The sequence below is a fragment of the Sander vitreus genome, chromosome 3 (genome assembly GCF_031162955.1).
Source record: "Sander vitreus isolate 19-12246 chromosome 3, sanVit1, whole genome shotgun sequence".
Taxonomy (NCBI): domain Eukaryota; kingdom Metazoa; phylum Chordata; class Actinopteri; order Perciformes; family Percidae; genus Sander; species Sander vitreus.
Window position 1 is genome coordinate 36376884 of NC_135857.1, and position 62317 is coordinate 36439200.

Here is a 62317-nt window from a genome sequence, read left to right on the forward strand (position 1 = left end):
GGCACGTTCAATCTCAAAACTGTGTGCAACATTTTGCGGCAGTTTCCGGGTTGAATGACACGTTTCCTCAGAACAGTGTGAAACGGTGCACAACAAGCTTTGACGTACGTTTCCTCTCGTTTCGTGGGTGTGTCAGATATTTTAACCAATCAGCAGCGACGTGTATGTAAACTCGTGGTAATAACTTTATCACACGTTCATTTTGTGTAATGAGAGTTTCATGATGTGACAAAATAACGTGATATGTTGTAACAAAAGTGTATTTTTGGTTTGTGGTAATAATAGTTAATTAACGAATTTGTTTTGTCATTAATAAACTTCCATCCATATATATATATATATATATATATATATTTCAAGTCTTTACAGTTCAGACAGGAAATATTTGGTTTTACAAACTTCAATCAAAATAAAACTGGACACTGCAGTTTACCCATCATGCTCTCTGCTTTATGAAGGACCAAAGTTCAACTAAATATTTATTATTTTTGAATGATTCAGTTTATATTTTAGTCTCAACTGAACTTTACGGATACCACAGAGAGAAGCAGCGGCGGGGGGTCGATGTCAGGTGTGGGAGGGGGCGGAGCTAGACGTGGCGGCGAATCAGGTTGTTCCTCTCAGGCTCCAGGAACTCGTCCAGCAGGGCGGCGGTGATCCTCCCTAACTCCTCCTCCAGACAGGACGCCTCGCTGCGACACAGAGACAGAACGATGACGTCATGTCTTCTAAACAAGTTTATTCCCTTGATAAAAAGTAACCACCATCTTTTTCTAAACTTAACTAGGTAGTAGTTTTGGGGCCTTGATCCAAAAAGCAACAAAACAAACAAAAGTATAAAAAAGTGACAAACGTTGAAAAAAAAGCGGTAAATTAACGTTGAATAAAAGGAATAAAATGTCTAAAAAGAAAGTGACAAAAACATCAAAAGGCCACTTAAAAAAATAAGTTAATAAAAAGAATGAATGCATCATTTTTTTTTGCTTATAATAAGGTGAAATAATCTGCCAATGGAACAAGTAAAACTTCACTTAGTAAAATTACTTGAAATAACATTTGATCTTCAAACAAGATGATTCATCTTTTACAAATAAGCTTAAAAACCTTACGAGATGTTTAAAAATAGTTTTCTTCTCTTTCACTTTACAAGATATTTAAAATGCATCGTCTAAAAACAAGTCCCTATGTCTCTCATTACTTGTAAGGTGATTGTATCTTATGTTAGGCTAAGTATTATTACATATTTTGACTTCATTGGACAAATATACTTTAAGATTTTGATTACTGGACAAGCATCTTTTTTACCAGCCAAAATATTAAACTGCGTTTTATTTGTAACATACAACAACTTTCTGGTCGATCCTTTTATCTTCTTGCTTTCTTTTTCTGGCTGGCTCGCCAACATTCTTCACGCACTGGCTAATTAATTAGCCTGAGGTGATTGTGTCATATACTTGGAATTGTGAATATACTTGGTAAGATAATGCTTTTTTGCAGTAAATGCATACATAAAAGTTTTAGTGCTGAAATGTTTTAGCTGTTTAGTAAATAGTTCTGTGTTTAATTGATTGATATGGTCTGGGATTGAATACTGTTGATGTTAAAGTGAAAAGATCTGTACAGTATCAGGGTTTCTACAAGTCAGATTTAGGACTTTTTAAGACCTTTTCTGAAGGAAACGTATGACCTATATCACAACCTAAAAGTACAATGAAATGCACAGTCACATAGGTACTTGCAAAGTAAATATATATTTATTCAGATAAAATAAAACATTTCAATGAGCATAAGAGCTATCAGTACATGGAAGTACAAAAATGAAGACCTTTATAATTATTTAAGACCTAGAACACAATACTTCAGTGAATTCAATACTTTTTAAGGCCTAAAATTATGATTTTTAATAGCCCACGGAAACCCTGAGTATTCAGTACACAGTGTACTTCAGCTAACCTGTTCCCCGGCGCGGCGCAGTACTCTGTGTAGTATTTGATTTTGGGTTCTGTGCCACTGGTTCTCAGCGTTGCCACAACGCCGTTCTGGAGAGTGAAGGTGATCATTTGACTGCTCCTCATCACAGGAAGTACCTCCGCGGGAAACACATGGGGAAGTACAGTTACTACAAGTACTGCAAAACACTTTATACTTCCTTTACAGCTGCTTACATGTTAGTGTGCATCAGAAGAAATTAAATGAGTACTTTCAATACACATTGACCTGAACACCAAGACATTTCGGAGCGTTTACAGTGAGGCAAAAAAGTATTTAGTCAGCCACCAATTGTGCAAGTTCTCCCACTTAAAAAGATGAGAGAGGCCTGTAATCTTCATCATAGGTTCACTTCAACTATGAGAGACAACATGAGGAAAACAATCCAGAAAATCACATTGTAGGATTTTTAATGACTTTATTTGCAAATTATGGTGAAAAATAAGTATTTGGTCAATAACAAAAGTTCATCTCAATACTTTGTTATATACCTTTGTTGGCAATGACAGAGGTCAAACATTTCCTATAAGTCTTCACAAGGTTTTCACACACTGTTGCTGGTATTTTGGCCCATTCCTCCATGCAGATCTCCTCTAGAGCAGTGATGTTTTGGGGCTGTCGCTGGGCAACACGGACTTTCAACTCCCTCCAAAGATTTTCTATGGGGTTGAGATCTGGAGACTGGCTAGGACACTCCAGGACCTTGAAATGCTTCTTACGAAGGTACTCCTTCGTTGCCCTGGATCATCCAAATGCTCTCTAGCAAACTCCAGACGGGCCTGGACATGTACTGGCTTAAGCAGGGGGACACGTCTGGCACTGCAGGATTTGAGTCCCTGGCGGCGTAGTGTGTTCCTGATGGTAGCCTTTGTTACTTTGGTCCCAGCTCTCTGCAGGTCATTCACTAGGACCCCCCCGTGTGGTTCTGGGATTTTTGCTCACCGTTCTTGTGATCATTTTGACCCCACGGGGTGAGATCGTGCGTGGAGCCCCAGATCGAGGGAGATTATTAGTGGTCTTGTATGTCTTCCATTTTCTTATAATTTCTCCCACAGTTGATTTCTTCATAACAAGCTGCTTACCTATTGCAGATTCAGTCTTCCCAGCCTGCTGCAGGTCTACAATTTTGTTTCTGGTGTCCTTTGACAGCTCTTTGGTCTTGGCCATAGTGGAGTTTGGAGTGTGACTGTTTGAGGTTGTGGACAGGTGTCTTTTATACCGATAACCAGTTCAAACAGGTGCCATTAATACAGGTAACGAGTGGAGGACAGAGGAGCCTCTTAAAGAAGAAGTTACAGGTCTGGGAGAGCCAGAAATCTTGCTTGTTTGTAGGTGACCAAATACTTATTTTCCCGAGGAATTTGCAAATGAATTCATTAAAAATCCTACAATGTGATTTTCTGGATTGTTTTTCTCATTTTGTCTCTCATAGTTGAAGTGAACCTATGATGAAGATTACAGGCCTCTCTCATCTTTTTAAGTGGGAGAACTTGCACAATTGGTGGCTGACTAAATACTTTTTTGCCCCACTGTATTTGCTCCTGTCACATAGAGCTAAACAGTGTGGTTCCAGAAGTAGAGACCTCATTCATTTCCTCCATTAAGATTTAGATTGTCTACCCTGGAAATCCAGAGTTCTTGCGAGAGCACAATTGTAATTAGCTCAGCGGGTCACTCTGGCATTCAGTAATGATGCTCATTAACTATGCCCTTGGAGGCGAGCTGTACCAATCACATCGGTGTATCTGATGTGGGCGGGCCAGAGGCGAGCTAAACAGATGACGACAGTGCTGCGACGTCAAAGTCCGGAATCAGTCAGTAAACATTGGTCGTAGTGTTATCCAATTGCGTGCAGTGATATTTTCAAATGCATGCTTGGTGCTGCCCCTCAAGTTGGGCCATTTTCATTACTCATAGCCAGACCCTAATAGCAACACTAGAGAACTTTTCCCGCTTTGGACCCCTACAGGTTGGAGGCGGAATTGTCCATTACCACTGTTGTGATGGCTCATTATGTCTCATTCGAACTACAGATCCACTACCTGATCTGGCAAACTTGCATAATGTAATGTAATGGACAATTCCGCTTCCAACCTGTAGGGGGACCAAAGCGGGAAAAATTCTCTAGTGTTGCTTTAATCTTTCAGATTTGGGTCTGGATTTCCAGGCTATATATTGTCAGCCATAAAGTCTAAACCACATGTGTCAAACTCAAGGCCCGAGGGCCAAATCCTGCCCCTCGCAAATTGTCATCCGGCCTGCATATGAAATTAGGTTCACGATAATTCTTGGCGCGCCTAGTTTTTGTTGTTTGAAATGTGACAATCTTTCAGCTTCTTTCTGGGTTAAGTAGTTTTATTTTGGTGATCTTTTAAACAAAACATGCTTTTTGCTTTTTTTTTTTTATAGGTTTATAAAAACAGAACAATTGATGAATCAAACGTTTCTCACCGATCTGCGGTCGGGCCGGCTGCTGTCATATCCCGTGGTAACGTCTCTGATGTGGACGATCCGGACGCCACCGCACGTCTTCGGGTACGAAGCGTCGCCGTCAAAGTTTCGGATCCGGCTGAAAATCTTCTGGATGGTGGGCGGGTCGTTACAGATGACGTACGACGTTTTAGACACGTGATGACCATACCTGCAGACAGGAAGTCACGACACAAGCAACTGTCAAAATAAGAGAGAGGAAGAAAGTCTTACACACATGTGAATTCATTTCACCATCAAGAAAACTTCAGAACACAGAACTGTAAATCTGCGGACGTGAAAATCTAAATAGGGATAGAGGCAAAATGGGAATTGACAACACATCCCCAGTGTGTAAAGACCTTAAACCATTAAAGATGATTTCTCTTCAGACACCTGCAGAGCTTCGTTATAAACAATTTTTCTGCTTCACTTTTGGATCACTGTAGAGATGTCGTTTAACGAACAGAGGTTGAACATTAGCTGCTTATTTTCTGTCTCCTGTAGGAACTTGAGCGGCGGAGATGTTTCGAACATGAGAAGATGAAGCTAACGTACGTCTGGTAGATGTTGTGCAGCTGTTGCTTCAGACTCAGCTGCTTGTTGTGGAGGTAAGCAGCCATCTCAGCCACAACCACTGCCGAACTCACGCCGTCTTTCTCAGGAACCATGCCGCCACACAGGAAACCTGGAGACAAAACGACGACGACAACACTTTCTGTCTAACATGAAATCAAACAACTCTTAACAACTGTACTTTATACGTCTTACTGGGATCAACCATTACCTTCCAAAGATTTGAATACTTATATTTTGTAGGTTGTTCTTTATTTCTCGTGTGCATTCATCATTGTTTGACTGTTTACATACAAATCTTGTTATCAGTCATCTGTGCAGCACTTTGCACTCACCTTTATGAAAGGTGCTGAACCAGGTTTGATTGATAACTACGAGGAAAAAAAGTGTCACATAGTGTGTTCACATAGCCTCAGGCACTTTGGCGATTCGCAGTGTGAGTGTCATTAAACAGCCCATTTTTGTGACGTCCTGTTGTGTTCTTTAAACCCCCAAAGTAGCACAAATAGACTTTATATTTTGTACTTTGTCTATGCATAGGAATGTTGATAAGTAAACAAAGATGTTGTAAGAATGAACTTTGTCTGTATTCTGTGCTCATGTATTTATTGTGATATTTATTAGAGTACATGAAGAGGACTATGTATATTTATATTTGCAAAGAAAATAATATTAGCTATATTGCTCTAGCTATATTTTGTGACTGTTCTGTCTGAAAATGTCTTATTTTTATAGTTTTTTTTATCTGTTTTGTCTAAAAATGTCTTATCTGTGGTAATGTTTTATGTTTTGTGATGACCCCAGGAAGAGTAGCTGATGTTCTGCATCAGCTAATGGGGATCCTAATATTTCATAGTTCCTGTTTTCCGTCAGATGGTTTATACTGTAGATCTTGATGTTTCTGAGCGCACTTGAAGGCAGCTTCATTTCCCGGAGAAAGAGAGAAAGAAAAGAGACGGAGGGACTGAGGAAACGGTCAGCTGTTCCCCAAACTCCCAGGCAGTTCAGTGCTTGCGTTTGGTGTTTTAAAACTTGCGGCAGAGATAGAGGCAGTGATGTTTCCCGTTTCCTGTACGGGACTCTCACACTGCCTCAAAACACTCCCACAAGTCTGATCCACGCTTGCTTTGCTGGCCACCGCAGCGTGACACAGGGTGGAGTTTCTTTGAGTCGGTTTGTTTTTGTGGCTCACACCGCTGCAGCCTTAACACACTACACCCATTCAAAATGAATGGGAGGACTTCCGTTTTGGCATATGTGAATGCAGCCTTAGCAACATTTAACAAAGATTGTTAATGTTAGTTGTTTGTGTGAATCGGGTGCTCCAGATTTCTGTCTCACTTCCACAATCGTCCACAGGTTTAGGACTAGGGATGCACCGAATCCAGATTTTTGGGGTTCGGCCGAATACTGAATCCACTGGTTAAGATTCTGCTGAATCAGAAACCGAATACCGAATCCTCGTCCCGTCCTCAGTCCATGAACACAGTCAACACATTAATGAAGTAAACAGTGACTGTCCTTCCTTTGCCGTACCTGAAGTTGCTGCATTCTGGCTGCTGTCTGTAGATTCCTTCATGCTCAGCTGGTATTCTTCCAGATGTTTCATACCAGATGTTGTAACAGCGGTGATGTTGTGTATTGTTTAGGGTCCTCGCCACCACCAGACTAATCAGCATTGCAGATTGAACATGTAGCTGGACTTGAATGGCCTTCTTTTGACTGAAAGTACTGCCAAACAACACTTTTTCTGCTCACCAGTTCCATTTCCACTTCCTCTCAGCCTGCTGCATTGAAGCTCCACCTACGTAAACACCTTCCTGTAATCAACGCCGTCATTACGGCGACCAGCGTAGCGCAAGCGTAGGGTTCGGTGGAAAACCGAACCCCGTCAAAAAAGCCCAATATTCAGCCGAATCCGAACCCGAATCCTGGATTTGGTGCATCCCTAATTAGGACACATGTCACTGAGCTGAGAGTCCAAACCTTTTCTTTTACATAAAAAGCAGTACAAAAATAAACTTGGTTACCAATCGACTCCTCGAAGGCAAAGATGACGCTGTTTCCCGTTTTGGAGAGTTCGTGTATTCTGTTCCCGATCCACTTGAACCCAGGAAGAGTTTCCTGTGGAACGCAGACAGACAGGAGACCATCGCTAGCAACACTTTAACACAATTGGAGGAATATCTGCTTTAATTGTAGGGATGTCACGATACAAAAAATCTAGTATTCGGTACCGATACCAACAAAAGTACACAATATTCGATGCTAAAGTCGATACCATGGTCTGTGTAATAAAAAAATGGAAGAAAATTAATAATAATACTTAAACATTAATTCCTTTATTTAAATATTTCTTTTTTTGGGGGGGGTGTGTGGGGGGGGGGCAGCGTCATGTCACTCTTCTTTCAGTGTTTTCTTTTAGTTTGAACTTTCTGTTATGGTGTTAAGTGGAGGGGGCAAGGAGAGCGTGATTTACAAAAACATCAGTCTTTCACACAGTCAGCGTACGGTACCGGAACTCCCAGACAGCAAGCATGTTTACGTCTGTTTCTCTCTGCCGTTGTGGTTTTTCACAAAGAACCGGGCTGGTTAAAGTTAACTGATGTCATAGAGGTCCGTTAAAACAAGCGCTATCAGAGCACACGTTAGGTTGTGATAGACAACGGCAGAGAGAAATAGACTCACTTACGGTTTGGGAGTTCCTGGTGAAGTGGTGAAAGCCGCCGCCATAGATGTACGGTAAAGCCAGAAGCTGAATGCGGTCAAGCCGTACAGGGAGGGGCTATTCGCTGTTTTGCCGTGCTGGTCGGTGTTCTTCTTCAGCATTTAGCGGCAGTCTAGAACATTTTTGACGTTAGGCGTATATACTGCACCTGTCAGGTCCGGAAGGATTGCACTGTGGAAAAATGAGTACCGGGACGTTTTCATTATTTTGGTACCGAAGTACCGGTTCTCGTGACATCCATAATCAACACTTTAACACAATTGGGGGGAATATTTGCTTGGATTTAAACCCCCTGACCTCGTAGTGGAAGCCCTCGATGCGAGCGAAAGCCTGCAGGATCTTGGAGGAAACTGTGGTGGCCAACATGTAAACCTTCTGAGTGTCGGCAGGATCGGGATGAGCCTCCTTCCAATTAAAGAACATCCACCAACCCAACAGGGCCGCCAGCTCGTTACCCGTGAACACCTTCCAACCGCACCTGGAGGACACGCAGATGCACACGTAAACTTTGGGCTTTAACTCCCAACAGCCTCTGAGCAATCGTCACAGTTTCTAGAGCGCCAATGAGTTCTCACAGTGATTCGATTCCGATTCACAAGGTCCCGATGTGATTACATTTTTTGTAACTTGATATCAATTAGGTTAGGAAAACATACTCCTAATACCTGTAGTGTGCCATCTGTACTATATGGTGTATGTATTTCGTGTAAGCATACACCTATGGATGTACAGATTCATGACTCTGGGTACTACAGCTACTACATTTGATCCTTGGTCTCCTTTTTGTTTTATGTTATGTGCCTTATTGTACTGTTTTTGTCTGTCAAATGTACAAAAACTCAATAAATACATGTTTAAAAAAAAATAAATGAATAAAAATACTATAATACTAAAATACTAAGAGAGAGAGTTGAAGTCCCACCCCTTCCTGTGGACCCCATGGGACCTTATTTCGATAAAAATATGCCCGGTAGTGAACAGGGAGAGACCATGAATTACACATGTTTGTCGATATATATCACTCAAACAAAAATCGATTTTAAAAAATGTCTGTAGAGGAGCGCTCCCAGGACTCAAAATGTTTGCTTGAGGTGCTCTTTGGATGGGACAATTATACAGTGCTGCTCATGAGTATATGAACCCATGCTACAGTTGACTAAAAAGAGGAATAAAAAAAATCATCTTTTGGAAATTGATCTTAATGCCTTAATTAAAAAAATTTAGGAAAAATCCAACCTTTAAGGACACCAATTATCTTTGTGAATGAATAATGTATCAGAAATAAATAAATGTTCTTCCTTAAAATACAGGGGGCATAAGTCAGTACACCCCTATGTTAAATTCCCATAGAGGCAGGCAGACTTTTATTTTGAAAGGCCAGTTATTTCATGGATCCAGGATACTATGATCCTGATAAAGATCCCTTGGTCCCCCCCATCATCACATACCCTTCACCATACCCCCACATCATCACATAGCCTTCACCATACCCCCCCATCATCACATAGCCTTCACCATACCCCCCATCATCACATACCCTTCACCATACCCCCCACATCATCACATACCCTTCACCATACCCCCCACATCATCACATACCCTTCACCATACCCCCACATCATCACATACCCTTCACCATACCCCCACATCATCACATACCCTTCACCATACCCCCACATCATCACATACCCTTCACCATACCCCCCCACATCATCACATACCCTTCACCATACCCCCACATCATCACATACCCTTCACCATACCCCCACATCATCACATACCCTTCACCATACCCCCCCACATCATCACATACCCTTCACCATACCCCCCCATCATCACATACCCTATGGTATGGTGAGGGAGGAGGTTCAGGGTTGTAGTATTATACAAAGACCACTGGATGTCCTCATTTGCACTGAGTAGATTGCATTGTATGTAACCTTTGTGTGTAGTCATGTCAGTTCTGTTCTATTAAGTGCAAAGGAGGACATCCAGTGGTCTTCGTATAATACTACAACCCTGAACCTCCTCCTGCCAAATGGAGGCTTCTGATTGGTGGTTTGAAAGCTTATGAGAGTATAAGTCTTTTCCTGTTTGAAAACTATTGACTCCCTGAAAAATCTAAATTTTAATTGGAGAATACATTATTTTAACCCAGCCCCAACAGTTACCCGTCAGACTTCTCTGCGACAGCCAATCGATCGGCGTCGGGATCTGTCGCCAGGACGATGCAAGCATTTTCCCGCTCGGCCAGAAGAAGAGAGAGCTCCTGAAGAAGACAATAACGGATCATTAGAGCAGGAATAATACAATACTGCATTGAAGAAGTGGGATCTACGTCCTACCAGGACCGACTCTCCCTCCTCGGGGTTGGGGCAGCGGACGGACGAGAAGTTGGGGTCGGGGTCTTTCTGCTCGGGGACGGGGATCGGCGGAGCAAAGCCAAACGCGTGGAAGGCCTGCTGGACGAAGGCGTGTCCGACGCCGTGGAACGATGAGTGGACAAACTTCAACGGACAGCTTCTGTTCAGATCCCTGAGGGACACAAGACACACATGAGACAGACGGCCTTACCTGTGGGGCCCGTTGAGCTCTTCATCACAATGCTAGTAGAGGAGTGACCACTGACTGTAAATCAGTCCTTTAAAAAAAATACGGAGTTTTTTTGTGATTGTTTTGGGTAAAAATCCTTAATTATGTGACACGTTTTCTTAAAAAATGCGATGGAATATGCGGGATATTTATGCACGTTCATGTGATGAAATTGTAGGAACTTGCAAAAACTGGTTTCATCGTGGCTTCGTCGAGGGGTTTGCAGCTTTTCGATGACGTTCACGTCGCGTAATTACGTCACTTCGTAACGTTCCCATGGCAGCAGGGGAAACTGGCTGCTCTTGTGTGAAGTAAACAACATTTTTCATCTTTCTGCTAAGATATTTGGGACTTTTTTTGCAACGAAAATGCGGGGATTATGACATCATGCAAGCCCCGCATACTTTGCGCGGAAATCGAAATATGTAGACTTTGGTTGATTATGCATTGAATTATTCTGATTCTTTATTTATAAAAACACATTAATCAACATTTCTGTAAATGTGCCAGTGTTAGCCAGCCGGCTAATTTTCAACTGTCAACAATCGCATAATCACGTTTTTCTGGCGGGACTGGTAAATATGAACGGACAGAGCATGTGTGACGTCACTGCTATGAGTCGGCGAGTTTGCCGTTACGGGCGCGGCCATCCTGGTTGCGGATGTGGCGATTTTAGGCGAGAGGGAGGAGCCGTAGACTGTTGGGCGCTATCTGACTGTGACGTTAGCTGAGAGTTGGCAACGCTGCTAACGCTCTACGTTACGTTACACTCTCACTGGCAACCTGGATGCTACTGCTGCTGAAAGATTTAGCTTCGCTAGGTTTTAAATATGTCGTTGTCCCATAGTTATATTACATATAAGACGCGGACTGTCAATCACATCATAACCACGCCCTAAAACACCCACTGCTTATCGTCAATTTTAAAATCAACGAGACCATAATTCAGAAAATGAACATCATTCTGTGTTAAGAAGACTTAAAACTAGAGATTGAGACCATAAACTCATTATGAAAGTGTTTACTGAGGTAATAAATCAAGTGAGAAGTGGGTCACTTTCTCAGAGACTTCTACAGAAACCAAACTCCTTTTGCAACCGCACGTGTCGCCCCCTGCTGGAAGTCAGACAGGATGCAGGTTTAAGGCACTTCCACATTTGCAGCACTTCCCCGAACCGGATGCTTTATTTACAGTCTATGGGTGAGACAAGATTAAAATGTGAAGACTTCTCGTCGAGGTAAAAATTTTAATTAAAAATTAAATTAAATTAAAAATAGTCTCGGTCACAAGTGCAGAGCAGCCGCCAGTAGATGAAGTCTGACCTGGTTGGTCTTATAATACATCTGGCTTTGAAGATGAGTCTGGCTTGGACCTCTAAACTAGCAGAGAAGATCCCCTGTCTGTTTGCCAAAGTTGACTCTGAGTTCACTTTTGCAGAGCGGTAGCGGAGTTTCAGCTGTACAGAGCTGCCGGTAAAACCCAGCTAACGTTAGAGGGTACGGCCGTGCTCTCTTGCTCTCTCTCTCTCTCTCTCTCTCTCTCGCCAGACAAACACACACACACGGACTGCAGCGTGCAGTTCAGTATGTGTGGAATATAGTGAGCCTACGTAGTTGGCGAGTGTTAATTTCGGACCCTGGGTCCGAGGACCAGCTGCCAAGGTTGCGGGAGAGACTGGCTTCGTCCTCTTACCTGTGGAAGCAGAGCGAGGTAAGCTCGTCCATGTAGAAGCTGTTGATCTGGGTCAGGGGGTCGGTCCTCAGGGAGCAGCGCTCCACCAGCTCCTCCTCCCAGCAGGAGGCGCTCCAGGGCTCCAGCTGCTCCTCGATACTCTGCAGGATCTCCTTGTCATGAGGCGAGGAGATCTGAGCGCCGTTACACCAGTACACCTGCAGAGGGCGATAAAGACAGGAGGGATTGGTTTCCTGTCCAGATTTATTTTTTTTGCGAATTTTTTCCGGTCCAGATTTTGTTTTAGGACATTTTTCCTGTCCAGATTTTCTTGCGACATTTTTCCTGTCCAGATGTTTTTTGCAAGATTTTTCCAGTCAACATTTTTTTTTACGACATTTTTCCTGTCAAAATCTTTTTTACGACATTTTTTCTGTCAACATTTCTGTCCACATGTCCGACATTTTTCCTGTCAACATTTTTTTTGCGACATTTTTCCAGTCAACATTTTTTTTTACATTTTTCCTGTCTAAATCTTTTTTGCGACATTTTTCCAGTCAACATTTTTTTTTACATTTTTCCTGTCTAAATCTTTTTTGCAACATTTTTCCTGTCCAGATTTTTTTTTATGACATTTTTCCGGTCAAAATTTTTTTTTACGACATTTTTCCTGTCAAAATTTTTTTTGAGACATTTTTCTGGTCCAGATTTTTTTTGACATTTTTCTGTCCACATGTCCGACATTTTTCCTGTCAAAATCTTTTTTGCGAAATTTTTCCGGTCAACATTTGTTTTGCAACAGTTTTCCGGTCCAGATTTTGTTGCGATATTTTTCTGTCCAGATGTTTTTTGCGACATTTTTCCGGTCCACATTTTTTTTTACGACATTTTTCCTGTCAAAATCTTTTTTACGACATTTTCCTGTCAACATTTCTGTCCGACATTTTTCCTGTCAACATTTCTTTGCGACATTTTTCCTGTCAAAATCTTTTTTGCGACATTTTTCCTGTCAACATTTTTTGCAACATTTTTCCTGTCAAAATCTTTTTTGCAACATTTTTCCAGTCCAGATGTTTTTGCGACATTTTTCCGGTCAACATTTGTTTTGCAACATTTTTCCAGTCCAGATTTTTTTTTACGACATTTTTCCTGTCAAAATCTTTATTGCGACATTTTTCCTTTCAACATTTCTTTGCTACATTTTTCCTGGTCAAAATCTTTTTCGCGACATTTTTCCGGTCCAGATTTTTTTTGACATTTTTTCTGTCCACATTTCTGTCCACATGTCCGACATTTTTCCTGTCAAAATCTTTTTTTAAGACATTTTTCCTGTCAAAATCTTTTTTGTTGGAAAATGTAGCAACCTTCTTTGCTACATTTTTCCTTTCAGCATTTGTTTTGCAACATTTTTCCAGTCCAGATGTTGTTGCGACATTTTTCGGTCCAGATTTTTTTTTACGACATTGTTCCTGTCAAAATCTTTTTTTAAGACATTTTTCCTGTCTTGCGAGATTTTTCCGGTCAACATTTGTTTTGCAACAGTTTTCCGGTCCAGATTTTGTTGCGATATATTTCTGTCCAGATTTGTTTTTATGACATTTTTCCTGTTAAAATCTTTTTTGCTACATTTTTCCTTTCATACATTTTCTTGCGACATTTTTCCTGTCCAGATGTTTTTTGCGACATTTTTCCCGTCCAGATTTTTTTCGACATTTTTCTGTCCACATTTCAGTCCACATGTCCGACATTTTTCCTGTCAACATTTATTTTTAACGACATTTTTCCTGTCCAGATGTTTTACGACATTTTTCTGTCCAGATTTTTTTTACGACATTGTTCCTGTCAAAATCTTTTTTGCGAGATTTTTCCGGTCAACATTTGTTTTGCAACATTTTTCCTGTCCAGATTTTTTTGCGATATTTTTCTGTCCACATTTCTGTCCATATGTCCGACATTTTTACTTTCAACATTTTTTTTGCGACATTTTTCCTTTCAACATTTTTTTTACGACATTTTTCCTGTCAACATTTTTTTTGCGACATTTTTCCGGTCAACATTTTTTTCCGAAATTTTTCTGGTCAAAATCTTTATTGCGACATTTTTCCTGTCCAGATTTTTTTTTACGACATTTTTCCTGTCAAAATCTTTTTTGTGACATTTTTCCTGTCAAAATTTTTTAAAGACATTTTTCTGTCCACATGTCCGATATTTTTCCTGTCAACATTTTTCTTTGCGACATTTTTCCTGTCAAAATCTTTTTTGCGACATTTTTCTGTCCAAATTTCTGCGACATTTTTCCTGTCAAAATCTTTTTTGCGACATTTTTCTGTCCAGATTTTTTTTTACGACATTTTTCCTGTCAAAATCTTTTTTGTGACATTTTTCCTGTCCAGATTTTTTTTAGACATTTTCTGTCCAGATTTCTTTGCAACATTTTTCCGGTCAACATTTGTTTTGCAACATTTTTCCGGTCCAGATTTTTTCCCGAAATTTTTCTGGTCAAAATCTTTATTGCAACATTTTTCCGGTCAAAATCTGTTTTGCAACATTTTTCCTGTCCAGATTTTTTTACGACATTTTTCCTGTCAAAATTGTTTTTTACGACATTTTTCCTGTCAAAGTCTTTTTTGCGAAATTTTTCCGGTCCAGATTTTTTTTGACATTTTTCTGTCCACATGTCCGACATTTTTCCTGTCAACATTTCTTTACGACATTTTTCCTGTTAAAATCTTTTTTGTGACATTTTTCCTGTCCAGATTTTTTTTAGACATTTTTCTGTCCACATGTTTTCGACATTTTTTCCTGTCAACATTTCTTTGCGACATTTTTCCTGTCAAAATCTTTTTTGCGACATTTTTCTGTCCAAATTTCTGTCCACATGTCCGACATTTTTCCTGTCAAAATCTTTTTTGCGACATTTTTCTGTCAAAATCTTTTTGCAAAATTTTTCAGTGAACATTTTTTTGCAACATTTTTCCGGTCCAGATTTTTTTGCGACATTTTTTCCTGTCAGATTTTTTTGCGACATTTTTCCTGTCCAGATGTTTTTTGCGACATTTTTCTGTCAACATTTCTGTCCACATGTCCGACATTTTTCCTGTCAACATTTTTTTTTACGACATTTTTCCTGTCAAAATCTTTTTTGCGAAATTTTTCCGGTGAACATTTTTTTGCAACATTTTTCCTGTCCAGATTTTTTTGCAACATTTTTCCGGTCCAGATTTTTTTTGCGACATTTTTCCTGTCCAGATGTTTTTTGCGACATTTTTCTGTCAACATTTTCTGTCCACATGTCCGACATTTTTCCTGTCCACATTTCTGTCCCCATGTCCGACATTTTTCCGGTCAACATTTTTTTTACGACATTTTTCTGTCCAGATTTGTTTTTATGACATTTTTCCTGTCAACATTTTTTTTGCAACATTTTTCCTTGTCAACATTCTTTGCGACATTTTTCCTGTCAAAATTTTTTTTACGACATTTTTCCCGTCAGATTTGTTTTTTCACGACATTTTTCCGGTCCAGATTTTTTTTTACGACATTTTTCCGATCCAGATTTTTTTGCGACATTTTTCCTGTCCAGATGTTTTTTGCGACATTTTTCTGTCAACATTTCTGTCCACATGTCCGACATTTTTCCTGTCATAATCTTTTTGCGACATTTTTCCTGTCAAAATCTTTTTTGCGAAAATTTTTCCGGTGAACATTTTTTTGCAACATTTTTCCGGTCAAGATTTGTTTTTTACGACATTTTTCCGGTCCAGATTTTTTTGCGACATTTTTTCCTGTCCAGATGTTTTTTTACGACATTTTTTCTGTCAACATTTCTGTCCACATGTCCGACATTTTTCTGTCCACATTTCTGTCCACATGTCCGACATTTTTCCGGTCAACATTTTTTTTTACGACATTTTTCTGTCCAGATTTGTTTTTACGACATTTTTCCTGTCAAAATCTTTTTTGCGAGATTTTTCCTTTCAACATTTTCTTGCGACATTTTTCCTGTCCAGATGTTTTTTGCGACATTTTTTCCCGTCAAAGATTTGTTTTTACGACATTTTTCCGGTCCAGATTTTTTTTGCGACATTTTTCCTGTCCAGATTTTTTTGCGACATTTTTTCCTGTCCAGATGTTTTTTGCGACATTTTTTCTGTCAACATTTCTGTCCACATGTCCGACATTTTTCCTGTCAAAATTTTTTTTACGACATTTTTCCTGTCAAAATCTTTTTTTGCGAAATTTTTCAGTGAACATTTGTTTTGCAACATTTTTCCGGTCCAGATTTGTTTTTACGACATTTTTCCGATCCAGATTTTTTTACGACATTTTTCCTGTCCAGATGTTTTTTGCGACATTTTTCTGTCAACATTTCTGTCCACATGTCCGACATTTTTCCTGTCCACATTTTTGTCACATGTCCGACATTTTTCCGGTCAACATTTTTTTTACGACATTTTTTCCTGTCCAGATTTGTTTTTACGACATTTTTTCCTGTCAAAATCTTTTTTTGCTGACATTTTTTCCTGTCAACATTTTTTTTGCGACATTTTTCCGGTCAACATTTTTTTTTACGACATTTTTCCTGTCATAATCTTTTTGCGACATTTTTCCTGTCAAAATCTTTTTTGCGACATTTTTCCTGTCCAGATTTTTTTTCGACATTTTTCTGTCCAGATGTTTTTTGCGACATTTTTCTGTCAACATTTCTGTCCACATGTCCGACATTTTTCCTGTCATAATCTTTTTGCGACATTTTTCCTGTCAAAGATTTTTCTGACATTTTTCAGTCAACATTTTTTCTTGTCCACATTTTTCAGACATATTTTTCTGTTTACGACATTTTTCTGTCCACATTTTTCGACTATATTTTCCTGTCACAGTCTGTCTTTGCGACATTTTTCCTGTCAACATCTGTTTTTTGCTACATTTTTTCCTGTCAAATATCTGTTTCTATATTTTTGCTGCACATTTGTTTAGACATTTTTCCCTGTCATACATTTTTCTGTACATTTACCTATCGTACGACATTTTTTCCTGTCAAAATCTTTTTTGACATGTACTATTTTTTCCGTCAACATTTTTTGTACAACATACATTTTCCTGTCCAGATTTTTTTTCGACATTTTTCTGTCCACATGTCGGACATTTTTCCTGTCAACATTTTTTTTGCGACATTTTTCAAACCAGATTTTTTTTACGACATTTTTCCATCCACATGTCCGACATTTTCCCTGTCACCATTTTTTTTGGTGACAGAAAACATTTTTTTTGCGACATTTTTCCGTCCAGATTTTTTCTTGCGACATTTTTCCGTCCAGATTTTTTTTTGCGACATTTTTCCTGTCAAAATCTGTTTTGCGACATTTTTTTCTGTCCAGATTTTTTTGCGACAAGCCTCTTGACTGTCTGTTTTTAAATCTCTTTTCCTTGGCCTTTGAATTTTCATTGTTTTTGTATGGCTGTCTTCTCATGTTTTTTCTCTTCGTATTTTATTTCTGTGCGAGTTATGCAATGTATGGCTTTTATTTATTATAATGAATATTTGGTCAACTTGTTTCAAGTGCTCTAATAATACAGTTTGACTGATTGCTGTTTCCTGTCCAGAGTTTTTCTGACCTTGTATCCGTTGTCTTCTTTAGGATTGTGTGAGGCGGTGATCATCACTCCGGCTGCAGCACCGAGCTTCTTCACAGCGTACGGCTGGAAGCAAACATTAAACGCTCATTAAATAAATACAAAAATAAAACTGGGGCACACAGCAGCCGATGAATAATAGATACAGAAGAGCACAGCAATCAATACAAGACTTTAACCATCCTCATTTTTAATCCTCATCCAGAGAGCAACAACAAGAAGAAACCAGAGACCAAGATACGTCCACTGTGAGCCTGCATTCATACACAACATGCTTTCAGCTTCAAAAGGGTCAAAAACAGCAGAATGGCATCACAAAAAGCTTCCGAAAAATATGAGAAAAGGGTCAGAAAAAGCTTCAGAAAAATAATAAACTAGAGCTGCAACTATTTGAAGACCAAGCCCTCAAATGTCTTGTTTGGTCCCCAACTCAAAGATATTGAGTTTCCTGTCCCAACAAAACTACAACCCACCGGACAGCTGACAGTAAGGGACGCGTTAGCGTTTCCTCACCACGTACGGCGTCGGGACAAACGTGGAGAAGAGATGAACAGGAACGTCTCTGCTGAGCATCACCGCGGCCGCCAACCTCGCCAACCTCAAAACACACAAACAACAATCATTTTGAAAGCTTTAAATCTGTGAAATAAATACAATATGTAAAACTGTACTGACCACTTCCACACCTCAACACTTCCTCTAACTGCTAACATGCTAACATGCTAACATGTTACATTACATGTCATTTAGCTGAAGCTTTTATCCAAAGAGACTTCCAATTAAGTACTTTCAACCTTGAAGGTACAAACTCCAGACAACAAGTAGTAAGAGCAAGTACATAAAGCCAAAGAGCCATATATTCTAACATATGCTAATATATGCTAACATGCTACATCTACTAACATGTGCTAATATATGCTAACATGCTACATCTACTAACATGTGCTAATATATGCTAACATGCTACATCTACTAACATGTGCTAATATATGCTAACATGCTACATCTACTAACATGTGCTAATATATGCTAACATGCTACATCTACTAACATGTGCTAATATATGCTAACATGCTACATCTACTAACATGTGCTAATATATGCTAACATGCTACATCTACTAACATGTGCTAATATATGCTAACATGCTACATCTACTAACATGTGCTAATATATGCTAAATTAATTACATTAGACTCCCTGTAGATTCACAGTGTGTGTGTCTGTGTGCGTGTATGTGTGTGTGTGTCTCTGTGTGTGTGTCTCTGTGTGTGTGCGTGTGTGCGTGTGTGTCTGTGTGCGTGTGTCTCTGTGTGCGTGTATGTGTGTGTGTGTATGTGTCTGTGTGTGTGTGTCTGTGTATGTGTCTGTGTGTGTGTGTCTCTGTGTGTGTCTGTGTGTGTGTGTGTGTGTGTGTCTCTGTGTGTGTCTGTGTGTGTGTGTGTGTGTGTGTGTGTGTGTGTGTGTGTGTGTGTGTGTCTGTGTGTGTGTGTCTCTGTGTGTGTGTGTGTGTGTGTGTCTCTGTGTGTGTGTGTGTGTGTGTGTGTCTCTGTGTGTGTGTGTGTGTGTGTGTGTGTCTCTGTGTGTGTGTGTGTGTGTGTGTGTGTGTCTCTGTGTGTGTGTGTGTGTGTGTGTGTGTGTGTGTGTGTGTGTCTCTGTGTGTCTCTGTGTGTGTGTGTGTGTGTCTCTGTGTGTCTCTGTGTGTCTCTGTGTGTGTCTCTGTGTGTCTCTGTGTGTGTGTGTGTGTGTGTGTGTGTGTGTGTGTGTGTGTGTGTGTGTGTGTGTGTGTGTGTGTGTGTGTGTGTGTCTCTGTGTGTGTGTGTGTGTGTGTGTCTCTGTGTGTCTCTGTGTGTGTCTCTGTGTGTCTCTGTGTGTGTCTCTGTGTGTCTCTGTGTGTGTGTGTGTGTGTGTGTGTGTGTTACCTCTGACTGCTGCAGCCACTCTCCTCCTGTCCTCTGGTGTCGAAACCAACAACCACTCCTCTGCTGCTGAAGTCTGGGAAATACCTGCTCAGGTAGGAATATAACCCCTGAAGACACAGAGAAGCCGTCTCAAGCCACAGCTTCAACATATTATATTGAGTCTTTGGACAACGTTAAAGTCTGCCACGATACCATTTGGATTTCCAGCGTTTTTCACCAGTTTTGATCTTCTTGTCGCTATTTCTTAAGGTTTTTTTTATTGTTTTTGTCACTTTTTCACATTTTTGTTGCTTGCATCTTGAGCGTAACGATGCAGAACAGAAGCCTGATCCCCAATTTCCACCAACTGCAGAACGACTCAACCCAGCTCCGGCACACGGCAGATAGCGCGGGACAGGAAGTCGAGCACAGAAACAAAATAAACATCCGGTTAATTTTCAAAATAAAATGCACCGTGCTCACGGCGGATCATAGTCCCCTGCACTGCACCTTGAGAACGTCATAATGGATGAAAACAAACAGTTGTTGGCTTTGCGGTTCTGTTTATGAAGAACTACATCCAGTTATATTGCGCGATCACACGTGAATTCGCGAGATCTCGTGGGTCCTCGTGACTACAGCTGTCAGTCATGGCCGCAGCCGTTCTGCAGTTGGTGGAAATCAGTTAAGTTCTCTGTTCTGTTTTTTGATTACGGGCCCTATTTTAACAATCTGAGGTCACGGCGTGAAGCGCCTGCTGCAGGTGTGTTTAGGGCGTGTCCTAATCCACTTTTGCTAGTTTGACGTCGGAAAAAAGGGTCCGTGTGCCGGGGTCATGGTTCTAAAGGGTTGACCTTAGTGTCTTCATTAATCAGAGGTGTGTTTTGGGCGTAACATGCAATCAACCAATCAGAGATCATCTCCCATTCCCTTCAAAAGCCAGGCGCGTTTGGACCTTGGAGCATTGCTGTTATGATGGAGGATTTGCACCGTAATATTTGTATTTGTAATCTTCTGCATGTGTGTGTGCTGTGCGTCCCTGTGTGTGTCTGTGTGTGTGTGTGTGTGTGTGTGTGTGTGTGTGTGTGTGTGCTGCTGTGCGTCCCTGTGTGTGTAACAAGCATAGTGTGCACGTGCTGTGCACGAGTCTAGGAGCATTTTACTAATGCTCTGTTAAAATAACAATGAAATGCTGCGTTATTGACTTTAGACCAGGTTTTTGTTGGTCAGTGGTGCCATCACTTCCCCCTGCCTCAAGATAGCAATACGCCCAGAATGCACCTGAACACACCTCCCTGTAAGACCAGCACGCCCAGAATGCACCTGAACACACCTCCCTGCAAGACTAGCACGCCCAGAATGCACCTGAACACACCTCCCTGCAAGACCAGCACGCCCAGAATGCACCTGAACACACCTCCCTGTAAGACCAGCACGCCCAGAATGCACCTGAACACACCTCCCTGTAAGACCAGCACGCCCAGAATGCACCTGAACACACCTCCCTGTAAGAGCAGCACGCCCAGAATGCACCTGAACACACCTCCCTGTAAGACCAGCACGCCCAGAATGCACCTGAACACACTTCCCTGTAAGACCAGCACGCCCAGAATGCACCTGAACACACCTCCCTGTAAGACCAGCACGCCCAGAATGCACCTGAACACACTTCCCTGTAAGACCAGCATGCCCATGGGCCACAGATGGGTGCAGGTGCATTTGCTGTTTAAACGACGTGGGCGCTGGCTGGAAACTGAAACTTGCGTCGGGCTCAGATAGGGGGGGTCTGACCTGTGTTGATTGGATGACGGTGAGGTCTGACCTGTGTTGATTGGATGACGGTGAGGTCGTTGATCCGGTTGAATCCGGCTCCCATGGGTGCTCTGAGTCCCGCCGTGCCGAAGCTCATCCTGCTGCAGAGTCTCGTCCTCAAATCCTCCCGCCGTCCCGCCGCCACCAGAGCCTCCACCTGCGCCCGAGTCCGCCGGTTCTACACCACAGAAGAAGAACTCCTTCATCACCATGGAAACACCAATTATTCACCGGCATTAAAAGGTTTAGGTGCAGCACTCGAGCTGTTTGAATGAAAGTAAAAGACTTTTCTCAGATGTCTGTATGTCTCTCTCTCTCTCTCTCTCTGTCTCTCTCTCTCTCTGTCTCTCTCTCTCTCTCTCTCTCTGTCTGTCTGTCTGTCTGTCTGTCTGTCTCTCTCTCTCTCTCTCTCTCTCTGTGTCTCCGTCTCTCTGTCTCTCTCTCTGTCTGTCTGTCTCTCTGTCTCTCTGTCTCTCTCTCTCTCTCTCTGTGTGTCTCCGTCTCTCTCTCTCTCACTGTATGTCTCTCTGTCTCTCTGTCTCTCTCTGTCTGTATGTCTCTCTCTCTCTCTCTCTCTCTCTCTCTCTGTATGTCTCTCTCTCTGTATCTCTCTGTATGTCTCTCTCTCTCTCTCTCTCTATCTCTCTCTCTCTCTATCTCTCTCTCTCTCTGTCTCTCTCTCTCTCTGTCTCTCTCTCTCTCTCGCTCTCTGTATGTCTCTCTGTCTCTCTCTCTCTCTCTCTCTCTCTCTCTGTATGTCTCTCTCTCTCTCTGTGTCTCTGTATGTCTCTCTCTCTGTATGTCTCTCTCTCTGTATGTCTCTCTCTCTGTATGTCTCTCTCTCTCTCTCTCTCTCTCTCTCTCTCTCTCTCTGTATGTCTCTCTCTCTCTGTATGTCTCTCTCTCTCTGTATGTCTCTCTCTCTCTGTATGTCTCTCTCTCTCTCTGTGTATGTCTCTCTCTCTCTCTCTGTATGTCTCTCTCTCTCTCTCTGTATCTCTCTCTCTCTGTCTCTCTCTCTGTATGTCTCTCTCTCTGTATGTCTCTCTCTCTGTATGTCTCTCTCTCTCTCTGGATCTCTTCCAGGCTGTTGACATTTACAGAGGTCAGAAACATTCATGACCTTTATAAACTACACAGCAGTGTGCGTGCCTCTGTTTTTTTTAATATAGAGTTTGTATTACTTCCTTACTAGTCTCGCATTGCCAGACCTTCCGCCACAGCGCTGTGTAGGAAGGTCTGCACCACAGATGCATTCTGGGATATGGCTTTATCCTGGAAAGGTACTTCTGTTGATCCAGACTACTACCTTATGAAAGGACATTCTGTGTAATTAAAAACTACATTTTAATTTAGAAATTACATGAATGAAGTGGTTTTATTACGAGAAACAAACAGACATAATTGCTCTTTTACAGTCCACATACAAACAAATGTGTATTTCCGTTTATACACAGTAAATACATCTTTACTGTATTTATATTATATGTCTTTATATTATAAAAGGTTACCTTTTAATGTGCATATATTGTTCCTTCAGTTAGTGAACCACATTAGTCTAAAGTGTCCAGAGACAATTAAATCATCTGAAAAATGAATGGAGTCTGGTTGAGTGATGGATGAGGATGACATCCGTATATACACAGTATTGAAACAGGAGTCCACTAACTGTTCCGGCCTGTTTTGGCCATTTGATACCTGTAAAACAGCTGAGTCATGCTATCTGTAAAACAACTGAGTCATGCTGCAGTTTAATCGCCTGATAGCCCACAAAAATAATCTCTATCACGACCCAGACAGCCGCCGGTGATCCGCCAGCCTGTAGGTCCGCACTGCGGCCAACACACACAAACACACATACTGCTGTGTCGGCTTTCAGAAGTTCCATTTAAAAATCTGGCAATTTTAGATTTTCTTGTATAACAACAACATCAGTTAGCATAAGAAGCATGATTTGTCAAATCTTCTGAAGTGGTTGGTTCTAGTGAACAAATCGGCGTTTCTAGTTTCAACCCAGAAGCTTTTATTTAAAATCAATTTGATCTTTTATAGCCGCTGCGCCAGCTATTCCTATACGCCATCACTGCAGCGGAACTCAGCAGATAGCTTCGTACAACAGCTCACAAAGTTTCTGTTACATGAAATAAAGTGCGAATTTACTAAGAAATGTGCGTGCCGATATTAGCAGACGATCGTAGTTATCTATAAAATACAGTATGTTGAACCAGTCTTATTGCATTAGTTTGCCAACATGCAATGTCATTTTAAAATGCCGGTTTTTTTAGGGAAGTTTGGTGACGTTCCCTCCACACAGTTAGTAAGTTAGGCACGTACAGCAGTACAGACTTCAGTTCCCAGCTAATTAACCTCACACCGACAGACGCTCACCTTGTCCCAGGTCAACCATTGGTCCACCGCCTTGTCCAGCTGCGGGTCGCCGGTACTCTGGCACCTTAAGTTGGCGTTCAAATCCCCGTTCACTCCGTTGTCGTCTCCCATGCTCACTGACAGAGGAAGGCTAGCTAACATGCTAGCTAATTTTAGCAACACGCTAAAGTTACACCACGGGAGATGGAGACAGATTGCAGCCAGCTAAATGCTAACAGAGACTATTATGTTCCTCGGTAAAGCTCGACATAACGGAAATATTAACTTCATAAACACCGCTGTCAAGTCCTAGGGCGAATTTGCGTTTCCTAGGATGGCGAAGGAATGTTCCGCCCTCCGCTGCCTCTGATTGGCTACCACACGTATTCTGACGCTATATCCCGCCCTCCGCTGCCTCTGATTGGCTACCACACGTATTCTGTCGCTATATCCCGCCCTCCGCTGCCTCTGATTGGCTACCCCACTATAACCCAGCCAATTACACTCCGCATGCCTTAACGTTGCCTTTAAAAAATAATTAATTCATTTAATTTTCATGTAAACCATCATAACAAAGATGAAAATACAATAAAACTTTATAAACTTTCTTAATTGATAAATGAAATTGATGAAAAAATTATAAAACAGAAACAAAAGAAAGTACAATTATGTAAAGTATGTGAATTACTTTGGAATTTATTTAATATTATTGTTTTATATGGTTTTCTTATTGTTTTTTTTTATGTTGTTATTGCCTAGATTTTATTTCTATGCTGCTTAGAATTATTTGTAAAAGGTTACGTGATATAAAAATGACTGTTTTTGTATTTAAAAGCGTTGAAAAAACCCTAACCAATCCAATCAACAAAGACAACGAGTACTAGCCAATCAGAAGCAGAGGAGGGCGGGACATTCTTTCGCCATCCTATGAAACGCCCACGGAGGCGACAAACAGAACTTCCGGTCTGTTAAGAAAATAAAAGTCCCTTTTTTATCCCTTTAATTTTCTTTTTAGCAATAATTTAAAAAAAATAAAACTACCTTGTAGATTTTCACATGTTGACATTGATTTTGACTGTTAATGTATTTTTTTAATCATATTATATCAGAACACACACACACACACACAGACACACACACACACACAGACAGACACACACACAGACAGACACACACACACACAGACACACACAAAGATTTTTTTTGTCCACCAATGTAATGTATAAACACAAACTCTGACATATATATGACACCATTAGTGTATTTACGGAGTACAGTTACTCATCATTTGTATTCTGAATACGTAACGCCGGTACATGTACTCCGTTACTCCCCAACACTGGTCTATAGTCCTAGTCATAGTGTCCTACATACGTTGTCCTACGGCAGGGGTGGGCAATGGATTTCCCCAAGGGGCCACGTGAGAAACAGGGTCTGTTGTGGAGGGATAATTGGACCAATAGGATAAACTCAATCTGCTCAATATTCATTTTATGTCAGGCGGCACGTTCTCAAATGTCTCTTTTTTTTTTTCCTCTGGGCATATTAGCGCAGCAGAGTCCACCAAAACACTCTTTAATGAACTCCCCTTCAGAAAATGGCTTCCTGTTTTTGTGGGCTATATCACAAAACTGGTCTTGACTGCTGCATCCCTGGATGCCTTGTTGCCGTGGCCGCTCTGCATCAGTCAGCCTGTTGGATTTCTCTGCGTGGTGTTTAGTATTGTAGGCCTAGTGGCGACTCAAATGATAATCCTTTAACACAGCGATCTGTTCTCCGCAAACTAAGCACGCGGCTTTACCTTTGACTTCAGTAAATACATACTCAGAAGTCCATGTTTGGTTAAAAACTCGGCGCTCTGTATCGACCTTTCTCTCTTTCCCATGAGCTGACATTTTAACACTACTATCTCTGTATAGATGATATGATGTATAACAGCTGTATACTACTATCTCTGTATAGATGATATGATGTATAACAGCTGTATACTACTATCTCTGTATAGATGATATGATGTATAACAGCTGTATACTACTATCTCTGTATAGATGATATGATGTATAACAGCTGTATACTACTATCTCTGTATAGATGATATGATGTATAACAGCTGTATACTACTATCTCTGTATAGATGTGATATTATTTCTATCTTTATTGTGGGTCTGGCTCAGGTTAAACTCTGAACGCTACAGAACTTTCTGTTATTCTCCAGTTTGACAGTCAGTTATAACGGAAAAATAACATAAATAATCTCCTTTAACGTAGATGTTCTTTAGGGCTTTATTACGTGGTATCTGATTGGTGTATTACCTCCAGTACTTCCTGATACCGATACCAGCGTTTTAGGCAGTATCGGAGCATCTCTACTTTCATTCACCATAAAGAGCTCATCTTAACCCAGTACGTTAACCAGAGAGACCTGCAGTCACTCAGAGTCCTGGCGTCACGTTGCTCTCAAGCTCGTCCATGCCTCCTGTTTCTGCTTTGTCGTGCGCCGCTGAAAAAAATAGAGTGGTGCACGAGCTCTGGTCACGCACTATAAATCTGGGCGTGCCGGCAAGATCTACGTCATTTTGACATCACGATGGCGCGCGCCAGCTTGGCTGCGGCGACTGTAAAACGGCCATAACTGACTAACTGTCACTAACCCCACCCCCTCCCCCAACCATCTTGTCTGTGATTGGCTGGAGTGGTTTGTTGTATTTTGGTGCACAGCCTGTGCCTCTAGTGTTTGTTTGATGTTTACGACCCCTGTGATGACTCCCGAGACCGGGCTTTTTCACGGTGTGTTCAGGGGCCAGGCAGCTAGCGGATCAAGGAGAGATGACTACCATTTGAGACAAAAATGAAATGGCGCTGAGACCATGCAGGAACTCATAGTGGACCTTTAATGTATTCACCCTTTTAATGATGATGAAATTAGAGTTTTAAAGTAAATATAATTAAAGACAAATTAATGGATTATAATGTTAATTGTAATGGTCCATGTCCAATGTCGAAAAAAGCTACATAAACTTAGAAATGTTTTTTTTGTGTGAAAGTGACAAAAAAAAACATCGAAAAGCAAAATCACAACAGAAAAGTTTTTTTTAAAGCGAAAAAAAGTTGTAAAAAAACAAAATTTAAAAAACAGCCCTGAAAACGCAAGAAGAAAGTAAAAAAAGCGATAAAAACGTTGAAAAACACGTTACAAGGTAACAAACTAACAACAAATTTTATTTTTAAAATCACAAAAAACGTAGAAATAGTTGTGAAAAACAACAAAAACTTCCGAAAAGCTAATGTTTCTTTAAAAAAAAACAAGTCAAAAAACGACAAATTGAAAAAAATACATCGGAAAACACAAGAAGAAAGTAAAAAAAAACAATAAAAACGTTGAAATAAATGATAAAGTAACAACAACAAAAAATCGAAAAAAAATGACAAAAAATTCCCGAAAAAAAGCTAATGTTTCTTCAAAAGTAATGCGACAAATATGTCGAAAAAAAAACCACAACATTGAAAAAAGCAAGAAAAAAATGTTGTGAAAAACGACAACTTCCGAAATAGAGACAAATATGTCAAAAAAACATGTAGCTGTTTGGAGCAGAGTGTAATCCATTCAGAAAAATTATTGGTGATACCCACATTCTCCTCACTAACATCAGCTGATGATCCTGATCAGACTCAACTGTCTGGTTCTCTGACAGAAGGAGACACAGGACTCAGAGACACTGAGGAACCAAGAGACCAGAACCAGAACCCAGGATAGAGAGGCTGAGTGAATGTGGTGTTGAAGGTGTGGAGGAGGATCAGTGAGTCAGAGGAGACTGAGTAGAAGGACAGAGAGCCAGCAGGAACGTCCACATACACTGCTACTCTGTTAGAGTCAGAGGAGGAGGAGATGGATGCTACTCTGTTAGAGTCAGAGGAGGAGGAGATGGATGCTACTCTGTTAGAGACAGAGGAGGAGAAGATGGATGCTACTCTGTTAGAGTCAGAGGAGGAGGAGATGGATGCTACTCTGTTAGAGACAGAGGAGGAGGAGATGGATGCTACTCTGTTAGAGACAGAGGAGGAGGAGATGGATGCTACTCTGTTAGAGTCAGAGGAGGAGGAGATGGATGCTACTCTGTTAGAGACAGAGGAGGAGGAGATGGATGTTACTCTGTTAGAGTCAGAGGAGGAGGAGATGGATGCTACTCTGTTAGAGACAGAGGAGGAGGAGATGGATGCTACTCTGTTAGAGACAGAGGAGGAGGAGATGGATGTTACTCTGTTATTGTGACAGACAGAGTAACCATCAGAGCAGAACAGACTCCAGGACTGATCATTATGTCCAAACAAACAGTCATAACTGCCTCCTTTCCTCCTGATTCCTCTGTAACTCACTGATATATAAACCCTTCCTCTCCTCTCGACCTCCCAGTAACAGCGACCAGTCAGACCATCTCTACACAGCAGCTGATGCCAGCAGTCAAACCTCTCTGGATGATCAGGATATGGCTGATCCTCCTTCATTAATGTCACCTTCCTGTTGTTGTCAGACAGTTTGAGTTTTCTGTTCACTGTGTTTGTGTCGAGTGTGAGTTCACAGGAATCTGACGGAGAGAAGGAGACACAACACAGCTGCAGTTATTAACCAATCAGCACTTTGATGATGACATCAGAGGGTTGAATGAGTGATGTCACAGTTTGATGAATGTCATCATTTATGAAAGGGGGCGTGGCTTAAGCATAGGGGGCGGGCCAAACCATCACCAATGAAGAAAGAACTCTCTGTTGAGTTCAATGACACATTACACAAGACTCTACCTTAAATGGTTCAAATGTTATGACAGGGGGTGTGGCCTGAGTGAGTGGGCGTGGTATAAAGTATAGGGGGCGGCTCAGTATCACATGTAGACCACACATTATAAGTTTCATGTAAATCAGATGATGTTTGTCATATAAGGCTGATTTCCTGTTGCCAGCAGGGGGCGCTATGACCAAAAGTCCTGTAGATGTCCTCAGGCTTGGACTGTTGTTGATTGTAGGACATTTCAAGCAGATATGACAATGTACACTGTAGTTACAGCCACTTTCTTGTTCATCGCTAAACACTCAAAATGGCCGCCACGCCCACACCGTTTGACGAAAAGCTTTTCTTTTAATAACTTTTCATCTTTAAGGTCGTTAGATGGTACAGACCAAGTTTGAAGTCCATCGGATAAAATCTCTAGGAGGAGTTTGTTAAAGTATAGCACCTTGACTTTTAGGCCTACTTCCTGTTGCCACTAGGGGGCGCTATGACGTAGAGTCAATTTTGGCCCGTAAATGTCCTCAGAGTTACAGTCTTATGAGTCATGAAAGGTTTCGAGCCAATTGGACAATGTACACTCAAGTTACACCCACTTTCTGTTTCGATGGCTAAACGCACAAAATGGCCGCCCCGCCACGGCCACGCCCTATGACGAAAAAAAATTTCTTTTAATAACTTTTCATCTTTAACGTCTTAAGATGGCAGAGACAAAATTTGAAGTTGATCGGATGAAATCTCTAGGAGGAGTTGGTTAAAGTACGATGTGGAAATGGCCAAAATCGCACTAATTTCGAACGTTCAATTCAAAATGGCTGACTTCCTGTTGGGTTTAGGGTGTGGCTCTAATGAGCTTTCTTGTACGTCTTGACATGCTACATATGTGTACCAAGTGAGTCTACGATAAACACACCGTAGGGGCTCAATTATTTAGGTTTTGTAAGGGGCGCTAGCGAGCCATTTTTGTGCACCTATTCCCGAAACCCTTAAAATACGTACATTTTCACCAGACTTGATGCGACCGCCAATTTTGGTGAGTTTTTGAATATATTAAGCCCATCACAAAGCCAATTCATTTGCAGAAAATAATAATTCCTTCAGTTCCAATAGGGCCTTCGCCGCTGTTGGCGCTCGGGCCCTAATTATTATACACTGATGAAGGAACAGTCTGAAAGCTGGAGAAATATATCTCAAAAGTCCTGTCCTGAGGTCAGTAGGTTCAAAGTTCAGTTTCAATGTACAGTTGTGTTCAAAATAATAGCAGTGTGTTTAAAAAAGTGAATAACGCTCAAAATCCTTAGAATAGCTTTTAAGTCCATAATATCAATGCATTGGGAACACACATTCATCTCCAAATCAGAACATGACCACACTTGATCAAGTTTGGGTTCTACCTTTACAGGAAGTGAAGAAAAAGGAATACTAGGCTGTATATTGTAATAGCAGTATTTGCATTTTTCTTTACAAACTCAAACATTTACTGTATGAACTGAAACATGTCTCGAGGGTTTGCTTTACTATGAATCACTGCACTAATATTTAGCGATAACCATTATTTCTGAGAACTGCTCCACATCTGTGTTGCATGGAGTCACCTGTGAACAGGTATTCCAGCCCAGGACCATTGGACTACATCCCACAATCCCTCTGTAGTACTGGGTTTGGCCTCAGAAACAGCATTTCTGATGTCACCCCACACGTTTTCTATGGGATTGAGGTCTGGGGATTGGGCTGGCCACTCCATAACATCAGTCTTGTTCATCTGGAACCAGGACTTTGCTCTCTTACTGGTGTGTTTTGGGTCATTGTCTTGTTGAAAGACCCATTTCAAAGGCATTTCCTCTTCAGCATGAGGCAACATGACCTCTTCAAGTATTTTGATGTATTGAAACTGATCCATGATCCCTGGTATGCGATAAACAGGCCCAACACCACAGTATGAGAAACATCCCATAACATGATGTTTGCACCACCATGCTTTACGGTCTTCACAGTGTACTGTGGCTTGAATTCAGTGCATGGGGGTCGTCGGACAAACTGTCTGCGGCCCCGAGACCCAAAAAGAACAATTTTGCTCTCATCAGTCCACTGAATGTTGCCCCATTTCTCCTTTGGCCAGTCCATGCATCTTTTGGCAAATTTCAACCTATTCAGTACGTCTTTTTTTCAGCAATGGGACTTTGCGGGGGCTTCTAGCTGATAGCTTAGCTTCACATAGCCTTCTTCTGATGCTAACAGTACTCACAGGTAACTTTAAGTCTTCTTTGATTTTCCTGGAGCTGATCATTGGTTGAGCCTTTGCCATTTTGGCTATTCTTCCATCCATTCAAATGGTATTTGACTGTTTTTTCCCACGTCGTTTAGGCTTTGGATGCCATTTCAAGGCATTTGAAACCATTTGGGCTGAGCAGCCTATCATTTTCTGCACTTCTTTATATGTTTTCCCCTCACCAATCAACTTTTTAATCAAAGTCTGCTGTTCCTCAGAGCAATGTCTGGAACGACCCATTTTGCTGGGTAGTATTTCAGTGTGAAATGTACTATAACCAGCATGCACAACACTTGCAACACTTTCCTTCCTTCCTTCCTTAAATATGGGCCATAATTGACTCCTGTTTCTTCACAGAATCAATCACCTCACTAACTGAACACAACACTGGTATTATTTTGAATATGCCCCTTTCAATTACAGATTCAATTACCCAGAATGAGCAGCATCATGTCATGACTGTTGGGTCTGTTGGTTTTCTATGACTCTACAACACTTACTAGTAAATTATTTGCCATGTAGAAATATCACTTCTACCAAAACATTTGATTTATGAGGTTTGTGATGTTGGACTGCTATTATTTTGAACACAACTGTACATGGACCTTTCTCTGTAGAGACTAAAGGCCCCGTTTACACGAATACGCTCGCGGGTGAAAACGACAAAATATTTTATCAGATGTGCTTTTGGTTTAGACGGCGACGGTATTTTTGGGGCTTAAAAACGCAAAAAAGCGAAACCACTTTTTGATTGTAACAGGTATAATATTACCGACATTTTATTAGTAATGTGTTATATTACTGCGTTACAGCCAAAAGGAATACATTACTGTAATTACGTTACTTTTGTAATGCGTTACTCCCAACACTGGTGATGAAATAATATAAATATTTCTCAAAATAAAAGACAGTTTCTTTAAATGGCAGACATCTGTCCAAACTGCAGCCATCTTTAACAGGGAATTATCATTTTAGTTGCTGGAGATATTCTCCTTGGAGACCTACACAAATATTTCCTTTATATGTTCATCCAGTGTTTATACCAGAGAGTTTCAGCCGACAGCAGCTTCACTTCTGAGTCTCCTGGATGATTGTAATGAATGATGATGTCATTAGTTTCAACGGGAACATAATAAAAGGTCAATGGATTGTAATATTGGAACAGTTTAAGGGGGTTTTAAATACGTAGAACCCTTTTAAAACTGGTGGTTAAATAACACAAAAGAGCCTTGATTTCACATGTATGAATATTTATCGATAGTTTACATCCAGCAGAAAACAGAATTGTAAACATGAGGCATTGTGGTTGTTAGAAGTAGTTTTAATCGCCTCCCAAACGTTAAACACCATTAATTCACCCATTCGTGATGATGTCATCAGGATAGTTTTAATGGAGGGTAAATTATGGATTGTTATTTCATTCAGGTTTTTTTTGGATAGGTTTTGGTAGTTTCAAGGGTTTTGAAAAGCGAAGAGAAAGTAAAAAAAAACAAAAACACAATAAAAACCTCCCGAAAAAGCAAAGAAAAATTCTTCAAAAAAATGAAAGTGACAAATATGTCAAAAAAAAACAATGTTTAAAAAAAGTTGTGATAAACACCAACTTCCGAAAAAGCGACAAATACATGGGAAAAAAAACGACACAAAATAAAACGTCGAAAAACGTCAGACGAACCTCTAGAAAAGCGCCTGTTGTGTTTTACTCTATAAAGTCAGTTTCTACGCTGATGATCCTCCGCTGTCCGTTAGCCGACACTCGAAATGTTTACCCAAATACACATCACGTTTAACTAAATTACAGATATGCAACTAACGATTGGTTTCATTTTCGGTTAATCTGCAGAGTATTTTCACGATTATTATAATAGAACGTCTACAAAAACACCAAAAACCTTGAGAAAAGTGACAAAAATATTTAAAAACAGCAACAAGAAAGTCAAAAAAAGCGACAAAAAAAAAACAAATTATCTGCAAGAACCTCGAGAATAGCGTCAAGAAACATCTGTTGTGTTTAACGCCATGAAGTGAGTTTTATAAAGTTAGTTTCTACGCTGATGATCCCCCGCTGTCCGTCTCGGTTTGTAATAAAGTCAGTTTCTACGCTGATGATCCCCCGCTGTCTGTCTCGGTTTGTAATAAAGTCAGTTTCTACGCTGATGATCCCGCTGGCCGGCTCATAAAGTCAGTTTCTACGTGGGTACGTAAAGTTTTTAGTAAAATGTTTTTCAGTGACAAGGCTGTAGTTACTTCTACTGTCTTTTTTTCCAAGTTTGTTGCTTTTTTCGAAGGTTTTGTCGTTTGTTTTGACCTATTCTTGCCTTTCTTCCTTACTTTTTTCTACTGTCTTTTTTTCTTCGAAGTTTTCTTTTCACTTTTTTCAAAGTTGGTCACTTTTATCGCCCTAGAGTTGCCTTCCTTCTTTCTACTGTGTTTTTTTTTAAAGTTTTTATTGCTTTTTTTGGACTTTGTGTCTCTATTTTTCGACCTATTCTTGCCTTACTTCCTTCTTTCTACCGTGTTTTTCCAAGGTTTTGTCTCCTTTCTTCTCCATCATCTAAATGTTTTCCAGGTCCAAGGCTGTTGTTTAGTAAATCTATCGCTGACATCGCTGTATTCTTCCTCTTTATATAGACTTTGTTTTTCCACCAAAACTTATTTGCGCTGGTTAGGGGGTACATGGCTTAATAAAACTGTTCAAAGGGGGAACATTATTGAAAAAAACTTGAGAACCCGTGATCTACGCTGATCATCCCTCGCTGTCCGGCTCAGTTTGTTATAAAGTCAGTTTCTACAGTGATGATCCCCTGCTGTCCGTGTCAGTTTGTGCGTCTGTTAGCCGACAGTCGAAGCGTTCCCCGAAGGCATCCAGCAGGTGAGGGATGGTTTCCTCCACGCTGACGTCTCTCTGCAGCTCGGCGCTCAGCGACGTCACTCCTTTCCCCTCGATGCCACACGGCACGATATGGCCGAACCACGACATGTCGGTGTTACAGTTCAGAGCCAGGCCGTGAGACGTGATGTAGCGCCCGCAGTGGATTCCTACAGAAACACAACATTACATTGTAACAATTCGCCCTCATGAAATCCAATCGCGGCGCGGCTGTCTTTGAATGCTGCACGGTGGCGGAAAGTCCCAACACTTAAATTCAACTAAAATGTAACAGCGAACAATCAGTGTTCGACCTACAGTCTGTTGAGATGCCTCTCCAAATGCAGAAAGCAAATCACACCATAAAACGTTAAGACACGTTAAGAAAAAAGATCCGTATTTTGCCGTAATCCAATGACACAAAAAAAAAAAAAAAAGTAATCCACAGCAATCAGTAGATCCACAAACAGAGTCACGGTGTATCCAGCAAGGCCGATACGAGCGTCCCATTCACTAGCCAGCTCCAAAACAGGTGAACGAGGCCTCTCCACTTCGCCGTTTAAACAAAGTGGAATAAATGTATAAAAGTCCAAATCTAAACAAAACGCGCAATCAATTAGTAAGCTGACAGCACATGTATATACATGGCTAAATGCCATGTATATACATGTGCTGTCAATGGCAACCTTTATTGCAATGTTGGCACGGCAAGATGAAATATCTGGTCATGCCAGACGTAATTATATATATATTTATTTATTTATATATATATATATAATTATTTGAAACAATGCAATTACCCGTTTCAGCCACTAGGGCCCCCCCCCCGCAAACTCCACGTATGCTTTGATCCTGAGGGCGTAACGTAGACCGACTATACTAAATAAACAAACAATGCAGAAAAGAAGACGGCTTTAAAAGGGTAACTTTTGCTGTTTGAAACTTGTTAGTTTCTTTTCCGGCTGGCGATAGCGACAAGTCTAAAAAAGTATCAAAAACTTAAAAAAAAAAAAAAAAGAAAAAAAAAACGTTGAAAAAAGTTTGTTTTTTTTTAAACGACATAAAAGTGAAAAAAAATTTCAGAAAAAGCTCATTTTTCTTCCAAAAAAACCTGACAAGAAAGTCGGAAAAAAACTCAGAAAAAAGTTTCAAAACCCTCTGATGCTTAAATAAGCTTAATTAGTGTTGTCACTGGATCAAACCGGCCGGGGATATACACCATACAATATGTATGTATACAGGGTTCATAACGGTAAGGTCACTTCTCACTGGCCCCTATACACAAAGCTAAAAAAACATTTGAAAGTTTGTTTGTTAAACTAAAAATCGAAATTTGAAGGAAAAATAAATCCCAAAAGTGTCAAAATTTGAAGAAAAAAACCCCGTCCAGCCCGTCGAAAAAAACCCCAGAAAAATAGTATTTAAAAAAAAAAAAAGTCAAAACCTTAAAAGTGTTAAGGGCATATTAACTCACTTCCTGACTGGCCACCGCAAGAGAACGATGACGTCATTTATGATGCGATGATGCTGAACGGGTAAGTGGGTTTTTATATTTAGTCCCTTAATGTTGAACCCTTGTATGTATATAGTCATTTCGTTATTCGAGTTGAACCGACTTGGAACAAATAATCAAAACCTGACGGAACAAGGTGAGAGAAGTTTAGGGAGAGAAAAGGTTTCTGTGCCGTTGTGTTGTCGTACCGATGGCGCAGATCTTGTTGTCTCCGACCCAGACGCCGGTGTGAGGAGACGTGGACGCCTCGATACCGAAGCGGCTGCAGACGGAGACGATGGTCTTCTCCAGCTCACAGACGTACCAACGGACGCTCTGAGAGACACAAACACACGGCACGTCAGACATCTCGTTAGTTCATTGTTCATTGTTTTCTGGACGAATGGATTAGTTGTTCGGTCTATAAAATGTAGAAAAAAAGTGAAAACATTTTTTGAAAAAAGTGACAAAAAATGTTGAAAAAAGTGACAAAATAATGTTGTAAAAAGTGACAGAAAATGTTGAAAAAAGTTACAGAAAATGTCGAAAAAAGTGACAAAAGATGTTGAAAAGTGACAAACGTCAAAACAGCGACAAAAACAGAGGAAAAAAAAGCGACCGAAAGTGAAGAAAACGTTGCAAAAAACTAAAAAACGTCAACAAATCGTTGCAGCTCTACATTGTTCTTCAGCTCTAAAATTAACCATTTAACTTTTAAGTTAAAAAAAAACTTCAAAAGCATCGAAAAAAAAACTGACAAAAACATGTTAAAAAATGTCGAAAAATTACAATATCGACTACACACATTAAACTAAAACAGCTAATTATTAGTTTCATTGTCGAAAAAAGATCATCCAAAAACATGTAAAAACAAAAACTGTAGAAAACGTAAAATAATAATTGTAGCAGTTCTACTAAACCAGTTCAGGCTCTAAAATGTCAGAAAATAGTGAAAATGTGGATTTTTTTTTAAGCTTTACTTTGTCGCTTTGTTGATATTTTTTCGGCTTTTTTTCGTCTTTTTTATTGCCTTTTTGAGGCTTTTGTTTAATTCTCCGCCCTGGTTGAGAATCTACTGAGTGAAACCTCGTGGACCGAGGGTCCGGACCTTCTTGAAGCCGGCCAGGTGCAGGACGGGGTAGCAGACCAGCTGGCCCGGCCCGTGGAAGGTGATGAGTCCCCCGCGGTTGGTGCGGTGCACGGCGGCGCCCAGCAGGCGGAGCCGCTCCAGCAGCGCGGCCGGGTACGGCGTGTGGCGGAGCCCGGTGGTGTAGACCGGCGGGTGCTGGCACAGCAGCAGAGCGTGAGCCGCACCGGACCGGTGGCGGTCCACGTAGACCTGCTGCAGCCGCAGAGCCTCCGGGTACGAGACCAGGCCCAGACGGACCACCTCCACTACCGGACGGACGCCACGCATCCTGCAGACCAGAACCAGACCAGCAGACAGAGACTGGAGGAAGGAAACAACCTGACGTTAGTACATAAAACAGCTTCACATGAATCAGTTGTGTTAAACATAAACGTCAACAAAAACTCAACAGAAACGTTGACAAAAACAATAAGAAAACTTAAGAAAACGTCCAAAATGGCGAACAAAACCCGAACACATCTAAAAATGTGACAAAAACGTCGAAAAAAAGGCTGCAACGGGACTAAAAGTTCTGTTGTTGCCGCTGACAGACTCAGATTATTATTCTAAGTGTCTGACAACATTATGAAAGGATCCCTACAGAGATAGACCTTTTAGTTAAAGAGGAAGATCCTTTTAGTTTAACATGAAACAGCCCCGAAATCCCCATCACCAAACCCACCAGACTCCATGTAAATAATCAGGACTTTTAGCGTCGTAAAACACGCTTCATTCAAAGTGGACAGAAACTAAATAAAAACTATCAAAAGCCGTGTTGGTTCATCTTTCCACTGTTCCAACAATCACCACTCTGGTTTGGTTGAAATACACCCTTAATTCATCCATTTACATGTGGAGATATGCTGGCTCTATACACGCTAAAAGTCCTGATTATTTACATGGAGTCTGGTGGAGATATGCTGGCTCTATACACGCTAAAAGTCCTGATTATTTACATGGAGTCTGGTGGAGATAGGCTGGCTCTATACACGCTAAAAGTCCTGATTATTTACATGGAGTCTGGTGGTAGATTTCTGGCTCTATACACGCTAAAAGTCCTGATTATTTACATGGAGTCTGGTGGTAAATTTCTGGCTCTATACACGCTAAAAGTCCTGATTATTTACATGGAGTCTGGTGGAAATATGCTGGCTCTATACACGCTAAAAGTCCTGAGTATTTACATGGAGTCTGGTGGTAAATTTCTGGCTCTATACACGCTAAAAGTCCTGATTATTTACAGTTTGATTTCAGGTGTTTTTACCTGTCAGACTCAACGTCCCCGTTTAGCTTTCAGAAGTCTCCTCTACCGGCGCGCCGCCATTGTTGTTGTGGTTCTTCCTTCTTCCTCGAAGGTAAAATCATCGGTCTACATCCGGGTTTCGCAGCGCTCTGCTGCCACCGGCCGACCTGAAAATAACACCTTTCACAATAAAAGTTGAATTAAATGAATTAATTGTATTTATAAAATAAATGCAATTAGATAATTTTTCTCACATTTGAGACAGAAATTGTGTGTGTAAACTGTAAAATAACATATTTTATACAGTTGTGAACAATATGTTTATTAAAGTAAAATAAAGTCAAATGTTGGATCTAAATATTAAATCTACATCCATAAGTTTCGACACTTATTTGTTCAGCAAACGTTGCAATGTTTTGGCAAAACTCTAATGTAGTTCAAATGAGTTTTTAAGCCAAAGAAAATATGTATTTTAACCAACATTGTATTTGTTTTGGTTAATTTACATAATGAACACACACATATTCCCGGATGTTATATGTGATATTTGTATATATCTTATCAAGCTTATGTTTAAAGCTTGTTACTGTCAAAAAGGATTTTATTTACATAAATATAAAATGAATATGTAAAATAAAATCAGTCATCCAACGTTAAACCCGTTTTATTTTGAAGTCAAACATCAGGCTCGCGCCGTGTTCCAGCTCCGCTGTTGGCGGGCTGCACGCGCACGCGCGTTCAATCTGCGCTCGCGCTGTTTCGGCGGCGGCAGGGCGGGGTTTGTTTTGAGAGAGAGAGAAGACTCACCAGGGAAGATGGCGACCGCAGGGTCCGCCGAACGGCCTGGCAGACCGGCCAGAGCCGCCGCCAACGCCGGCAAGTACCGGTCCGGGTCCAGGCCCGGAGCTGGGTGTGTGTCCGGGTCCAGTCCGCCGGAGAACGAGGCGAAGAAGCGGCCGGCGTACGTGGAGGGGCAGCGCGGCGGCGGCAGCGGCAGCCCGCCCTGCGGACAACCGGCGGCCTGTCAGAGACGCTCCAGCAGCGGAGAGCGGCTCCGGAGGAGGAGTGACTCCGAGAAGAGTAGCAGCAGGCCGGCCAAGAGGGACTACGAGACCCGGAAAGGTCGGTGCTTATTTTACAATTTTTTATAAATTACTTTTCAAATGTACAGTACATTCACTTGCCATATACATTCAAATTGTCAAAAATGTTGGAACAAGAAACAACAGGATTGGCAAACAAAGGAAAAAAGTAGGCTACAGAGGACATTTCTTTTTAAAACATTTTTTATATTAAGTAACGTTAGTTTTCAATTTTTTTTTTACCGTTTAAAAATATTTTACCGTACAACCGCAAAAAAAACACAGACACGAGTTTGAAAGTGTCCACTAGTGTAACTTTATTACAACTTTAATCACTTAATCATAACTTTAATGTTAGCAAAAGAGTTTGTTAACGTCTGACACGTAAAAAAAAATAAAATAAAATACTAATATAGACCTTTTTTTCAATGGAATTCTATCGCTAGGCAACAGCCTGGCCCCTCGTTAACGTCCTGTCAGTTGACGTCATTTAGAATGTTTACGTTTTTAACAGAAATAAAGAAAATGAAGGTCCTTTAAAGGCAGCATTACAATGTGTTGTTATGATGCTGCTGAAGCCTTAGAAAGTGAGCCCCAGTCAGCTAAGCTAACGTTAGACACTCAAATGAATAAAACAAAGCAGTAAGTGGACACCAGACAGTGTTCCCTATCACGTTTTCATTGATATAAATGTTTAAAAAGCTGCCGAAAGCGAGTAAAAAAAAAACTGCGTTATTTTGTAGTTTTTTGGGGTCAGATTTGTAATGGGAGGACTTGCCCAGACTTGTACAAGCTGTAGGAGGAGCTGATGTAAAGTTACCACAGTATTGCAGTATTAGTACTTCTGCCTCCTTCAGGGTCTTTATGTCCCTGTGTTTGAGTTGAATGGACTGAACTGTTGCAGCAGTGTTTGTCTTTGTTATCAGCGACCTGCTTGATCATTATATCTTTACCTTCGTTAACGGGATTATACTGGATGAACAAACTCTTTATAATCCAAGTAGGTTCTGTCTGTAGTGATTAGATTTAGATATAATGGTGATAGGTTTACGTGTTTACAGTAGGTACACACACACACAGACACAGATACATAGACACACACACACACACACACACACACACACACACAGAGACGCACACACACTCAAATAATACCACATGTGGTTGTATATCCTTCCATGGATTTCATCCATAGCATCTAAATTCCAAATCTATATTAATAAACGTAGTGCTGGCAGTGACAGTGTGCTGCTAACTGTGCTTGTGTTGTGTTGTGTTGTGTCTTCAGAGTTCTTCGTGTCTCCCGCTCTCGTCCCAAAGTGTTGTGACTCTTTATCAGGACCCACCGGGAAACACAAGGTGAGTCAGAGTCACGCTTCTGGGTTACATCTACTCTGTAGGTATGTTTGGAGCTACGTGGCGATAGCGACCCTACGCAGCCTGACGTCACCTCTACATAATGGAACTACACGTCACAGCGACGCACGCCACTCGGCCGTGGCTGGGTAGCGTTGCATCCCCCCACACACACACACACACACACACACACACACACACACACACACACACACACACACACACACAACTCATTTCCTGGTTCTCCTTCTCTATCAACAACATGAAATCAAGGAGGGGTTCACTTCTCCTGCTCCAGATTTCACCGTGGTCAGAAAGAACAGAGGAGACACACACACAGACACACACAGACACACACACACACACACACACACACACACATACTGGCTAAAATGACGCAGACACACCAGCGCGTGTAAGCACTTATAAACCTCAGGCCCCTATCGTAGGCTACAGCCAAAACACACTAGCCACTCCTTTGCCGAAATAATGCGTAGATATAACCTACAGAGCATGTGCACACGTCACCATCCTGCATCCTGATAAAGTTCCCATGGCCCCCACATCATCACATACCCTTCACCAGGGTATGTGATGATGTGGGGGTATGGTGAAGGGTATGTGATGATGATGGGGGGGGGTATGGTGAAGGGTATGTGATGATGGGGGGGCCAAGGGAACTTTATCAGGATCATAGTATCCTGGATCCATGAAAAAACTGGCCTTTCAAAATAAAAGTCTGCCTGCCTCTATGGGAATCTAACATAGGGGGGTACTGACTTTAGTTGCCAGCGGTTTAGACATTAATGGCTGTGTGTTGAGTTATTTTGAGAGGACAGCACATTTACTCTGTTATACAAGCTGTAACCTTCATATTTTACATTGGAGCAAAGGCTCATTTCTTCAGTGTTGTCCCATTAAAAGATATAATAAAATATTTACTGGAAATGAGTCGTGTGTGGGGGGGGATGCAACGCTACCCAGCCACGGCCGAGTGGCGTGCGTCGCTGTGACGTGTAGTTCCATTATGTAGAGGTGACGTCAGGCTGCGTAGGGTCGCTATCTCCACGTAGCTCCAAACATACCTACAGAGTAGATGTAACCCAGAAGCGTGACTCACGCTTTAACCTGGATATAATGGGATGTTTTTTTAATATTTATTTTTAATGTAATACATACTGTATACTGTGTACATATACTTATACTCTACTTATATTGTTTATATTCTATTTAGAGAATGTGTGACGTGCACCAACAAATTCCTTGTATGTGTTAAAAACGTACTTGCCAATCAACCCTTTCTGATCCTGATCCTCAGTCCATGAACACAGTAACACATGAATGGAGTCAACAACGTCCGCAGCCTCTACAGTAGTTAACTGTAGCAACTTAATGTTGAATCCACACGCTCTTTACACACCGTAGGAAAGCACATCGCTATCGCCAGCTGAGTGACCATTTAGTTTGGCAAATATTCACTAACCAGCGTAAGATGAAGGCATGTTGGGGGGGTGAAATTAGAAGGCTAACGTTAGCTAACGAGCAGCAGCCGGCCGTTGGGTCGCTCCGCTCCCACCGTAGGGAGAACAGCTGACAGTCCGGGAGAGGCTGTCTGGTTAACACCAGTTCTTAGCTGTGACTGTCCTTCCTTTGCCGTACCTGAAGTTGCTGCATTCTGGCTGCTGTCTGTAGATTCCTTCATGCTCAGCTCGTATTCTTCCAGATGTTTCATACCAGATGTTGTTACAGCGGTGATGTTGTGTATTGTTTAGGGTCCTCGCCACCACCAGACTAATCAGCATTGCAGATTGAACATGTAGCTGGACTTGAATGGCCTTCTTTTGACTGAAAGTACTGCCAAACAACCCTTTTTCTGGTCACCAGTTCCATTTCCACTTCCTCTCAGCCTACATAATTGGAACATAGACAGTAAAAGAATGATTTGAACGGTCCACCTTCCTGTTGTATTCATTACGTCGACCAGCGTAGCGCGCGTAATGCAACAAAGAGTATAGAAGTAAGAAGAGCATTCAGTCCAAGATGGCGGAGCTGCAGCTCTGTCATGGGTGCGTTTGTTGCAATGGAACGGTCTGTTGAGTTTCACCTCTTGGTACTTCTCTTTGGCAGCGTTTGGTTCAGCTGAAAAAAAGCCTAAAGTTTGTCCGAATCCGAACCGGAACTCTGATTTCGGTGCATCCCTAGTTTAAACTGCATGTAACCGCACAGACTGAACGCAGCAGGAGAAGCTTTGGGAGCCTGGCCTTGACTGACTCTGGTTTGTGTTCCAGCTGCTGTCGTCGGAGGACAGAGAGGACGTGAAGAGGAGACACGACGAAGAGCCTGTACGTCTGATTAAAGCAGCTCTTTCAGTGTTTATCCAACCCCAGGAATCAACATTACGTCATGTTTTCTCTTAAATAATATTATAATTAATGTGACGCACACGCGCACACACACACACACACACACATATACACACACACACACACACACATACAGACAAACACACGCACACACACATACACATACACACACACACACACAGAAACACACACGCACGCACATACACATATACACGCACGTACACATATATACACACACACACAGAGACATGCACACACACACACACAGAGACGTACGCACATACACATGCGCAGACACACACACACACTTTATTTTCTCTGTAACAAAATGCCTTAAAAAGCTTTGATATTGCAGCTAAAAAAGGACGGAATAATGTGTAAATTGTGATATTAACGGAGTCTTTTGGCAGTTTTTCCGCCCGTTAAACGGCTGTTTTTCCGCCTGTCAAACGGCTGTTTTTCCATCCGTTAAACGTCTGTTTTTCTGCAGGGAGTTCTGTCTGACTCAGAGAACGAGGAGCCAATCAGCAGGAGGATCAGAAACATCTCGGCCTTCATCAGGAAAACCAAAACCTCCGCAGCCTTCACGGGGTGAGACCGCCATTCACAACGCTCTTCTCACACCTCACTCTCCCGGCCGCTGCTGCTGCCTGACCTCTGACCTGCGTGTGCTCTTCTTCCTTCTTCAGTGGTTCCCAGAGGAGTCAGAGCTGCACCGACCCGGTGGAGGCGCGAGGAGGGAAGCTGAAAGTCGTCACCCAGCCGGCCCTCATGGACCGAGTACGTTAGACAACCTCTGGTGCTTCTCTGCCTGAGTACTGCGTACTGAGTACTGGCAAAACTGATTTGTCTTCCCTTAAGTTCCCTTAAAGCTACATTGTGTAAGAAGTTCTCCCATCTAGCGGTGAAATTGTATATGACACCCAACTGAATATTACTTTCTAGCCCCTCCCCTTCCGAGTGCGTTTTAACTCCTACGGTGGCCGTATTATTCCAAGAAGTACCACTTTGTCCATGAGTGATCCTTCCAGTGTAATAATAGTTTTACATTTTCGTTATTTTGGTACCATTTCATTGCGAACATCAGCTATCAGGTTCCCAAGCTAATGTATGAATGCAAGCTAATGTATTATAAAGATGGAGGTATGTCCCTCTTTGGTTAATGTATTATAAAGATGGAGGTATGTCCCTCTTTGGTTAATGTATTATAAAGATGGAGGTATGTCCCTCTTTGGTTAATGTATTATAAAGATGGAGGTATGTCCCTCTTTGGTTAATGTATTATAAAGATGGAGGTATGTCCCTCTTTGATTAATGTATTATAAAGACGGAGGTATGTCTCTCTTTGGTTAATGTATTATAAAGATGGAGGTATGTCCCTCTTTGGTTAATGTATTATAAATATGGAGGTATGTCCCTCTTTGGTTAATGTATTATAAAGACGGAGGTATGTCCCTCTTTGGTTAATGTATTATAAATATGGAGGTATGTCCCTCTTTGGTTAATGTATTATGAAGATGGAGGTATGTCCCTCTTTGGTTAATGTATTATAAAGATGGAGGTATGTCTCTCTTTGGTTAATGTATTATAAAGATGGAGGTATGTCTCTCTTTGGTTAATGTATTATAAAGATGGAGGTATGTCCCTCTTTGGTTAATGTATTATAAAGATGGAGGTATGTCCCTCTTTGGTTAATGTATTATAAAGATGGAGGTATGTCTCTCTTTGGTTAATGTATTATAAAGATGGAGGTATGTCCCTCTTTGGTTAATGTATTATAAAGACGGAGGCGCTACATGGCGGCCGTCATTCCAGCGAGTCGCTCGTATGTATTCTGAATGATTCTGAATGTCAGATTCTACGCTTACGAGAATACTTTGATAGAAATTGACTTGCCCCAGTGGACTATTGACTTAGAATCTCAGTATATTAACTTCTGCACACCGGCGTGCAACGTATTACTTTGTATTAAGGAGTCTGGAGATCCTTTTTTCTTGTTGGAGGGGAAATCTATTGTTGGGACATTGTTGTTTTCTCTCGTGGTCGTGTTTTAAACGTCCTCTCCCCCCTCTGCTCCTCCAGGTCGGCATCAGTCACAGTTACACGGCAGGAATCCTCCTCTCGTCGGAGAACAGTCGCTCCGTCTCGGCTCCCATCACGGCTCCGGACCGCCGCCACCCGTGGCGACCCGTCCTCTCGTCGTCCTCCACGCCCCTGACCCTCCTCGCTCCGGCGCCGCAGGCCGAGCTCTCGGCCAGCCCCGACAGCAACGACAGCATCTCGGAGGAACTCAACCACTTCAAGCCCATCGTGTGCTCACCGTGCACGCCGCCCAAACGCCTGGCGGACGGCCGCCTGCTGGAGCCCGCCATCGTGAAGTCCACGCCGCGCAACCTGACGCGCGGCCTGCAGAAGGCCACCAGCTATGAGGCGAGCCCCGCCGTGCTGCAGAAGTGGCGGCAGATCGAACTCGACCGGCAGAGCCTCAAAGTCAGCTGCAAGGCCACGCTGACGAGCCCCGATGGAGAGACGCACAGTAGGGATATTGACCACACACACACACATATACACACACACAGACACACATATATATATATATATATATATACACACACACACACACACACACACACACACACATACATATACAGACACACACACACATACAGCTATGAGGTTGGTTCTTTTGTCCTTGTCATTGTTCTTCTGTATATCAGTGTGTCTCACTTTCACGTACAGATATCTTCCGTTAAAGTTAAAGTTCTTCTTCCTTAGGCGGAGCGGATGCAAAGACTCATCCGCCCCCCGCGGCGCCAGCGCGGGACGCAGACGGAGTGGCGACCGCCAACAAGAGACGGCTGCTGTTCGAGCCGCCCGCCGGAGATGCCGACGCCTTCCACAAACACCAGTCGGTGAAGATCCGAGTGCCGGCTGTTCGCTACAGTGGCGAGGCGGCATTCAGAGGAAGTTCGGACTTCCAGGAGCTGACGGTCGGCGCTCCTGAATCCTGCGCCAGCAACGCGCTGTTTGGCAGGCGGCGCTCGTTCTCCCCGTACACTAAGAACTCCGGTTTCCAGTCGTGTAAATCGGCCTCGAAGGACCCAAAGGACTCGAAGGACCAGCAGGACCTGCAGAGTCCCAGGAAGGATTGCGACAGCGGCCTCCGCAACACGTCTACCTCGCGGCGGGGACAGAAACGAGAGCAGAAGACCAAACACCTGGACTCGGAGCGGGACTCGGAGCGGAAGAGGAGCCGCTCGGCCGGCCAGGACGCCTTCGAGGAGCGGTACGTCGGCGGGCGGACGCAGCAGGAGCGCCGGGACCGAGCCATCGCCCTGAAACTGCAGAGACAGTTCGACATGGAGGACCAGGCCGCCAGCCGCCGGCGGAGCCCCCAGATGTACTTCCTGCGCTCCTGGATGTCCAATCAGAACCGCAGGAAGCGCGGCCTGAGGAGATCCCGGCGAATCAACAAGAAGCACTAGAGAGGAGTCGTGTGACTCGCGGCACAAAGACAGACAGACAGAGAGGAAGAGAGGTTTCATATATATGCAAAGAAAGTGGCAAAAAAGTATGAATGTTTTTACATGAATGCAGACTTTAAATCACAGTCCGCTGTCAAGGAAAAGGAACATTTCCTCCAAAGATTGTTTGGAGATTGGAGGGAGGATCCCTACAGAGATAGACCTTTTAGTTAAAGAGTAAGATCCTTTTAGTTTAACATGAAACAGCCCCGAAATCACCATCACCAAACTCCACCAGACTCCATGTAAATAATCAGGACTTTTAGCGTGTATAGAGCCAGCATATCTCCACCAGACTCCATGTAAATAATCAGGACTTTTAGCATCGAGAAGGCAGCGGAGAAAAAGTGAAAGAGATGAAGCTTTGTTGTTGCAGGACGCAGTCACCTGTTGTTACTTAAACTCCTCGGCGGTTCAGTGCTTGTGTTTCTGTTTTATGCCTCACTAGAGCGTTAGCGGGATGAACTGTCATTACTATGTTTACCTTTTATCAAATCACCTGAAAACGGCAGCAGGCTGCTATGGTAAAACCTTACAGACCTCTACACACCTCACGTTGCTCGCTTGTAACTCAACTATTCTCCGTACCTGGCTGAGACAAATATTTAAATCCCAAAATTGAAAATCGAATACCTACCTATTGAACGAATGTTCTGATCCATCCCTACTGGTTTGGTTGAAAGAAACCCTTAATTCACTCATTTACATGCTGGCTCTATACACGCTAAAAGTCCTGATTATTTACATGGAGTCTGGTGGATTTGGTGATGGTGTTTTCGGGGCTGTTTCATGTTAAACTAAAAGGATCTTACTATTCAACAAAAGTTTTTTTCAAACCCAGTCGGCTGTTGTGGAAAAGGTTAAATGCAACTGAACATTTCCTCCAAAAACATTGTTTATTTTTGATCTTCTCACCAGCAAATCACCAAAAAACGGAGTTATAAATCAGCTTACATCACATCTTTGATAGGTGACTTTATTTTAACTTAAATTAATTGACCATAAATCCAAAGAATCAATCAACTTTGCTGTTCCTGTTTAAAGGGTAAGATCCTATGTCCCCATGTTTTTGTGTCTTAAGTGACTGATGGGAACAAATTTCTCTGAAACTGGTCCAGAATTGAGCAAAAACTGCTAGTTAACGTCCACTAAAAGTTGTGTTGTTGCTGCTGACAGACTCAGATTATTATTCTAAGTGTCTGACAACATTATGAAAGGATCCCTACAGAGATAGACCTTTTAGTTAAAGAGGAAGATCCTTTTAGTTTAACATGAAACAGCCCCGAAATCACCATCACCAAACTACACCAGACTCCATGTAAATAATCAGGACTTTTAGCGTGTATAGAGCCAGCATATCTCCACCAGACTCCATGTAAATAATCAGGACTTTTAGCATCGAGAAGGCAGCGGAGAAAAAGTGAAAGAGATGAAGCTTTGTTGTTGCAGGACGCAGTCACCTGTTGTTACTTAAACTCCTCGGCGGTTCAGTGCTTGTGTTTCTGTTTTATGCCTCACTAGAGCGTTAGCAGGGATGAACTGTCATTACTATGTTTACCTTTTATCAAATCACCTGAAAACGGCAGCAGGCTGCTATGGTAAAACCTTACAGACCTCTACACACCTCACGTTGCTCGCTTGTAACTCAACTATTCTCCGTACCTGGCTGAGACAAATATTTAAATCCCAAAATTGAAAATCGAATACCTACCTATTGAACGAATGTTCTGATCCATCCCTACTGGTTTGGTTGAAAGAAACCCTTAATTCACTCATTTACATGCTGGCTCTATACACGCTAAAAGTCCTGATTATTTACATGGAGTCTGGTGGATTTGGTGATGGTGTTTTCGGGGCTGTTTCATGTTAAACTAAAAGGATCTTACTATTCAACAAAAGTTTTTTTCAAACCCAGTCGGCTGTTGTGGAAAAGGTTAAATGCAACTGAACATTTCTCCAAAAACATTGTTTATTTTTGATCTTCTCACCAGCAAATCACCAAAAAACGGAGTTATAAATCAGCTTACATCACATCTTTGATAGGTGACTTTATTTTAACTTAAATTAATTGACCATAAATCCAAAGAATCAATCAACTTTGCTGTTCCTGTTTAAAGGGTAAGATCCTATGTCCCCATGTTTTTGTGTCTTAAGTGACTGATGGGAACAAATTTCTCTGAAACTGGTCCAGAATTGAGCAAAAACTGCTAGTTAACGTCCACTAAAAGTTGTGTTGTTGCTGCTGACAGACTCAGATTATTATTCTAAGTGTCTGACAACATTATGAAAGGATCCCTGCAGAGATAGACCTTTTAGTTAAAGAGGAAGATCCTTTTAGTTTAACATGAAACAGCCCCGAAATCACCATCACCAAACTACACCAGACTCCATGTAAATAATCAGGACTTTTAGCGTGTATAGAGCCAGCATATCTCCACCAGACTCCATGTAAATAATCAGGACTTTTAGCGTGTATAGAGCCAGCATATCTCCACCATGGACCATGGAGTCTGGTGGGTGTTCACATCAGACACTTAGACACAACAACATGGGAAAATAGGGTCCAGGTTATGAAAAAAAATACAGAAATTACCGTTCAAAGTTGTGGAATAATCATGTTGTGACACTTAAGTCAGGAAGCGTGGATTTATTTTGATTTTTGCGAAGAGTATTATTATTATGATTATTATTATTATTATTATTGTGTTTAATTAACAGAGTTTCAAGTGTTTCTCTTTAGAGACTCTGAAGGGTTTTGTATTTGATTTTTTTAACTGACGCCATACGAGCTTTACTCTCTCCAACACTGATATGCACATTTTCTACAGTTGTCCAGAAGAGTTCAGGGTTAATGCTGAGTGCCAAATGTCTGACGGACCGTGTTAATAATTCATAATTCAGTAGTTTGGGATGAGAGGAGATCTGTGGCTGCTGAAACCAAGAAACCCCTCAAAAACCTGAGACAACATGCGTCCTGTCTTCTTTATAATGTTTATAACACACACACACACACACACAGACAAACAAACAGAGACACACTCACTCACATACACACACATACTGTACCCACGCAGACAGACACACACACATACTGGACACACGCAGACAGACACACACATACTGGGCACACGCAGACAGACACACATACTGACACACTGCAGACACACGACACAGACACACACAGACATACACACACACATACTGTACCCACGCAGACAGACACACACAGATACTGGACACACACATACTGTACCCACGCAGACAGACACACACACATACTGTACCCACGCAGACAGACACACACAGATACTGGACACACGCAGACAGACACACACATACTGTACCCACGCAGAAAGACACACACACATACTGGACACACGCAGACAGACACATATACACACACATACTGTACACACGCAGACAGACACACATACACACACATACTGGACACACGCAGACAGACACACATACACACGCAGACAGACACATACACACACATACTGTACCCACGCAGACAGACACACACACATACTGGACACACGCAGACAGACACACACACACACATACATACTGTACCCACGCAGACAGACACACACATACACACACATACTGTACCCACGCAGACAGACACACACAGATACTGGACACACGCAGACAGACACACACATACTGGACACACGCAGACAGACACACACACATACTGTACCCACGCAGACAGACACACATACACACACACATACTGTACACACGTAGACATACACACAGACCCTCTCAAAAACACACTCTCACACACACACGCACAAAGAGACACACTCTCTCACACAGACACACACACACACTGTACACGCGCAGACATACACAGACCCTCTCAAACACACTCTCACACAAAGACACAGAGATACTTGCACACAGACATACTGTACACACACAGACACACATACTGTACACTCAGACTCACGCAGACACAATCAAGCACAGACACTCACACAGACAGACACAATCACGCACAGACTCACACACACAGACACACAGACCCTCTCAAACACACTCACACACACACACACACACACATACTGTACACAGACACTCACACACACCCTCACAGACACACTCACGCACAGACACTCACACAGACAGACACACTCACGCACAGACTCACACACACACACACACACACAGAGACACTTACACACAGAGAGAATGCTGTCGGACACTTGGTCAGAAGTTGAAGGCGTCAGCTGGGACCTCATCTGGATCAGCAGAAGAACATTTTCCAGAAAAACCTTAAAAATGTGTCAAAAACGTCGACAGAAGCTACAAAAAAATGTCAGAAAACGCTGTCATTCTAATATATATTTTATATTATAGGGAGAAAAGTTTCAAGTTTTAAAGAGCTACATAAGTACGTTAGTAATAACGGTAATGCTATATGCTGTTTTTGTTTATATTCATATTCATTAAAACTTAGAACAGAGATCAAACGTGTGAATATAACATGAAAATATCAGCACATCTCTACCAATATCCAACAACGAATGCTAATATTATGGATTATATGATTAAACTGAGTGAGATACTTTTAAGAGTTACGATTTTCCATTCAAAAATGTTTTTATTATTATTATTATATCATAAAATATAATGTTTTTATTTCTCTTTTATTTTTTTTCTGTGTTTGTTTATGTTTTGTGTGCGAGAAACAGAAGAGCGCGCCTCGGGCACACCCACGCAGCTATACGTCGTCGGTCGTTTAAAAATCTCGATGAGAGCCAATCAGACGCGTCCAGGTCACCGGAACTGTATTCCGACTAGCGGAAGAGAAGATGGCTGCCGCGAGGAACGGAAAGAGTGGACTTCTGGAGAAAGTGAGCATTCAAGTTTTATTGTTTCCAGTCAGCTGTGAAGAAAAGTTCAGGTTTTTATTTTATTACGGATGTCAGACTGTCGGAGCGGAGAGTTCAGCTCTCTGAGCCGGCTAGCTTCGTTTTCTGCTGTGGCACCGCTGTTAGCCAGCTAAGCTAACGTTAGCCGGCTAAAGTACATGTGTTTTAAATATAAATTAACCCGAATTCATTAAGAGGTGAAGCTTTGTTTGTGTCTGCTGTTCGCATTAGCCAGTCTGTGTTTAAACTACAGCGGTTTGTTTAGTTTACTGGTTCCAGCTGTTGCAGACAGCTGCCGCTCAATGTGCTGCACCAAACTCCATTCAGAAAACGGACGACTTATAATGTAAAGCCACACAGAGGCAATCTAACATACATCTTAGACCATAGCACCAGTTTTAAGCGTTGTTTGATGTGTTCGTTCATGGTTTTAAACTTAAAACTTCTCTCCGTGTTAGTGCACGGCCGTGTGTTTTGAAGATGCAGACAGCTGCTGGTCTGCTGCACCAAACTCCATTCAGAAAACAGACGATTTAAGCCACAGCGTCGGTTTTTAACATTAGTCTAATACCACAGCACCAGTTATAAGCATTGTTTAATATATTCGGCCATGGTTTTAAAGTTACAAGACCGCGCCATGTTAGTGCACCACCGTGTGTTTTTGAACGCTGCACCAAACTCCATTCAGAAAACAAACTATTTAAGTTGAAATAGAGTTTAAAACCACACACAGTCAGTCTAAGACCACCGGACTAGTTTTAAGCATTGGTTGATTTAATCGGCCGTGGTGTGCATGAACTCCTCCTGTGTTTAGACCGTTTTTACTTTAGGAAAGTAACGAGGGTAAAAGCTGCGGACTCAGTCAATTAATAAAGAAGTCATTCATGCATAACGCTGATACAGTTGATGCAGTTTCTGTTTTTAAATGTTGGATCCAAACATCTGAAATTCGGCACATTTGAGCTTCTTCGAGAATATACCTTTTTATAATTTTAAATAAATAGTAAAATGATATGTGTATATATACGTTTTAGTCTCTCTTTTTTTTTAAACTTTTGGTATAGTGTGTTGAAACTAATAATTCTTAACATGTCCTAAATGTGTCTTCTTATTACATCTAAGTAAATACTAGAGGTGTACCGATACCAGTATCAGTATCGGAACACCGCCTAAAACGGTACGGTATCGGTATCAGGAAGTACTGGAGTTAATGCAGTGATCAGATACCACGTAATGAAGCCCTAAAGAACAGCTACGTTAAAGGAGTTTATTTATGTTATTTTTCCGTTATAACTGACTGTCAAACTGGAGAATAACAGAAAGTTCTGTAGCGTTCAGAGTTTAACCTGAGCCAGACCCACAATAAAGATAGAAATAATATCACATCTATACAGAGATAGTAGTATACAGCTGTTATACATCATATCATCCATACAGGGATAGTAGTATACAGCTGTTATACATCATATCATCCATACAGAGATAGTAGTATACAGCTGTTATACATCATATCATCCATACAGGGATAGTAGTATACAGCTGTTATACATCATATCATCCATACAGAGATAGTAGTATACAGCTGTTATACATCATATCATCTATACAGAGATAGTAGTATACAGCTGTTATACATCATATCATCTATACAGAGATAGTAGTATACAGCTGTTATACATCATATCATCTATACAGAGATAGTAGTATACAGCTGTTATACATCATATCATCTATACAGAGATAGTAGTATACAGCTGTTATACATCATATCATCTATACAGAGATAGTAGTATACAGCTGTTATACATCATATCATCTATACAGAGATAGTAGTATACAGCTGTTATACATCATATCATCTATACAGAGATAGTAGTATACAGCTGTTATACATCATATCATCCATACAGGGATAGTAGTATACAGCTGTTATACATCATATCATCCATACAGAGATAGTAGTATACAGCTGTTATACATCATATCATCTATACAGAGATAGTAGTATACAGCTGTTATACATCATATCATCCATACAGGGATAGTAGTATACAGCTGTTATACATCATATCATCTATACAGAGATAGTAGTATACAGCTGTTATACATCATATCATCTATACAGAGATAGTAGTATACAGCTGTTATACATCATATCATCCATACAGAGATAGTAGTATACAGCTGTTATACATCATATCATCTATACAGGGATAGTAGTATACAGCTGTTATACATCATATCATCTATACAGAGATAGTAGTATACAGCTGTTATACATCATATCATCCATACAGGGATAGTAGTATACAGCTGTTATACATCATATCATCTATACAGAGATAGTAGTATACAGCTGTTAAAACATGATCAAATATATGACACACTGGTATCGGCCGATACACAAGTTCAGGTATCGGGAAGCAAAAAATGGTATCAGGCCATCTGTACTATATACTAGCCTATATTATACTAAACTACATTAAAGTATATTGTTATCAACTAATCTAATGTTATGACATTAATTACTATTGCTGCACCCCCCCCCACACACACACACACACACACACACAGGGACACATATATATATATACACACAGACACACTATTCTGTGTTGCTATACTAATACAGACAATTCTAAACTTCCACTTTTAAAAACAAGTCACAACGTTTTGAACCAAATGAAGAATAAAAACAGAGAAAACATGGCAAACGTTGACAGGAAGGAGTCATACAAAAGTGACGTTCTAGGTAATAACTGAGATCAATGTGTTAATGTGTGTGTTTCAGTGGAGAATCGACGAGAAACCGGTGAAAATCGATAAATGGGACGGAGCCGCGGTGAAGAACTCTCTGGATGACGCCGCAAAGAAGGTCAGCTTTTATTCTGAAAACATTGTCAAATGTCAGCTTTTATTCTGAAAACATTGTCAAATGTCAGCTTTTATTCTGAAAACATTGTCAAATGTCAGCTTTATTCTGAAAACATTGTCAAATGTCAGCTTTTATTCTGTATAAAAATAATAATGTAGAAAAACAAACGTGTGTGTCTCTGTGTGTGTGTGTGTGTGTGTGTCTCTGTGTGTGTGTGTCTGTCTCTGTGTGTGTGTGTGTGTGTCTCTCTCTGTCTCTGTGTGTGTGTGTGTGTCTCTCTCTGTCTCTGTATGTGTGTGTCTCTCTCTCTCTCTGTCTCTCTCTGTATGTGTCTGTGTGTGTGTCTCTCTCTCTGTCTCTGTATGTGTGTGTCTGTCTCTGTGTATGTGTGTGTCTCTCTCTCTCTCTCTGTATGTGTGTGTGTCTCTCTCTCTGTGTGTGTGTGTGTCTCTGTCTCTCTCTGTGTGTGTGTGTGTGTGTGTCTCTGTCTCTCTCTGTGTGTGTGTGTGTCTCTGTCTGTGTGTGTGTGTGTCCTTCAGGTGCTGCTGGAGAAGTACGGTTACGTGGAGAACTTTGGTCTGGTGGACGGCCGTCTGTTGATCTGTACGGTTTCCTGTCTGTTCGCCATGCTGGCGCTGGTCTGGGACTTCCTGCACCCATTCCCCGAGTCCAGACCCGTCCTCGCCTGCTGCGTCATCTCATATCCTTCCATTATGTTAAGAAAATACGCCAAAAACTTTATCTTTTAAAAGCGACTAACGCCGGAAATGGCAACAAAAAAAAGCATCAAAAACATTGAAAAAAAGCAAAGAAACAAAAAAATTATTATTATTGTTGTCTCGTAGAGCTTTCTCTCTCACGGTTTGTTGGACATGAAGCCCTAAAAAAACATCGCCAAGTCTAGAGTCTCTCAACATCTGACATTAATCTGATAAACTGACCTCTGTTGATGTGAAATGAAGACAGATTCAGCAGCTGCACGGCCTGTTTCTCTCTTCAGATGTTTCCAGAAACACGTGACGGTGAACTATCTCCCGCCAGTAACGGCCGGTTGAAAAATCCAAAATCCGGAAGCAGCAGCCAGACCCACGTGACGCATTCGTCCAATCAGCTGCCGCCTTTCATTTTTTTGGCGACAATCCAGATTAGTCGGAGAGATATTATATTTGATACGTTAATTGTTGTGTATATATTAATATTCCATGTTTTCTTTGTTTAGCTTTTTTGACGTTATTGTTGTTTCTCTCCGTTTCTTATTTCTACATTTTGTTGCCTTTTTTTCAATGTTTTGGACGTTTTTCTGACGTTGCTGTTTTCGCCCGTTTTTCGATGTTATTGATGCTTTTTTCCCCCCCCCCCCGACGCTTCTGTCACCTGTGTGTTGTGACGTGTGCGTTCCCTAACCGTGCATCACGTACTTCATCATGATGGGCGTCCTGACGCTGTACACGTCCTACCAGGAGAAGAACATCTTCCTGGTTTCTCTGCAGAAAGATCCCGCTGGCATGGACCCTGACAACACCTGGCAGCTCTCCTCCTCCCTCAAACGGTCTTTACCCAGCATACACTCTGATCACACACACACACACACACAGACACACACACACAGACACACACAGACACACACACACACACACACACACACACACACATACACACACACACAGACACACACAGACAGAGAGAGACACAGACACCCACACACACACAGACACACACAGATGCACCCACAGACACCCACACACATATATACATACACATACAGACATATATCTATCTATCTGTCTATCTGTCTATCTGTCTGTCTGTCTGTCTGTCTGTCTGTCTGTCTGTCTGTCTGTCTGTCTGTCTGTCTGTCTATCTATCTCCTGTGTTAACGGTGTGTGTTGTCCCTCAGGTTTGATGACCAGTACACTCTGAGAGTTTCCTTCATTGATGGAAAGTCGAAGAAGTGTCGGGACGCGGAGTTCACGAAGTCAGTGGCGGCGTTCTTCGACGACAGCGGGACGCTGGCCATGGACCAGTTTGAGAAGTGTGTTTCTAAACTGCACGACACGCTGGCCTCGGACAAGAAGACCAAATAACTCAGAGGATCGATTACTGTCAGGTTGTTTTTGGTTTCGTTTCAGAACCTCAGAATCAAACTGCAGAGAGAGACTCCATCACAGTACGGCTACACACTGGCTGCGTGGCGTGAGCGTGGCGTTTTCTCTGTCTTTACACGCCAGAAACGCAGTGTGTAAAGACAGGCTGCAGCTAGCCTTGTCTGTACACATGGATGTTTCCCATTGATAAAATGACATACCATGTTTAAATATATACTGATCTGATTACAGCAAAGACAGCGTCAGCAGGATTGACGGTGAAATAGGCTCCAGAATATTTCCTTCTGGATGGACAGGTCAAATATTAGAAAATCTATAATAATTATTCTTTTAAATGACATTTATATCAAAACCTCGAGACTTTCAAACATCAACATGTCGTTTATTAATATCTATTTGTGTCTAAACGACATAGAAACATCTTTTCATATTCTATGTTGTCTGGAAACGCTTCCAACACGCTGGCGTGTGGCGTGAAAAATAGGCGTTGGTTCTATTTCTAGCATGCACGCGTTTTCTGCGAGAAGTGTGCGTCACGCAGGCAGGGTGCACGCTCTAACATGTTACCATGGGAGCCCAAATATAAACGGACACGCCACGCAGCTGACACGCCCACGCCACGCAGCCAGTGTGTAACCTGCCTTAAAGTTTAGTTCACACCGAAGCTGCAACTACGCAGTCACAAACAATCATACACGGCACCACCAGCATATCTGGCGGAGTAGAAACCCTATTCTCACAGGACTAGTGTCACCTGGTGACCTCAGGTCATTGGTAACGACTACGGAGGTTGTCTCTCCTGGGGACCTCAGGTCATTGGTAACGACTACGGAGGTTGTCTCGCCTGGTGACCTCAGGTCATTGGTAACGACTACGGAGGTTGTCTCGCCTGGTGACCTCAGGTCATTGGTAACGACTACGGAGGTTGTCTCGCCTGGTGACCTCAGGTCATTGGTAACGACTACGGAGGTTGTCTCGCCTGGTGACCTCAGGTCATTGGTAACGACTACGGAGGTTGTCTCGCCTGGTGACCTCAGGTCATTGGTAACGACTTCGGAGGTTGTCTCGCCTGGTGACCTCAGGTCATTGGTAACGACTTCGGAGGTTGTCTCGCCTGGTGACCTCAGGTCATTGGTAACGACTACGGAGGTTGTCTCGCCTGGTGACCTCAGGTCATTGGTAACGACTCGGAGGTTGTCTCGCCTGGTGACCTCAGGTCATTGGTAACGACTACGGAGGTTGTCTCGCCTGGTGACCTCAGGTCATTGGTAACGACTACGGAGGTTGTCTCGCCTGGTGACCTCAGGTCATTGGTAACGACTACGGAGGTTGTCTGTGATCTTAATCCCGTGCCAATCGACCCTGTCTGTAATTTGTCAAGTAAAAATGGTCTCGACGCCTGATTGGTTGTAGCGCTGCTGTGATGGATTCTCTCTCTGAAGTTCGTTTTCATCGAAATGAAATGTAACCAATAAACTGGTGTTGTGTCACCTCGAGGTCTTAATTCACCAGAAGATTTGTTAGGAAATCAACTTTTCATCACAGAACTATTATTACTAGTATTATTATTATTATTATTATTATTACTATTATTACTAGTATTATTAGTATTATTACTAGTATTATTAGTATTATTATTATTGAGAGACTCGCAGGAAACCGAATACGGAATTATAAAACTTAATCATGATTCATTTTTCTTGTTTTTTTCTGCTTTTTTAACGGGTTTTTCTTCCAAAAAATAATTAAACATGTTAGTTGTCTTTCTCAACATTTTTTTTAAATTGTTTGTTTTTTTTTGTTTTTTTTCGGCTGTTTTTGTTTGCTTTTTTGTTTGTAGTGTCAGCGTTTTATTTTTTAATAGTTTTTTTTTTTTAATCTTTTTTTTCATCATTCATCACAGACTTATTTCTGCAGGGCGATATATTAATCTTCATCGCGTCAAAACTCAGAGCTAGTAACCATAGCAATGCACAGAGCGGACCGTAAGAGGCCGTAAAGCGTCACAAAGTGCAGTAAAAACCCCGACTGAGACGCAGAGTCTGAATGAGATGTCCAAAGATGATGATAATAATATACCAGAATATCACACACACATCTCTAACTGACAATACTACATTCAGAAAATAAACTTTACTCTCAAATATCCAAACAGATGTGTATTAATATGAACTCTCCCTGTAGTTAGTTAGTTAATAAATAAATAAATAAATAAATAGTCTGTTTACGTGATGTGTATCGAAGGATTTGTCTCGGAAACTAAAGTTGTTTGTGCTTTTGTATCTTTACAAAGACCCGAATGTCAATAAATCAACATTTTATTTTTATTTTAAGTTAAAGCAACAAAAAAAAGCTCCAAGAAAATGACAAAAATTTCGAAAAAGTGTTTTTTAAAATGCCGAAAAAAAGCGACAAACGGTCAAATCTGACGCATTTTCTAAAAGTTTCTATATCAGAGGTTTGGCTTTCTTTCAACCAACGTTAAAAAAGTAAAAATAAATAACGTGGATAGTTCCCTACGACGCTCTCAACAGGTAGAAACTAAAATCAGTTCACTGCTTTCATTGAATTTGAGGCTTCAGTTTGATTTTTGGCAGCATTGGAAGAATAAAGTGAGAATGTCGGAAAGAGCTTCAAAAACGTCAAAATACTGCAGAAAAAACTTGACAAATACTTTGATAAAAGTGACAAATGTCAACGTGGACCCTGAACAACAAGGTGCGTGGTCGACTGGAACGCCAGCATCGGTGTGTGTAAACGTATTCCAACGTAACGCCGTTCAGAAGATAATGAAGGATCGTCAGCAGTTCATAACAGGCTTCGTTCAGGTTGGCGTCAGCGTTTCTGGATCCATCCCATAATAACATTTTGACTTCCTGTTGAAGGCTTTAAAAAAAAAAAAAAAAAAAAGTTCCAGGTTTCTCTGTCGCGTCGCCACCAGTTAGATTTTGTACTTTCAATTATGTTTAAAAACCTTTTTTAAGTAATTCATTTCAAGCCCTTCAGACGTGACGTTTTCCACCAATCACAGCGCAGTATCCCAGGTGGGCGGGGCCATGTGACGGTCACCCAGGTAACGCAATAGAAAAACCCGCGATGGCCGCTGTGGGGAATGTAAAATAAGAATAAAGAAATTTTTCAGATTTTCATCAACTGTTTAAAGTTTTTAAGTTTTATTCTGGTGACAGATTAGCATGGTTATGCTAAGCTAACGATGCTAAACGGTGACGTGTTGATGCCTTACGACAGGAAGTGGGCTGAAACTTTGATTTTGATGATTTCTCTGTAAGTTTGTGAACGTATTAAAGATGGAGACTGTTACCAAAACACTTCCTGACTGAGTTTATACTCTACTGCAGTACAAGTACTAATACCACACTGTATGAATACTCTGTTACAGTTACAGTACTAATACCACACTGTATGAATACTCTGTTACAGTACTAATTCCACACTAAATACTCACAGTTATAATACCACACTGTATGAATACTCTCTGTTACAGTTACAGTACTAATACCACACTGTATGAATACTCTGTTACAGTTACAGTACTAATACCACACTGTATAAGTACTGTTACAGTTATAATACCACACTGTATGAATACTCTGTTACAGTACTAATACCACACTGTATAAGTACTGTTACAGTTATAATACCACACTGTATGAATACTCTGTTACAGTTACAGTACTAATACCACACTGTATGAATACTCTGTTACAGTTACAGTTATAATACCACACTGTATGAATACTCTGTTACAGTTACAGTACTAATACCACACTGTATAAGTACTCTGTTACAGTTACAGTAATAATACCACACTGTATGAATACTCTGTTACAGTTACAGTACTAATACCACACTGTATAAGTACTGTTACAGTACTAATACCACACTAAATACTCTGTTACAGTACTAATACCACACTGTATGAATACTCTGTTACAGTTACAGTACTAATTCCACACTGTATGAATACTCTGTTACAGTACTAATACCACACTAAATACTCTGTTACAGTAATAATACCACACTATATGAATACTGTTACAGTACTAATACTACACTGTATTAGTACTCTGTTACAGTTACTGTACTAATACCACACTGTATAAACACTTACAGTTACAGTACTAATACTACCCTGTGTAAACACTCTAGTAGTAATATTACACTGTATGAATACTCTGTTACAGTAAAAGTTCTGCAGTGAAAATGTTCCTTCAGTAAACGTCTAAGTATCATCAGGAAAATGTAGTTAAAGTATTAAAAGTAAAGAAGAATCCTCCCGTTATGAAGAGTAAAGGATCAACCAGTTGTGTGTGTAATGGTCTCATCATGTCAGCTGACTAGTAGTCCTTATATTGTTGGTTAGTTTACTTTAGAATAAAACATCAGATATTATAAACTACATGTGTTTAGTGTGTGTAGTAACTAAACAAAAACAACATTTTTGACATTTTTGTCACCTCTTCTGAGATTTTTGCCAATTTATTGATGTTTTTGTCCCTTTTTTTGGGGGGGTCGTTGAGGGGAACAAACCTATATCTTCTAAATATTGAGGGTGGCATATCGAAAACCTCTGGTCCTCAAACTACAGGAAGCTGCCGCTCGGTGCAGCCACGGTTCAACCAGCAGGTGGCGCTGTTGTTACACTGCTGCTCACACTGACGGTCAGTGACTTCATTCAAACTCTTAACTGTCATAACTTTATGATCTTTGTTTGGATCAATGCTGTTGTTGCTGCTGACAGACTCAGATTATTATTCTAAGTGTCTGACAACATTATGAAAGGATCCCTACAGAGATAGACCTTTTAGTTAAAGAGGAAGATCCTTTTAGTTTAACATGAAACAGCCCCGAAATCACCATCACCAAACAGTCAGTCAGTTGAGTTTAGGAAAAGTGACACACGGGACATGAACCCCGGTCTCCTTTGGTGAAAGTCCTGCGTTGTTTGACCCATCTGACCCCCCCAACCTCCCTACGCAGAATTTCAGGCTTTCATACTACCGTTGTCTCTCTACATACTACTCTCTACTGTTGTCTCTACATACTACTCTCTACTGTTGTCTCTCTACATACTACTCTCTACTGTTGTCTCTCTACATACTACTCTCTACCGTTGTCTCTCTACATACTACTCTCTACTGTTGTCTCTCTACATACTACTCTCTACCGTTGTCTCTCTACATACTACTCTCTACTGTTGTCTCTACATACTACTCTCTACTGTTGTCTCTCTACATACTACTCTCTACTGTTGTCTCTCTACATACTACTCTCTACTGTTGTCTCTACATACTACTCTCTACTGTTGTCTCTCTACATACTACTCTCTACATACTACTCTCTACTGTTGTCTCTCTACATACTACTCTCTTCATACTACTCTCTACTGTTGTCTCTCTACATACTACTCTCTACTGTTGTCTCTCTACATACTACTCTCTACTGTTGTCTCTCTACATACTACTCTCTACTGTTGTCTCTCTACATACTACTCTCTACTGTTGTCTCTCTACATACTACTCTCTACTGTTGTCTCTCTACATACTACTCTCTACTGTTGTCTCTCTACATACTACTCTCTACTGTTGTCTCTCTACATACTACTCTCTACTGTTGTCTCTCTACATACTACTCTCTACTGTTGTCTCTCTACATACTACTCTCTACTGTTGTCTCTCTACATACTACTCTCTACTGTTGTCTCTCTACATACTACTCTCTACTGTTGTCTCTCTACATACTACTCTCTACTGTTGTCTCTACATACTACTCTCTACTGTTGTCTCTCTACATACTACTCTCTACTGTTGTCTCTACATACTACTCTCTACTGTTGTCTCTCTACATACTACTCTCTACTGTTGTCTCTCTACATACTACTCTCTACTGTTGTCTCTCTACATACTACTCTCTACTGTTGTCTCTCTACATACTACTCTCTACTGTTGTCTCTCTACATACTACTCTCTACTGTTGTCTCTCTACATACTACTCTCTACTGTTGTCTCTCTACATACTACTCTCTACTGTTGTCTCTCTACATACTACTCTCTACTGTTGTCTCTCTACATACTACTCTCTACTGTTGTCTCTCTACATACTACTCTCTACTGTTGTCTCTCTACATACTACTCTCTACTGTTGTCTCTCTACATACTCTCTCACATACTACTCTCTACTGTTGTCTCTCTACATACTACTCTCTACTGTTGTCTCTCTACATACTACTCTCTACTGTTGTCTCTCTACATACTACTCTCTACTGTTGTCTCTCTACATACTACTCTCTACTGTTGTCTCTCTACATACTACTCTCTACTGTTGTCTCTCTACATACTACTCTCTACTGTTGTCTCTCTACATACTACTCTCTACTGTTGTCTCTCTACATACTACTCTCTACTGTTGTCTCTCTACATACTACTCTCTACTGTTGTCTCTCACATACTACTCTCTACTGTTGTCTCTCTACATACTACTCTCTACTGTTGTCTCTCTACATACTACTCTCTACTGCTCTCTCTACTGTCTCTCTACTGCTCTCTCTACATACTACTCTCTACTGTTGTCTCTCTACATACTACTC

The 62317-nt window shown here is 41.3% G+C and overlaps 4 protein-coding genes across 5 annotated transcripts in view; 2 read left to right on the top strand and 2 right to left on the bottom strand.

Moving 5' to 3' along the window:
* The window catches only part of pgm2l1 (phosphoglucomutase 2-like 1), a 24548-nt gene extending 468 nt beyond the window's left edge, over positions 1 to 24080 (bottom strand). Inside the window, exons 1-14 of one of the 2 annotated variants that reach the window (XM_078247246.1) lie at positions 23762 to 24080; positions 21384 to 21551; positions 19583 to 19689; positions 18174 to 18258; positions 17643 to 17726; positions 12048 to 12244; positions 10108 to 10297; positions 9934 to 10031; positions 8060 to 8240; positions 7065 to 7158; positions 5017 to 5146; positions 4441 to 4630; positions 1954 to 2087; positions 1 to 692 (exon numbers count right to left, since the gene is read on the bottom strand). The exon at positions 1 to 692 is cut by the window's left edge and continues 468 nt beyond it. In XM_078247246.1, coding sequence (XP_078103372.1) covers positions 590 to 692; positions 1954 to 2087; positions 4441 to 4630; positions 5017 to 5146; positions 7065 to 7158; positions 8060 to 8240; positions 9934 to 10031; positions 10108 to 10297; positions 12048 to 12244; positions 17643 to 17726; positions 18174 to 18258; positions 19583 to 19689; positions 21384 to 21551; positions 23762 to 23902 — 1902 coding nt within the window. In that variant the 5' untranslated portion in view covers positions 23903 to 24080 and the 3' untranslated portion in view covers positions 1 to 589. Of the gene's footprint in view, positions 693 to 1953; positions 2088 to 4440; positions 4660 to 5016; positions 5147 to 7064; positions 7159 to 8059; positions 8241 to 9933; positions 10032 to 10107; positions 10298 to 12047; positions 12245 to 17642; positions 17727 to 18173; positions 18259 to 19582; positions 19690 to 21383; positions 21552 to 23761 lie in introns of those variants that run through there. The other variant, XM_078247248.1, reaches the window with a different exon arrangement.
* A 7942-nt stretch (positions 24081 to 32022) lies between these two features.
* lipt2 (lipoyl(octanoyl) transferase 2) lies at positions 32023 to 38417 on the bottom strand. The gene is made up of 5 exons (XM_078247274.1): positions 38330 to 38417; positions 37544 to 37702; positions 36259 to 36600; positions 35360 to 35486; positions 32023 to 33828 (listed from the first exon to the last, which is right to left on the bottom strand). The coding sequence occupies exons 3-5, from the start codon at positions 36565 to 36567 to the stop codon at positions 33578 to 33580; spliced, it is 687 nt and encodes a 228-aa protein (XP_078103400.1). The 5' UTR covers positions 36568 to 36600; positions 37544 to 37702; positions 38330 to 38417; the 3' UTR covers positions 32023 to 33577.
* On the top strand, positions 38338 to 48813 carry rnf169 (ring finger protein 169). The gene is made up of 7 exons (XM_078247249.1): positions 38338 to 38644; positions 39893 to 39963; positions 42249 to 42302; positions 42814 to 42914; positions 43013 to 43103; positions 44406 to 44859; positions 45099 to 48813. The coding sequence occupies exons 1-7, from the start codon at positions 38338 to 38340 to the stop codon at positions 45806 to 45808; spliced, it is 1788 nt and encodes a 595-aa protein (XP_078103375.1). The 3' UTR covers positions 45809 to 48813.
* A 1814-nt stretch (positions 48814 to 50627) lies between these two features.
* Positions 50628 to 59039, top strand: spcs2 (signal peptidase complex subunit 2). Its single transcript, XM_078247275.1, has 5 exons — positions 50628 to 50712; positions 53522 to 53605; positions 54145 to 54304; positions 55019 to 55154; positions 55503 to 59039. The coding sequence occupies exons 1-5, from the start codon at positions 50671 to 50673 to the stop codon at positions 55687 to 55689; spliced, it is 609 nt and encodes a 202-aa protein (XP_078103401.1). The 5' UTR covers positions 50628 to 50670; the 3' UTR covers positions 55690 to 59039.
* The last annotated feature ends 3278 nt before the right edge of the window (positions 59040 to 62317 follow it).

Excerpts from the sequence above, each read along its gene's own strand:
- lipt2 (XM_078247274.1), bottom strand. The coding sequence starts at position 36,567 with ATGCGTGGCGTCCGTCCGGTAGTGGAGGTGGTCCGTCTGGGCCTGGTC. Across the intron at positions 35,487-36,258 it reads ACCTGGCCGGCTTCAAGAAG|AGCGTCCGTTGGTACGTCTG; the intron begins GTCCGGACCCTC and ends TGTGTCTCTCAG. Across the intron at positions 33,829-35,359 it reads CAACAAGATCTGCGCCATCG|GAATCCACTGCGGGCGCTAC; the intron begins GTACGACAACAC and ends GTGTTTCTGTAG.
- rnf169 (XM_078247249.1), top strand. The coding sequence starts at position 38,338 with ATGGCGACCGCAGGGTCCGCCGAACGGCCTGGCAGACCGGCCAGAGCC. Across the intron at positions 42,915-43,012 it reads ACCTCCGCAGCCTTCACGGG|TGGTTCCCAGAGGAGTCAGA; the intron begins GTGAGACCGCCA and ends TTCCTTCTTCAG. Across the intron at positions 44,860-45,098 it reads CCCCGATGGAGAGACGCACA|GCGGAGCGGATGCAAAGACT; the intron begins GTAGGGATATTG and ends CTTCTTCCTTAG.
- spcs2 (XM_078247275.1), top strand. The coding sequence starts at position 50,671 with ATGGCTGCCGCGAGGAACGGAAAGAGTGGACTTCTGGAGAAA. Across the intron at positions 50,713-53,521 it reads AGAGTGGACTTCTGGAGAAA|TGGAGAATCGACGAGAAACC; the intron begins GTGAGCATTCAA and ends TGTGTGTTTCAG. Across the intron at positions 54,305-55,018 it reads CCTCGCCTGCTGCGTCATCT|CGTACTTCATCATGATGGGC; the intron begins CATATCCTTCCA and ends AACCGTGCATCA.